Here is a 72,089-nt window from a genome sequence, read left to right on the forward strand (position 1 = left end):
TGCTAATGGAATGCTAATACTTCACTGTATCCTGAGGAGATTCTTTTGCATATGGTTGGTGCTTGATATGCTAATCTTATCTGCAGGGCTACTGTAAGATGTAGAGTATTTTGTTAGCCTGGTGTTTTTCAGGACTGGAAACCATGCTCTATTCATTCTTAAAGTCTCTTCTTTCCTGTTGAATACAAAATTGATACATAAGGGTAACTGGGTGGTATAACCTACTGATTAAAGGATTGCTGTCCTGTCTTTCCATCTAAGGAAGATAGGGTTGTGATGGGGGATGGATCTTTTCAGGGGTGTTTTGGCCTCCCAGTCCATCTTCAAGCAGATCTATTTAGATGAAGGACCCAGCCTCATTCTGCTTGCACAGGCCATATTAAACCTATTTTCTTGTTCTTCCAGATCCATTCCTAGTTTTATGGGTAATTGTAACATAAATGCTGACCTCCTTTTCAAAACTGCCAAGGAGTAAAACCATGCTGGCAGTCTATACTCAAAATTCTTTAATGAGAACAACAAAGCTATTTTTATTTTTTGTTTAACAAGATTTATATCTGAAATTTATATTTATTTAACAAAATTTGTATCCCACCTTTCTGCCCTCATAAAGTCAACACCAGCACCTTGAATTATGCCTGGGAGCCAGTGCAGATGGGCCAAGACTGGAGTGATATGGTCCCTATGACCAATACCAGTCAACAGCACTTTTCAAGGACAGCCCTACATACAGCACATTGCAGTAAGCTAATCTAGATGTGACCAGGGCATGAGCCACAGTGGCCAGATCTCTTCTGCCCAGGAAAGCCTGCAGCTTGCTTATCATGTGAACATGGTAAAAGGCATTCCTGACCACAGCTGCCACCTGCTTATCTGGCAATATGTCTGGTTCCAACAGCACCCCAAAATTAGGGATCTATTCCTTCGAATGGATTGAAAGCCCATCCAGAACAAATGACACCTGAAATCCTGGGTCAGACCTTCTTTTCTACAGTAGCACTTGTGTCTTGTAAAGTGCAGAAAGGTAGAACTTTAAAACTAATTCATTTTGGAAAATAAATATGGTCGAAGAGGAAACACGTCTGCGCAGTAGTGACATGAGGATGTAAGAGACAACATGCATGCCTGAAAGCTAACTGTATGTTAATGCTGTTGTACAGCCACCATCCCACAGCTCGTTGGCCATTCAATCCAATCATCAATAAAACAGCAACACATTTGTACCTGGTGATTATGAGGAGATAAGTTATACAGAACACATCTTCAGGCTCTCACAAACTCCTGCAGAAAAGAGAAGCGTTTTGGATTCACCACCTCCAGACATTGATGCTTTGGGGACTTAATGAAGAAGTGGACTGGACTTGCTGTGTCTGAGATGGATTTGATTTGATTTGGACTATTGCCCTAACTGAATATGTGCTGTGTCTTTGCCATTCCAGTGTTCCCTTCCTTCTCTCTCTTCTTTTGCCCCCTCCCCTCCACCTCCTTTGAGAGTATATCTTCTTATCACATGGGAGACATTGCATCACCCTTCTACCTTTTCATATAGCTGAACTTTCTTAGGTTAAAGTGCCATTTTATCTTTACTGCAGATTGATGTAACACACTCCCATACATTGGAAACCAAGCCTCAGGTTGGTTTGTGATTGAGTTTGAAGAACCTGGGGGGTCAATTAAGAGCATGTTAGGGAATAATTTTCTAATTTGGTACATTTTTTCTTTAGAGTGCAACAATAAATGAAGAGCAGTGTGTGAATGCAGTCCTGGATCAACTGCAATATTTGTAGTTTATCACACAATACTAGAGGTAAATTCTGATCTAGTATTTTACCTAGAATAATTCTAGCACTTAATAATGGATTATATTATATTAAAAATTCTCCTCCTCCCCCCTTCTTTTGTTACAGCTCTAGATAAAACACCAGGAGCATGCATGATTGGTTTCTATTTGTGTGGGTGTGTTTGATCATAAATTGTTTACAATTGACCACTGAGGAAGGCCTTAGGGCCGAAACGCATCTGGTTGGTTTTTACTGTACCTTGGTCTATTTGTGTTGGTCATTGCACTGTACCATCATCTGTATTTTGAGATGTTTTAGCAAGTTTTAGTATGTATATGTAGCCTGCCATTCAGACCTTATGTTTTAATCTATATTGCTGTTTTAATCTATCTATCTATCTATCTATCTATCTATCTATCTATCTATCTATCTATCTATCTATCTATCTATCTATCTATCTATCTATCTATCTATCTGTCTGTCTGTCTGTCTGTCTGTCTGTCTGTCTGTCTGTCTGTCTGTCTGTCTGTCTGTCTGTCTGTCTGTCTAGGTTGTTACTTAACCCCTCCTTTTTGTTCCCCTGCTTGTTTGAGTTGAGTTTGTGGGGATTTTCTCCCCCCCCCCTTTTTCATCCTTGCTGTCTCCAACAGTGTTTCACAACACACTAGTGTACTCTGACACACTCTTTGTAAATTATGTCTTCACTATGCAGCTTCATTTGATTTGTAGGACTGGACACTTAGTTCTTAGATGGTGCTCGTGAATGTTTTTATTGAAATTAGCTGAAATTACTGGAAGCAGAACAGGCACAATCTAGCTTGGAAAGACTTTATGTTATTGATTCTGTTTTATTATTATTTATGCATTATTATGTATGCACAGCAGAGCTTTTGTAGTTGTTTACAATAATCACACTGACAATTAAAAAATCACAAAACAGTCAACATGTTTGCAGAAATACAATTCACGATATGCAGTAAAAATCCATCAGTATAGAAAAAGAAACAAAAAGCCCCAAATTGTCCGAGCTTCATTTTGTAAAACCTCCATGGAATCGTTCTGATAGCCACTTCTGTAAGATGCAAAAAGGTACTTTTCAAAAGAGTTGAAATGTGGGAATGTTTTAAATGCTTATCCAGGCATATCTTTCTTTCTTGAAGACAGTATTGGCACTATTATAGACACTAGAAGGTGTACATATATTTACAAAAAATTAAGAACCATATGACATGGAGAAAGAGAGAGATAAAGGTGTAGTTATCTCCCTGCCAAAATTTAATAGTTGTTTATGACACAATTCCAGTGCCCTGTTGTATAGGATAGTTTCAAGGTTGTATAGTGAGATGATTTTTGTCCCCACTTTCTGTTTTCTGCAGTGGAACTCAGAAAAATATATATAATAATAAACGAAAGATAATGACCCAGCAATGAAAGTTAACCATTCAGGCAGTGAGAAGAAACAAGGAAGGTTTCCTTTTCAACAATCTCCCAGCCTTAACACCAGTCAGTTTTATGGGAGGGGGTAATAAAGCAGCTTATCCTTGCTGGCTAGTATCTGGTTTATTCAATGAAGACTTACATGTAGAAAATATCATTACAGTCCTAAAGTCCACCAATATAATAACTCCATCTATCAATGTAAGCGAAATATCTGTAGACTGGGGCAGGGGGCAGATAAAAGAAAGGTAAGTTGACTGTGATACGAAAGTTTTTCCAACCGAGGGGAGAGTGATATGCGTTCACGCACTCACTGTCACATTACCACCACCCCTCCCAGCTGAACCAGAGTGAACATAGTGTCTATAATCTCCTCGCTTTGACTTTCACGTTGGGGGAGGCAGGAGGCTCAAGCTCAGGCTAGAGGAGTGTAGGAGAACACACAGATAACAGTAGAGAGACAGCCCCCCTTGTATACTTTCACATCACAGTCATACTCATAGCATCAGAACACAACAAAACATCCTGCTGAGTATGGAAGGTGGACACCTGACACACGGCCTCTGAAGACGACCAGAGTTAATGGGTTGGTTCATATGGGAGAAGGCAGTCCTTAAGTTATGCTTGTACTAAGTCATTATAGGACTTTAAAGGCCTTGAATTTAGCCTAGAAACAAACTGGAAAACAGTGCAAATGGAACAAGACTAGAGTGAGATGGACCCCATGATCCACTTCAGTCAGCATTTTGGCCACAACTTTCTGTATCAGCTGTAGCTTCTGGACAGTCCACATAGAGTGCAGTAATCTAATTTAGATATTACAGTGCCAAAATCTTTCCCCTCTGAGAAAGGCCATAGCTGGCTCACTAGTTGGTAAAAGGGACCCCTAACCACTGCTGCCACCTGTTTATCCAAAAAGAAACCTAGTCCCAGCAGTACCCTCAAGCTACAAACATGCTCCTTTAGGGGGAGCACATCCCCATCTAGAACAGGAGAAAACCTATTTCCAGGGCCAGACCTTCCCCCCACTAGTAACATCTCCATTTTGTCAGGATTAAGTTTCAGCTTGTTAACCCACATCCACTTCAAAACTGCCTCCTGATGAAGGGTATCTGACAAAGGGAGCTTTGATTCTTGAAAACTCATACCTTGGAAATCCAGTTGATCTTTAAGTTGCTACTGGACCTAGATGTTGCTCCAGAAACCTGTTCATAGTTTCTTGAAGCCTTCCTGAAATCTGCTGATAGAGCGAGACAGAGCTGAGTGTCATTTGCATGTTAGTCGCAACTCTGCTGAAATATTCAGATGACCTCTTTTTGTGGCTGTATGTAGATGTTGAAAAGCATAGGGGACGAGATGGAACCCTGGGGCAGTCCATAGGCTGGTGGCCAAGGAACTGAGCACTAGTCCTTCAGCACTCTGAAACCTACCCTTGAAAGAGGACTGAAACCACTGCAGAACAGTGCCTCCCAGTCACAATTCCAAAAGGTGGTCAAGAAGAATACCATGATTCAAAAGCCACCAAGAGGTCTAGCATTCCCCCATCTATCTTCCAGTGCATGTCATCCACCAGGGTGACCAATGCAGTTTCAGTCCCATAATTAGGCCTGAAAACAGACTGGAATAAATCTAAACAATCTACTTTATCTAGAAAAGCTTTAAGCTATCCTGAGATAATTTTGCTGTCTGGGGACATGATTGTGCTGCCCTATGAATTTATTTCACAACATTTCTCCTGTTTTGTCTGTATTATTTATGCCAATAAAGGTTGCTGTGTGGCTGTGGCTTTAAGTTGTCCATTCCCACTCCCCTTTGATCACCTTGCTCAGGAATCGAACATCTGAGAATGGTTGATAGTTATTGAGATATTCTGGGTTCAGGGTATGCTTCTTCAGAAATGGATGCCCCACAGCCTGTTTCAAGGTGGGGGCAACCACCCCCTCTTTCAAGGAGGCATTAACTACCTCTTGGACCCAGTCAGCCAGCCTCCCTGACAGATTTACATAGTCAGGGAGGGCAAAGGTTATACAAGCAAGTGATAGGTCTCAAACTTCCAAGAATTCTGTCCACATCCTCAGACTAGACAAGCTGAAAGGTATTCCACACAACTGGACAAATTGGCACACTGGGACCAACCTATCTTGTCACTGCTAATATACAGTCTAGATTGGAATGGATGCAAGAAGTGTTTGATAAAATGATCACAGCAGCCTGCAGAGCTCCTCCTGTAGACCAGAATCCAATAGGCCCCTGACCACCCAGGAGATTTCTGCAGTTCTATGCTTTGCAGGTGCAATGGTGGCATAGAAATATCGTTTCTTTCCCACCATCACAGCCACAGAGTAGGCTTTAAAATAAGCTCTGTCCCTCACCTTGTTGGATGCATCCTTTCTTCACTGTCACTCTAGCCATCTCCCTTGTCTTTTCATACATAATCATCATTTATTGACTGATACAACTGACCAAGATTTTTTTTACTAGCTGTCTTAGTTATAAGTAATAGAACAGTAGTATATTATTTATAGCATGCAGCTTGTATACATGACTGCTTTACACCCGAAAAAACAACAGGCCTGAAAAAGCTCTGCCAATTTAAAACTGAGAAGGTGGGAGAGGCTGGTGAGGGAAAGACAATGAAAGGCATGTGAACAAATGAAACTATACCTAGTCTAACTTGGTTACATGGTATGAATAATAATTACAATAGTTTGTTACTTAATGCAAAGGCAATGCAGTTGTTTTTGTGCTTTAAACATTTTCCCCAGATATTTTTACACACACACACACACACACACACACACACACACACACACACACACACACACAGCCAGTAGTCCCGCCATCCCCGGTTTGTAGTCAGATCCCTGAGAAGGCCTGCCATCCCGACAGAATCCAAGGTCATCATCACCAAGTCGTCTTGATTCTGCAGCACAGTTACACCTTTCTAAGCCCACTGCCTTCAGGATGTAACTCTGCCTAGGACTGCACTGTTAGGTATTCTTGCTTGAATATTACATTTGTGTATTATTTTATAAACATTTCTTTTTTATTGTAAGAAGAAATGTGGATGTAAAGTGCATACAAAGCTCCCATCCAGAGCTTTACTCTTTTCAGATGTGTGCCTAACCATTTCAGCTTCGTAAAGACATGCACCCAGCATCTTCCCAATCACCTGCCTACATTTTCAAAACACAGAGTACAATGTCAGAAACAACCCATAGATGGAAGAGGAACTGACTGAACCACAGATTCTCTTTAAACAAGAAATTATTGTTACAATTAGTTGCTGTCCACTTTTCCTCCCTCTCACTGTACAGGTTAAGTATTCTGTTTATAGCTTTGAATATTTCTTTTCACTGTGTGTCCTTGCTCAAGGATATCTCTAAAAAGGATGAGCTCTATTTTGATATTCCTATTAAATTTGTGTACAAAATTGAATATATTAAGTGGCCTTATGCTGAATCTGACTATCAGTCTATCTAGTTCAGTTTTGTTTACTATGACTGACAGCAGCTAATCAGGGCCTCAAAGTCTAAGAGAGAAATGAGATGAGAACCCTGGGAGATCTGTGATTGAATCTTTCTAGTGTTTTTAGAGCTAAATTGCAACTGCAAATGGCCCCAATTCAGATCAGGCACACATGAGCAAAATAGAGAAGTTGAATCCTTCCTACATGGTTTTACTCGAACACTGTTAGCCCTGAAGGGAAGAAAGAGAGGTACTATGCAGCTCAGTCCAAATCAGGACCAGATGTGGCTTCAATGTAGCTATAAAAGACACAGGGGAAATCTAGTCATGGATCATCTGGTTTCCACTGTCTTTTGACCCAGAGCTAGAGCTCCTCCCTTAACTGGTTGGATTTGAGTCCAGTGACATCTTAGAGACCAACAATTGGACTCAAATCCTGCTGTTCTGCTGCAGATCAACATGGCTACCCACCTAAAACTATTCCTTAATGGGTTATAAGGCATTTTTAGTCCTTTAACATGCTTTGCCAAGATAAACGATTTATTGTATTGTTTTAATCTCCACTCACCTTATGGTCTCAAGGCAACTTATGGCATTGGCAGGAGTAAAATTTGACAGACTTATTAGAGTGTTAACCAAAATTATGGCTTAGTAAATTGTATGTTATGTTTAAGTTCCATTCTGTAAAGTTTGAAAAAAAAATCCAGTTGGATGCCCACACTGTAAAAGGGAACAGGGAGATTGAGGAGGACACTTAATTATTTTTTTAATTTTCCATTTTTAAATATAACAATAAAAACATAACAAATAGCAAGTAACAATAAAGAATCTACAATTACAACTTGTAACATTTAAAGCTTTGATAAAACTCCATACATTGGCATTTTGATAAACTACAACTTACATTATGTTGTTTGGCTTCTTAATGAGTTACCATAAGCCTAACATTTCCAAATTGCAAACTGCTTGTTGAGGAAGTTTTGTGACTAAAAATTTATTTCTAGAGAGAAATTCCAAAAAGAGTTCCCATTTAGTGTAAAATTCTGTTGTTCTCATTGGATTTGTTTGAGAGCATATTTTTTCTGTTATTTTTTCCATCATAAAGAGGAGGACACTTTTTAATAAATAGAGTGACGTATTGTAATTATGAAAAAATGAAAGCAGGTTTTTTCTTTTCTTTCTCCTCTCATATTAAATGTTCATTGAATATAATATGTTATGTCATTGTTTCTCTAATTGTGTGATCCAGCTGAATTGCATGGTTTATTGTATGCACTATGTTGGTCATTATTGCATTCTTTTATAATTCTATAATTGTGTCTCAACAAGAAATTAAGTAAATAAATAAGACTTTATTTTGTTTGTTTAAATTTGTTTCTTTCTCAAATCTTAAACTTTTCCACATTGTATAGTATCGTTCAATCACATTTTTATCCCCGCCTTCTACCAAGTTGCTGTGGGCGGCATGCATGCTTCTCTCGCTTCCATTTTGTCCTCATAACCCTGTAAGGTAGGCTAGTTCAAGAGAAAGTAATTAGACCAAGTTGGAAAAGTGGGGATTTAAACCTGGGTCATCCAGATTCTGGTCGATCTCCAACCACTACACCATAGTGTCTCTCAGTGGTTTCTGAATTTGCGGGGTTAATTTGTGGATGTTAAAATACGTCTTCAGTACAACTTACTACATAATTATGCATGTAAACTCTTACATTGGTATAATGAAGAATGTAAATAACTTTATTGTGTAGTTCAAATAAAGTACAGATATTTTTAAGAAATAGATTTTTTGACAAAAAATGGACTGGTGTTTTCATCCTTACAATGAAATAATTGTCTCAATACTTTTATTACTTGTGCTTACCCTACTTGTCAGTATCTTCAGGGCCTTAACAATTTTTCATGAATGAATTGCCCAATTTTCTGAAGTCATCTCATAATTCATGGATTATTTTAATGAACTTAGTTAGGAATTAATTGTAACGTTCTTGGGAACCTGTCATTGATGTAATGTCAAATCAGACAGTCCCCATATCCCTGGATCACCAACCATCCAACAGCTCATTAAAGGATGCTCTGTCAACCTTTTGGGTAACTATCACATTTGATTATGACAGTTCACGCATATTAGGGGATGCATAATGGAAAAAACAAGTAAAAACTGCACACAAAAATAACTGGTTGGGCTCTTTAAAGCAGCTTCTGGAATGCTGAACCAAATCCAAATTGTAACAAGTCCCCCCACCAAAAAGTTTGTGTGTTTCATTTCATACCTTTCAACAGCAAGCAGGCACTGGTCTTGCCTCACAAGGCAGCAGCTTGTTTTCCTGAACAGTGTTCATCAATCAGATCCTAAGGGGAGAGAAACTTTACATTACTAATTAACTCAGTTTGTGGCAAGGGGGAATGAGATCAATTCACATGAGTACACCTCCCCCCATCACTACCTGAGAAATGTCTTCCTCTCTGCCAATCAGGTCCTCACACAGGGAAACCCCCTCCCCTTCTTATCAGCTTTGGAAACATTTGGAAGGGAGACTTCAATTATAGGCTGCAATCTGAAAGACACTTCCCTGAGAATAAGCACAATTGAATAAAATGGGCCTTATATCTGAGTAGATCTGTTTAGGATTGCTTCCATAGTCTTCCATACTCTTTCAGGGCTCTCTCTTTTTCTGAGTCAAATGACAAATGTGTACCTACTCCTCCCTTTCAAAACAAATCCTGCCTGTCCCACAGCAAAAAGAAAACTCATGGGGAAAGCTTAGATCTGTTTCAGGGGGTAGGGTAGGAATTCAGCCAGTCATTCTACCTGTCATGACCCAGCCGCAGACCAAGCCCGTGCCACCCACCCTCGAGTCCTCGTCGGACAAGGAGGGCTGCATTGGGCAGGCAAATCCCACCCTGGGGGATGAGCTCACTGAGGAGCCAGCTATGCAACAACCAGAGGCACCGCCCTCGCCTCCTGAGGAAACCACCGGGGCTGGGAAAACGAGCAACACACAAACAACCCCGGCCGCCACTCGGGGGGAGACATCAGAACCAGCTGCTCGGAGAAAGGGGCGGGCACGAGAGGCGCTCTGGCAACAGCACCACAGTGCCCGACTCCAAGCGCAGCACCAGTTGGAGCTGGTTCAGGATGACAGGGCAGGGCAATCAATAGACGATGAAACACCTGGCCCATCCGCTTCTTAAATGGGGTGGAGTATAAGAACAGACGCTGAACTCAGAGCAGCGTGGAAACAACTTCAGTCGTCATCCACTCTGCAACCGGAGCCTTGCGCCTGGAAGCCTTCTTGCCTCCTTTGAACCTTGTTCCCCTTTCCCTTGGACTGCTTTTGCTGGACTTTGACTTTGGATTGTTTTGGACCTTGAACCTGCTTCTCCCTTGCTTGGACTGCCTGTGCTGGAATAGACCTGGACCGTTGACTCTGAACCTTGCCGGAACAGACATTCTTTAGCAGGCATGAGCCCAGGTGAGCTGCCTTGCCCAGCCCCTGCCCCTGCCCGGGTGCCATGAAGGAGCACGACATGACTTGCCTACCTGCCTGCCTCCACTTGGGCAATGGAGAAGATTGGCAGCAAGAATGCCCCATTTTGCAGCAGAATATTGAGCATCGAAAGGATTTGGATTTGTCTCTCATTGTGGGAATAAAATTAGAAACATAAGGAAACATAGCAGCAACAGACAACAGCAGAATGCAAAAGTAATAAGTTATTGGCAGTACAGAAAAAGAAAAAAGTGAATATGAAGCAGGACTGTTTTTAATGTTGCTGCACTGCACTTGTTCGAGCACTCTTGGGAACACTCGGCTACTGCTGCCTCACCCTCCAACACTAGCCTTCTTCAGGTCCATTATTGTGTGCTTGTGTGTGTGTGTTATTGTGCTTGAGGAATACTCAGTAGATCAATGGTTTAGACTTGGAAGAGGACTAATGGTTGATGTGATTTTTAGTTAAGTGTGAAAACAGCTGCCACACAGCCTCATTTCCCTATCCCCAACCCCTTGAAAAGAACAGCATCCATTTGCACATGTGTGGCCAATGCATGTGCAATGGATCAATACTCATGAAAATGAAAAAGAAAACCCAAATGGATCAGTTCTGAGTCAGCACCAGCCCACCTGGAACAGAGTAGTAATGGAACAGAATTATTCTGGAAACCCTGGAACTGAAAAAAACAGAAATTTTCTTGGTGCTCACCCCTAGTCCATATGCATAGTCTAAATGTTTTGCCAAAGCATTTTATTTTAGGAACAAACTGACTAGAATTAATTGTGCTATGAATATTAGGACACAGTGCAATCTGATGCAAAGTTCTCCAGTCTTAAGTTCATTGACATCATTTGGCGTACTTCTGCACAGAATTGCAATACAAGTCTCCATTATCTTCAGATCCCTTAACTGTACTGTCAGCCAGTGATGAGGTCCAAAGAGAAATAGGATCATCTCCTTCAGACTGTCACTGTATAAAGAGTAATCGCATTCTCTGAATATGGATGGAAACAAGGGATAGACTTCAAGGTTCTGGCATATTATCCGGTATTTGAAAATGAGGATCTTCTTAGATCATGCAGAACACTGTAATTTAAACTCTTGTCACCATATCTTCTCTATATGCCTCATTCAAAAGCTAATAAATTGTCAAAGTTACTTGATATTGTTCATTTGTCACACCCAGGGCTTTTTTTTTTTTTTGGAAAAGAGGTGGTGGAACTCTCTATAATCACGTGCATGCGCGAAGTACATGTGTGCTCCCAGAAAACTGTGATGATGTCGCTTCCGGAAGTGATGTCATTCCCGGAAGTGACGCCGCTCCTGGAACCCAGCACACTGCATTACGACAATATAAATGTTAGTAAGCTTGGAAAATTACACTATTATGAGAAAGGGTTTGTTTCCTTTCTGTATCTTCTACAGAAAATGAAATCTTCCATTCCTTTTCCCAAACATTTCATTTCTTTGGAATCATATTTTAAAATGTGCAAGGAGGAGGAGACCTCTAAAAATCCAAAACCCATCTCACAAATCTAAATTCTAACAGATTCCATCTGCCAGCATAGGGAAAAAAATTGCAAAATTCTTTCTCAAAATTCCACAGAGTCTGAAATTTCTAATCTAATGAATATTGAATTTTCAAATTGTCAGGGAGGGTTTTGCTTTACTGGAGCAATTCAAAATTAGATACTCAACTTTAGCTGCATTAGATTTATACTTAGTTTAAAATGGCTTTTTTTGTTGCCTGCCAACTCTACCTTGCCAATAGTCAGGGCTTTTTTTCAGGGGGAACGTGGGGGAATGGAGTTCCGGAACCTCTTGAAAATGGTCACATGGCTGGTGGCCCCGCCCCCGGATCTCCAGACAGAGGGGAGTTTAGATCGCCCTCCGTGCCACTGAGTAGCACAGAGGGCAATCTTAGCTGAGTGGTGCAGAGGGCAATCTTAGCTCCCCTCTGTCTGGAGATCTGGGGGCGGGGCCACCAGCCATGTGACCACTTTCTCCGAGGGCCACCCACTGAGTTCCGCCACCTCTTTCCCCAGAAAAAAAGCCCTGCCAATAGCTAAGCTGTTGTGACACTGTGAAATGCTCATAAATATCCCAATGTCCCAGACAAATATTCATAAAAACTTCCTTAACACCCATATGTCCACTGCAATTTCAGTGATGTTAATCAGCTGACAGTGGGGAGAACAATTTGAGTTACAGCTATTAATACATAAGAACACAGATATGCTAATGAATATATTAATGAAAACCTTTTGTGACTTGGACACAGCTATCCATTCCTAGCATAAAACTGGAATAAACATAACTGATATTTTAACTAACACAGAACCAATCTGCATTCAAAAACTGTGGGAACCATAACAATGTCAACTTCAGTCAACAAAATAATGAAAACAACATACACACACACACATGTACAGCCCCACCCACCGCCATGAAAAGCAGAATGAATTCAAAGCAGCACACACACACAGAGCTCCCACCCCCCATGAAATGAAAGCAGAATGAACTCAAAGCGGCACACATATGCACACAGCATCAAATGAAAATAAAACAGAATGAATTAAAAGCAGCACACACATACACAGAAACCCCTGAATGAAATGAAAGTGGAATGAACTCAAAGCAGCTTAACCTCCTCTGAAGAGCCGGCCCCAGCAGCTCTGCTTGCACTCTCGCTGTCTCTCACACTCACAGAGCATTGGGAAAAAAGCAGAATGAACTCAAAGCAGCTTACCTTCCTCTGCAGAGCCTGTGCTGCCCCCCTCTCTCTCAATCACAGAGGAATGGGAAAAAAGCAGAATGAACTCGAAGCAGCTAAACCTCCTCTGCAGAGCCGGCATCAGTAGCTCTTCTTGCACTCTCTCTCTCACTCTCAAATGAAAAAAAAAGTAGAATGAATTCAATGTAGCTAAACCTGCTCTTCAGAACTCCCGCCGGGCCCCAGCTCGCTCGCTCTCGCTCTCAAGAAAGCAGAATGAACTGAAAGCAGCTTAACTTCCTCTGCAGAGCCTGCAGGGCTGAAGGAGGAAGGAATCATGTGGGCAGATTCTAGAGCTTCCAGAACAGTGTTCTGGAGCGTTCCCCCTCAAAAAAAGACCGGACCCCATCCTTCCTCCAAGGTCTCAAGGTAATGTAAATTGATTTTATTTTCTTTACAACAACTCTGTGATGCAGGGGTCCCCAACCTTTTCAATCCTGCAAGCACATTTGGAATTCTGACATGGTTTGGTGGGCTCAGCAACAGAATGGCTGTCACAAAATTGCAGCGGAAGGAGATAGAGCTGGACACAAAATGGCTACCACAGCTTACATTCAGTCATGCAGAGAAGATTTTTGTGCTGCAGAAGCCATTTCTGCCAAAACAATGTTTTTTAAAAAACCTGCACATCCAATAAATAGACATGGGCACGAACAGCATTACGAATGGAAAAAACCAATGAACAGGCTGCTCGGCTGCTTGCAAATGGGCTGTTTGGGAGACACCATTCCAGTCGAACAGGTGGTTGGCGCAAAGCCTCGTTCGTTGCGTTCGGCCGCCATTCGGGAAGCCAGACACTCAGACGCCTTCAATCAATTGCCTCGGCAATGGAAGGAGGGGAGTGCCTGAACTCTGTCTGCACTCCCTCTGTCACCCCAGACACCCCAATCAAAGCCCAACTTAGCTTGATGGGCAGGTCTTCCTTCCAAGCATGGAGCTGCAAATTGGTAACAATTGGTAACGTGGGAGCAGACACCGGGGGGGAGGGAGGGGGGAGGGAGGAGGGGGTGTTCTGTGGCCATGGGAACTCCAATCTCATCCTTGCAAACCCTGTTAGGCAGTTCTGACTGCCAACCACAGACCTCCTGCGTTGCTCAATCAGACCTCTGCTTATAAAAGGGCACGGCACTCCTTTCTGGTTTCACTTTCAGCAAGCAGTGGAGTGGGAGAGGGCTGTTATATCCTTTGGGGAGAGATACAGGGAGAGTGCATTGGAGCTGGGCTTTTTTCTGTGTGTGGTGGGTGGGATAGGGAGCTATCCCCTCTGGTTCCAGGGCTGCTGCCAGGCCCTGGGGCCAAGCTCAGTGCCCCCCCTCATTTCTCGGGGCGGCTGGTCCCTCTTTCTCCCTCTCCCTCTGGGGAATCACTCCGACCCTTACGAATGACCTCTCCTGTCCTGCCCATCCCCTTTTTCCCGAAAAGGCAGGAAGGCAGGTCATGTCAGCCACTGCTTCACGAAGGACTATCCTGTTACTTCTCCTTCCTTGTCATGAGGGACATCTCGGTTGCGATTGCACAGCTCATTGTACCCTTTGGGATACAGGTGGTTACACTGCATGGTGGCTCCCCTGTCAATGGGACTGATTGGACCCCTTTGAGCTGGGGGGGAATGTGTCCCGTGACTCCTGTCCTTTCCGCAAAGGCAAGAAGTTGGGCGATGGCAGCTGCTGCCGCTGCCCTTTTTCTTCCACTTCCTCTCTGGGATCACTCCAACCCCTCCCAACTACCTCTCGCTTGGGAGCTTTCTAGTTACCAGTCCATACCTCTCCCTCTCAGGTACTGCCACAAGTTCCTTCCCCACCACTTGCAGCACCCCATCCCCTCCTTTCTGTGATGGCAGAGAGGTGGTTGATGCCAGCTGCCACTGATTTGGGGTCTTCCAAGCCCTGTCACAGGATCTTCCAGGTGCAGCTCATCACTGCAGCCAGAACCCCTTGGTCCCCCTCTCCCACCCTGACCACTTCATGTTCCCTCTTTCCTCCTCTCCCTCTCAGGTACTGCCACGAGTCCCTTCCTCACCACTTGCACCACACCATCCCCTCCTTTCTGTGACAGCAGGGAGGTGGGTGATGCCAGCAGCCACTGATGGATAGGGGTGTTCCAGGCCCATGTGCAACTTGTCACCACGGCCGGAACCCCTTAGTCTCCCTCTACTTAACCACCCGGTGGCCGCAGTCATTAACTGCCTTGCTGCATAAGCAGATAGTCTGTCCGCCTCCGACCCGGAGTCCTGGTAGTCGGGCACATGGGGGGTGCCACCAGTGAGCAGCCAGACCCCCCCACCCCCTGAGGGGAGGCAGCATGCCACTGCCTCCCTGTGCCCTCCAGGCCCAGCAGCCACAGTCATCAACCACCCTGCTGCATAAGCAGATAGTCTGTCTGCCTCTGACCCAGAGGCCTGGCAGGTGGGCAAATGGGGGTTGCTGCCTGCCAGTGGCCAGACCCCCAACCCCCTGAGGGGAGGTGGCATGCCACCACCTCCCTGTGCCCACAAGGCCCAGCGGCTGCAGTCATCAACCACCTTCTACATAAGCAGATAGTCTGTCTGCCTCTGATCCGGAGGCTTGGCGGGTGGGCACATGGGGGTGCCACTGGCGAGCAGCCAAACCCCCCACCCTGAGGGGAGGTGGTATGCCACCACCTCCCCATGTCTGCTAGGTCCAGCGGCCGCAGGCATCACCCACCTTGCAGCATAAGCTGCATAACTCCGAGATCCATGCTGCAATCTTGACTAAACTTGGGTGATCGCTGGAGAAGAGCCTGCTGCACATTCCCTATAAATATGGGCTCTCTAAGTGCTAAGGGGTCACTCTGGCGCTGATGAACACCGAACATGTTTGTTAATGGCATGTGTTTAGTTCCAGTCGGCTGTTCATGTTCATTGTTGGGAACGAACACCAAACAGCCTCTTTGGGTTTTTCCCCCTGTTCATGCCCATGTCTACCAATGAATAATCCAATGGCCAAGCAGAAGCCATGCTTTGCAAAAATCCCTCCTCGACCAAACCAGTTTCTAAAAATATTTGGTGGGTGTTATGACCACGGGCACCACATTGGGGACACCTGCTGTGAGGGATATAAAGCTGAGAGAAACTGACTGACCTGAAGTCATTGAAAAAGCTTCACAACCAGTGCAGAATACCAGGAAAAAAGGCAGAATCAAAGAGAATTCCCCCCGTGGTATCCAATAAATCACACTGTTAAATATGTAAAGAGAATTATCTTAAAGTGCAAAGGTGCCAAGTGCTATAGTACAATAAAAAACAAATAGTATCAAAAAATTTCATATAAATGTATCAATAAATAGGTAACCCAGATAATGACAACCAAGATTCACAAAATCACAATAAATATAGTCCTGCACAAAGTACGCAAAGTCACAATAAATATAGTCCTGCTGTAGTGCATATTCATAGATAAGGTACAATGTAACTATACTCTCTTGCTGCAGATAACAGACGCTGCTTCCTGGAACTGAGGTAAGTAACTACTTCATATGAAGTAGTCCAAGTAACGAGCATGTCAATTTCTTGTTTTTCAGGTCACCCCAGGTCCAAAAGAAGCTGGAAGTTTTACGTGGTCTGAACACAGGGTTTAATAAAGAGGGCCTTGAAGCAAGATTCAGTAGCAAGTTTTCTGGAAGGTTTTGACAAAGTCTGTTGTCTAGAGGACTCCTATGTCGTTCCAGATGTATTTATGTAATGGATATAATTTTTTTAAAACAAACCTAAGTCCACCCAGGAACTCATGCTTTTTTTTTCTAGCTACGTTGTAACTCATGACATAACCTAGCAATCTAGGCAATTAAAACTTGACCTCCCCCCCCCCAAAAATGGCCCCAATGGGCTGCTAGTGGGTAGTCCATTTCACAGAGCTTCCTCTGGGGTTCCTTCAACTGCAGTCTACCTGATAATAAAATATACAGCATATAGAGGACATGTACAATCATACTATACAGAATTTTAAAAAATGCTTTAAATACCATCCTAAAGAAATTAATTACTTACACACAATCAAATAATAGCTGGCATGGATGGTATCTCCTAGAAGTTTCTATGGATAGTTCCCATAATCAGCTGAACAAGTCACAGTTCTAAAACATCATTGTGAGAAAGCATATGCACAAATTATTTGTGATCTAATCTAGAACACTTACAGTGCACTCCTATGGACACTTACTCCAGTCTAAGTCCATTGACTTCAATGCGCTTAGACTGGAGTAACACACTATAAGATTGTACAGTTAAACCCTCAGCTTCTCCCTCTCTGCAGTAGGACAGGGACACAGAGAGGCAAAACTGGCAAACCAAGTGAAAATCACAAAGGAACAAAGCATTTCTAATGTATTTTTTGCTGGGATCTTCTGGATTGGTTGGATTAGCAGGCGTTGTCCTCACAAATCATTGGTTCCAAATTACAATACAAGAAAGAGCACGTGCAAGATCTTGCAATGCAATTTAAAACATTCAATAAAAGATACCACTTTTGAATATTCAAAATTATGATTTGAGAAAACCATTTGCGTACCTCTAGTTTTTTCCTATTCCTAGTCCACTGTTGTAAAAGTCCTACAAATTGATCTCTGTGGCTAGTGTATTAATTTTTAAAAAATTCTCTGGGATGGTGGGCCATGCACATAGAAATTGCATTGTGTGATCATATCATTTGGAGCCTAACACAAGATGAACAGTCTCTATCCGTAGGATATTCCTCACTGTTGGCCTCCTGTTTAAAGCATCTGGGAACCTTCGACTTTGTGTTCTTCCACTATGGAAGGTTAGGATGTAAGCATAAAAACTGTACATTAATTCTGAAATATTTTAAGATAATAGAACAATAAAAACAATTTTTTAAAATATATTCTTATATTCTTAAACAGCAACCATACAAATTTCACATATTTTCAAACAGATGAACACAAAAAGACTGCAATTTTTATCTTGTAGCCATATTGTAATCCACATATTTCCCATGATGTTTCCTCATCTGAAATTGACTGTAAAATTCACATCTGAAATCCAGAAAAAAATGAACCTTATCACAATTTGCAGCGTTTTAAAATACAATCTAGCATCCTAACTAGACAGTAGATTAATTAGATTGATAACTGAACTCAAGTAATTAAGTGGGTATTAGAATCTCATTATTGTCTTTAATTAAATTGGAGGAATTGAAATGCTATATATTGTTTAATGTGAACTACATTGTATTAAAACTGCTGAGATGTTTTTCTAGGAATTAATACTTTGCCTTGAAAAAACAAATCGTACTTTCTGAGTATTAAAATATAATGTCATTTTTTAAAAAAATTAGCAATCAAGATGGTCTTTCTACAGAACACTGATGTAGAATTGTATGTAAAGGTCAGGAGTTTCCTCACAGAGAACACTGCAAAACTGCAGCCACTGAAAACAATAATTACACTTTTGTTTTCTAATGTCCTGGTAAATTGTATGAAATGTTTCTTGAGAAATACAAAGATAATTTGGATGATCATCGTAATATACATTTGATCAGGACACAATAAAACAAAAGGAATGGTGTATCACAAACATTTTATAAATATAGCATCCTCTTATATTTACAGTGTAATAATATATGGATCCCGCCCAAAGTTATTTTGGGTTTTAGAAAATAAAAATGTAGTTGATTGGTCCTTGATATTCACTGAAACCGAACACCATATGGGTAACTATAAAATGCCCATCCATTTTTCATTAATCAGAAATTCTTGGAATTTTAAAATCAATACACTATTGTAATTGTTGAAATAGTAATGGCCACTCTGGACCTAAATAAATAAAGTGAAGGACACGAGGGATTCTGGGAAAAAAGTTAAAATATACCTTTGTCCTGTTCCAAAGATTCCTGTGAATGTGTGCATAAACCCTGTGAAAGATTTGATTCTTACTTAGCTTATAAATGGCCCCAGCCTTTCTGATGAATTTGATACTGTAGATTTAGATTTTAAAAATATGCATTGCTTTCATTTACAAAATGCAATTGATACTGCTTTTCATTCAGCAGCCTGAGTAGCTCATATCATTGTCAGAACTTGGAAACTAAGGAGGATTGGCCATGGTTAGTAATGATGAGAGACCATCAAGGAAGACTTGGGTGGCTATGTGGAAGAAAGCAATGGCAAACTACCTCTGTTCCTCTCTTGTCTGGAACACCCTCACGGATTGGCTGCTATGAGTCAGTTGCGATGATAGAATGTTTTTCTTCCTTTGTTCCTTTCAAGTAGATACTGTTATTTCTGGGTAGCCACTGTTTTGAATATAATTGTATATCAAAAAACCATCCTTGATCTCTTTGTTATACAACTAAAGCAAAGAGAATATACAATGACAACAGTACAGTTAACTTGTTACATCAGACCTTACCACAATTTGGATATTCCCTCTTACTGAATGAAGAGGATTTTTTAATTATAGGATTTAAATACTCACCTGAAAGAGCTAGTAAACACCTGTACTTTTACTGTATATTAACAACAGTGCACTACTGATAATCTGGATTCAAAGTGTTAGCCCAAAATGCTGGGTGACTTTTTGTGACACATTTGCTTAGCTGGAAGATGTGTCTAGAATGCTTATTTTTAAAAAAGTGATTTTTTTTTCAAAACAGTTCTGCTCCAGATGTTGTTAGAAAAATAAGCACTCTTGCGCAGTAAAACTGAGGTGACCTATATTGCCCCGTAAACTTTTAAAACTCTACTTCTTCACATTACAATTAAGTTATTCCACTCACAATGCTGTTTTCTCACCTTAAGATACAAAATATGTAGGATACATGACTTATTGTAAATTTTATTGTAAATTTATTTTGAATGCAATTGGCTATGAAATTTGCACTCCCTCACACACACTGGCCTTTCTTGCATGGGTGATTTTTGCTGTGTTTCGTTCCATAGCTCTTCAAGTTTTCTTCTGAATTCCAGACAATTAACTCTTCCTTTAGATTTCAATGCGACACTTCAAGAGTTCTCTTCCAAGTTTTCTACCTGCAGTTTTTTTGCATGGGGAGAAAACTCAGAAGAAGAGAACCCTTGAAACACCTCATCAAAATCTGAAGGGGGAGTTAATCATCCACATATCAGACGATATTCCAAAAAAGTATGGAGCCAAATGTGGCAAAAATTGCCCATGCAAAAAAAGGCCACTATTTGGTATGAAGCATCTTATGAGTGAAGTGTACAATCTCCGAAATTTTCATCTAAATGGTAATGTGGGGGGGGGGGGGGGAGGGAGAATCCTTACTTCAGATTACTGTTAATCAGTTTCATACTTTAATGTACGTTTCTGTTGGGGAAAGGTAAGTTGTCAGTTTAGGTGTGGCAAAATGGTGATGGCAAATACCAAGATGATGAACTGCACATTTAATTCAAAGTGTTTTTTCAAAACGACTGAAATACATTATAAACATAGCATATTTTTTATCCCCGCTCCACAAGTTCATCTTAACAACCACCTCATGAGGTAGATTAGGTTGAGAGGAAATGGCTGTCCCAAGTTCACCCAGTAAGTTTCATAGCAAGCAGGGATATACCCTAATGCAGCTATTTCATTGCACGGGCTCTTATGCAACAGCATCTGTCTTCGAATTCCCATCCCATATTGAACATTATTTACTACTTTTGTTTATTTGATTGTTTTATTTCAATGGTTGGGCAGTAAAATGAACAAATGTCCCCAATTTCAGTTCTTTTTCATTTCCATTTATAAATCAATTATAAAAGTGTTGGTTTTCCACTTTTCATGTAATTGTATAATATATCTATCCATACATTTTTGCACTTATTTAATTTATTTATTTACTAAATATATACCTCACCAGTCTGTCCTCATCAGGGACACCAAGGCAGCTAACAGATAGAAAACACATAAAAGCACATCTTAAAAATCATTTAAACCAAATACAAACATATCACTAAAATAATTAAAACCATGCTAATATACGTATGCAATAAAAAAAATATGAAAAGCAAAGCAGGAAGGAAGGATCCTTGAGGGAACACAAGATGAACCAAAAACATCTTCACCTGCTAGTGAAAGACAGCAACAGAAAAGGGCAGTCAAAACAAACAATACAGCAAAATATGTACAGCTTTTTAAAAAAGATTTGCTCTGAGAAAAGAGAAAACAGCACAATTTAGGGTTTGATTCACAGAATGGAAAAGTGAATTTGAAATAGGGATGGTAATATTGAATCAGTGTATGTGTGTGACATGCCATCAAGTTGCTTCTGACTTACGATGACCTGGTGAATTAATTACCTCTGCAACATCCTGTCATTAACACCATTTCTCAGCTCTTGCAAACTGGAGGCCATGGCTTCCTTTATTGAGTTAATCTGTCTCATTTTAGGGTTCCTCTTTTCCTACTGCCTTTGACCTCTCCTAGAATTATTGTATTTTCTGGTAAGTCTTGTCTTCTCATGATGTGACCAAAGTACAATAGCCACAGTTTTGTCATTTTAGCTTCTAGGGAAAATTCTGGCTTGATTTGATCTAGAATCCACTTATTTCTTTTTGGCTGTCCATGGTATCCTTAAAACTCTCCCCCAGCACCATGTTTCAAATGAATCAATTTTCTTCCTGTAGGCTTTTGTTGTGCCCTTCCTTCACCAGAGTTTACTGCCAGCCCTCTGCTTTGTTGAAGATGCTCCCACCAGAGCCTGCCATGGCCTGAGAGCATCCTCATTGTGTCATTGGGCATACCCTCAGCTTGCTCTGAGGAGTATGCACCTTCAGCTGCAGGGTCCACTCTCTCCAGCGTCTCCTCCCCAGCCTGGATTGTGAAGCCCTGTCCTCATTCCTAGCACCATCTCCAGGGTCCTGCCCACAAAACCTGCTCTAGTGCCTGGGCCAGTGGCAGCCAGATACTCCTTTATCTGGTCTCTCCCCCTTAGCTTCACCATCCTTTGTTCTCCTGGGCTGTGAACCTACCCTTGTCCTTGTTCTGGCTAGTTGAAGCAGGCTTTCCCCCTGTTGCTGACTTGCTTGAGTCCTGGACTGGAGCTTGATGTGAGCCTGTTGGGCTCACTAGCAGAGTGCATTGGGGCATGCCGATCATGGCCTCTTGGATACTGGCTGTGTCTGATCTTCGTAGGCACTAGTTGATGATGCTGTCTCTGGTGGCAGCATTGGCTCCTGTGTGGCTGTATTGGGCTGGGTGTGGTCCTTGCATTAAAGGCCTAGCACTCTTGCTACTATCATTGACCAGCCCTTTGCAGCTGGGTAAGTGCAGAATGGCTGTTGCTCACAGACCAGCACTTTCTCACCTTTGTTGGAGGGGAGGGTTCCTGGGCATCTTCTTGGCCAAGAGACATCCCAGCCCCTGGACAGGTTTTTTCATTGTCCATCTTTCTCAATCTCCTTCTGTTTTCTTAATTGAGGTTTTCTTTTTGGTTGACAATTGATCCAAGGAATAGAAAATCTTTAACAATTTTAATGCCCTCATTGTCAACCTTAAAATTGTGTAATTCCTTGGTAGTCATTACTTTGGTCTTTTTGAGTTAATCCAAAGTTAGAGTGAAAAAACTTGAAAAAAATACTGGATCTGTAGAGATCTGAGATGCAAATACACTGGCCACCCCAAACCACTACTCACCCCAAGAGACTATTTAAAAAAATCATTCTGATCCTTGTAGCTTCAACCAAAGTTCTATCCAAACTCAGCTAGTCACTAGCCCCTACCATTACAGCGTACAAGGGGCAATTGGCAGAAAGATTAAGAAGGAACCCCCATAGAGTGGAGAAGCCTGGCATCCTAAAATATTTACCCCCCACCACACACACACACACCAGTTTCATATCTCCTGCAATGCATATGCAAAAATTACATTGACAAATATGTTAATTATAATGGGGGAAATTGGTTAAAATAAGGAGTAACTGGGGCATATATATATATATATATATCACAATTTCATTTCTCATGAAGGAAAAACTAAACTAAAATGGGGATCTTTGAATCAAACCACCCAGTTAACAAAATTCAACCAATCCCTAACCATAACTTTGGTATAACACCAAGGAAAAACATACCTATTGACTTCAGTGGACTAAGAAGGATGTAACTCTGGTTAGGACTTTTCTGTAAATGTCCATATAGCTGTCCCTCCAGCTACACCAATAATTTATCAGGGCTTCCAGCAGTTTTGTACTCTGTAAGTTCCTCTGCACAATAATTTCCCCAGAAACATTTATGGCAACCACCATATAGACCCATATTTTTCACAAAACATAGGTCTGCAGACATTCTGGGCCTATGTTGCCTAGGGAATCAATGGATTGGCGCCAGCCTGTCTGGCCTACAGCCTACAGCCTCATTTTAACTTGTATGGAGGAAACAAATTTCTTCTTCTTATGAAGTGCATGCTGGTCAATATTTCTCTTTTTGCATACGTCTTCTTCATTGTAGCTTTTCTAGTGTTCACCATAGTGACATTTCCTTTGCTTTTGTAAGTAATTTTGATAGACCCTTATGTTAGATCTTAGAGATTAGAAACTGGCATCCATATCTGCCTTGCCAATGGGAGATTGTTAGCCTGACTTCTGTTCTTGTCTGTGATTCTAGTAGTCTGGACATTGATAATTGCTTTTGTTGCTATTCTGTTGTATATTATCTCATATTAATAATTGCTTTTTATGATCAAATAAAGCAATACATTCAGTGGTTGCTTTGATATTGGTCAGATGATGTTGATCCCCCACTGGATTGGCCTGCAACACTGGAGGGTTGAGAGATCTTCTTTCCCAATAAGTTGTTTTCCCCTCAGTAATGAGAGATAGTACCCCCATGGGACTCCAGTATTGATAAGACAAAAGACCCCGAGCATAGATTAACCCTAGTGGTATTATTTGATTTGTACTTTGGATGAACTCGGGGGTGGGGGGGATGCCTCTAGAAGCCAGGGAACAAACTTGGGTAGCCATTTGGGTAGCAGTTGTTGACCAGATCCTGGAAATTGTGACGGTCACCCCTTATACTCTGGTTGCTAAAATTGTGCAAGGATCATATTAATAAGAACTTGATGTCCATCAAGAATCAGTCACTGACTCAAGATGCCTTCCCTCAGTCACTCAAAGCAGCAGTTATCCATCCATCACTATTTTCATACTGTTTCCATTTTTTAAAATCCTAGTTCTATTGTATTGATTACTGGATGTCTCACACTATTTGATTGCATTGTTTTACACTGTCTAATCTCCTTTGAGATTCAATGAGAAGGTATGACTGCATGGCAAACATTTAGCTGTACCATTCATGACAAGTACCTACCTGCAAATCTGTTCAACCCACCCCTTTTCTGTGCAATTTTGATATACCACAGTCAAAGTGATGCTTGTTTACTTTTTGAGCATGGCTGTCCAGAGGATGCACTGCATGATTCAGCTCAAACTGAAGAGTTTGTATTCTTATCACATATTTGGTAGCCAGTAGTCAAGTGCTTTATCAATACTCATCAGTCTTCCTCTTCTCTTCATAGCAAAACATCTGCTTGACATTTGTTAACTTTTTACCATATATCTTCATAAGCACACCATCTGTACAGTGCCCAGGTAGGTTTTTAATCACATTCTGTAAGTAAAATTTTTGCATACTCTGGATTCACTGGGGCCTTTATTATAGATTCATAGCAAAAAAGCTGTGACAGTAAATAGAAATTCAATTTTCCATACATCTTTGCAAGTAAAGCAAAGACTGGGGCTTGATTCTTATCGTTTTTCTCTGCATGTCTTTGTAGGAGAACCAGACGATACTTGTCAGCCTACTCTGATTCTCATTCTGAGGAATATATCCAGGAGGTATTATTCATCAGCATGTCCTCCCCCCTTAACCTTTTCAGACAGTATTTATCAACATATGGAATGCCATCTGGTGCCAAAAGCGAGGATGTACAGGTTAGAATAAATAATTTTTCCTATGCAATGTTAATGTGCCATTAGCAGCTTTATAACTCTTTTTGTAATAGCCAGACAGTCACTGCGACACTGAGGCATGGTGACCAGATTTTTTTTCCTCCAGTTGATTTAAAAGGCTGGTATATTTCCTAGCATGCTCTGGAAATGGTTCTGTGAGTAGATAGCTAAAAATGATAGTATATCATCTCTTTGTTTTTCTTTAGGTGTGTGAACGATATCCTAATGTATTCCATGTATGTTCATAGGCAATATAGTCCTACTAAATATTAATCCTGTCTCTCAACCCTTTTTAAAGCTTATTTGTAGTCAGCCCTTTTCTTTTTCCAAAATGTGCTTCCACCTCTCTCAACTGTGCTAAAGCACTACTTTTTGGGACCCTTTGATCTGGTCTGAGAAGACTTATCAGTGGAAGGTTGGTTACACTTTATGGCTGGGCCTGGGCCTAGATAGCTTTGGAGTTTTCATACTCTGTGACTGTATGACACTCATTGTAAAAATAAATGCATTAATAGCCTTTTGTGACATTTTCAAACGCAGGAGTGGCTTACATGGAATGTCCCCTACTAACTTTTTAAAAATCCTGAGTGTTATGAGTGTCAGTTATCATATAATTGCACATTTTTCTGTTGATTCCTGATGTGACTGAGCTGTAGAATTCTATGGAAAAAACAAAGGTCTGTCCAGCAAGGTAAAGCCAGTAATTTTCAAAGAACTCTCTGAAATTTTAGAAAACTGCCAAAACGGTTTGCTTTTATATTCTGATGGTGTTCATTAAGTCACTGTTGAAGCACACGGCACTTTAATGTAAACATTACTTGCGTCAAAATGCTGAATGTGCATTGTCATACAGCCCCAATTGCAATGCATCAACAGAAAGACCTATGTGAATGTGGTTTTCTGAGAAATAGCAGCACAGAACAAATCCTTTAAAAGCTATTTTCTTCAGCCTTTTTCATTTATCTCAAGGCAGCTAGGCTTCCTACAAGAAGACAAGATGTCTAGGTTATATGAATACCTGATTTCTGCATTTCCTGTGCAATTAATTTTCTGTCTGGATCTGATTGCTGGCATACTAGAATGTATGAATATGTTAGGAAAGGCACAAAGAGACCACATATGTCCTGTCAGAGGAGACCATGCTAATCATGATCAGCTTTTCAATAAATTAAGAGGAGGATATTTTTCTTTCCAGAACAGCTTACATGGTGGTCACAATGATTGCTGCAGTGTTTTCCCACTCAAGCTTTAATCAATTCCATATCTCAGTAACCACTTTGAAAGAGGTGGTTTATAAAGTCCCTCCTGAAGAAGGTATCCCTGAAAATGAAATGGCCTAAATAACTATCTGGCAGCCAACATTTCATTCGTGAGGAAGGTGAGCAGGTGGTGGTAATGCAACTTCAAGGGGCCTTGAAAGAAGTGGATTCTCTGTCTCATTATTTACATGGTCATAGATCCAGAAGAGTTAGCCATGTTAGTCTGTAGTAGCAAAATCGAAAAGAGTCCAGTAGCACCTTTAAGACTAACCAACTTTACTGTAGCATAAGCTTTCGAGAATCACAGTTCTCTTCGTCGTCTGAGGAAGAGAACTGTGATTCTTGAAAGCTTATGCTACAGTAAAGTTGGTTAGTCTTAAAGGTGCTACTGGACTCTTTTTGATTATTTACATGCTACCTTTCTCTACAGGAGGACCTGAAGTGGCTTATATTGTTCTTCCCATGTCCATGTGGTCTTCACAACAACACTGTGAAGTAGGTTAGATTGAGAGTGTGTGACTAGACATGGGCACGAACAGCATTACAAACAGAAAAAACCCACAAACAGCCTAATCTGCTGTTCTCAAACAAGCTGTTTGTGAGGCCCCATCCTAAACGAACAGGTGGTCGTTGCAAGTCTTGTTCATTGCCTTGGCAGCTGTTCATCAAGCCAGACAGTCTGGCACCTGCAATCAATCCCCTTGGCAACCTGAGGCAGGGAGGGACTGAACTGGGTCTGAACTCTTTCTGGCTTTCCTTCTGGCTTTAACCCTTCAAAGTACTTCCAGCAGAGAGTCCCGTTTTTGCCACTGTGAAGAGAAAATGACAGCCAACAGAGAGAGACCCATGGATCATGCCTTTCCTGGGGTTCAAGCTCTCTGAAACTTGGGAGGTGGTCTTCAGAGGACAGTGAGGACTATGTCCCCTGCAAATTTGGTGGGTATTGGACATTGGGATCTTTAAAGGGCCAGGTAAGTGGGTTTGAGGGGAGGGGGCTAAGTGGGGTTGGGGGTGGGGGTGGGGGTGGTTCTGGCCCCCATGAACAATGAACATGTCCAAAAACAGTTCATGTTCACCCATGTTCGTTTTTCGTTGTTCATGGATGGCAACGAATGATGAACAGGGTGTTCAGGGTTTTTTTTTCATCCGTGCCCATGTCTGTGTGTGACTACCTCAAGGTCCGCCAGCCAGTTTCCAATCTAGACAATTTCAATCTGGATTTAGGCCTGGGTTTGGGACAGAAACAGCCTTGGCCACCCTGACAAATGATCTCCAGCAATTGGACAATAGGGGAGAGCAGGGGTGGTCTCAGTCAATGGGCAACAGGGCAGCTGCACTGGGTTCTGCACTGGAGGAGGGATAGTGAAGGAGAAAGAGAAGAGCAGCAATGATTCTTGGGCCCCATCCTAGGCTTTTGACCAGGGCCTCAGCATCTTTATGACTGCATTGGGGAGGTATGTCCCTATTGATTCTCCTGGACCTGTCCTGTGCCTGGTTGGCTGGATCCCTCTGGAATCAGTGACATGGGCAGCTGGTCTCTGAGGTAAGAGGAGCACGAGCACAGGTCTTGCACCTAGTGGATCAATTGATTCAGAAATCAGCTCTCATAAGCCTCAGCCTCAATAGGCTCAGGGGTGATCTGTTTCAGCTGCCTTTGCTGGCAGGTGTTGGACCTCAGAAGGCTATGTTTCATTTTGGCCAAGTATCTCACTCAGTGTTTTGTTCTAAGTCTGCAGGGAAGTGGCACACTGTCAGCATTGCACTTCAGCTCCTTTGCAACATTTCTGCCTTTGCCCTTCACTGCTGCTGTTCCTGTGATGTGGGAGGCAATCTGGAGTCTATGGGCCTAGTGGGGGCCCAGTGGTGATCTGAGGCAGGAGGCAAGAGGCAAGGATTAGCTTGCAGACTCTTGCAGAGTGATCTCTGACATTGTTGGCACATGATCAGTTGGTGCCTCTGCAGCACCAAGCCTATCCTGACCCTGCTAGTTCTCAGGCTCTTCCTCTGAGTCCTCCAGGTTCGAGTCACTGGGCTGGTCAGTCTTGGTGGCTTGTGATACCGTTTATCATAGTATCCTTCTGGAGAGCCTGACTAAGCTGAGAGTGGGGGCACCATGCTTCAGTGGTTGTGCTCTTTGTTGGCTGACAGATTCTATAAGGTGGTGCTGGGTGAGTGTTGATTAGCTACATGGCATTTATACTACAGAGTCCCACAGGAACCCCTGTTTTGTCCCATGTTGTTTAACATCTACATGAAAGCGATGGTAGAGATTGTCCTGAGATTTGGAGTGAGGTGCTACCAATATGTGGATGATCTTCAGTTCTATTTCTCCTTAACAGCTGAGTCAGGCAGGTCTGTGGAAGTTCTGAACAGATGTGTACCAATAAACTGAATCTCAGCCCAAACAAGCCCCAAGTACTGTTGGTAAATGGCAAAGCTGCCAAGGATTGAGGAGTCACCCCATCCTGGAAGGGGTTTCACTCTCCCCTGAAGGAGCAGGTTTGTAGCTATGGGGAGGGGATTGTGGGATACTGACATACAGTTGGGGCTCTGTATTTCTCTTGGCACATAGCACCTTTGACCAGCTTTAGCTGATATGCCAGTTATTGCCCTTCCTCAAAAGCATGATCCATGCTTTTTTCACATCCAGGTTACATTATTGTGCTTTACACAGGGCTGCCTTTGAAAACTGTTTGAAAAATTCAGCTGGTCCAAAATGTAACACCAAGATTACTGTCAGGGGCTGGACACAGGGATCACATTAACCCTGTGCTTAATTATCTGCACTAGTTGTCCATCTGCTTCCAGGCACAATTCAAAGTGCTGGTTCTTACTTTTAAGGCCATAAAAGGTTTAGGGCCAGGGTTTTTGATGTAGGGTATGCAATAGTGAACCTGCAACCTTACTGTCCTGCCCACTAGTTGGATCCTGTTATGAAGCCCTGGTCTCCATTCCCCCACCTGCAGAGGTGAGGTGGATGGTGACTCAAGATAGGGCTTTTTCACATAATGATCCTGTGTGCGTTTGATGTCTGCTCATGAACCCAGCTATCTTACTGTCAGTCCTGGTGATCCCTTCTCAAACTGATGACACTCAGAATCTCTCTACACAAGACATCTTACATGGGGACACTCATGTGAAAGATCTTACACTTGTTCTCCCATTGTGGATACACATGCACTGCTAGGGAGACAGAGCACACTTGAACATAAGACCACACAGAAAGTAAGTCACTTGAGTGTCCTCATGTAAGATGTCTTGTGTAGAGAGTCTCTCAGTGTGCAGGTAAAAAAGGAGGCAATGCAATCTAGTTAATATTTGTCATTTGAAGGATGCATCTGATTGGGCAGGTACAAAGAGATCCATTTTATGACACAAATAACCATGATCACAGGGGATATTCCTTTTATCCAATAAATGAGACAATTTAGCTCCAGAAAAGGTCAACAGGAACTGCAAGCAGCTACTGCATGAACATAAAGCAGCTCAACTTGGCACTTTTCTCAATAAGTGATTTGATAAGGATCTCACTTCATTTATAACTGAGGAGTTCAAAGAAGGTTTGCTTGCCTAGTGAGCATGTTTGCAGCAAAGTTCTCAGCATATCTAGATGTAATGCCAGAAGAATGACATTGGCTGCAATAGCAGAAAGACAGTGTATAAATATAGCAAGTAATCAAATAAATAATTAATAATGTATTTCACAGTAATATCCAATGCAGATTGCAAGTTGACTTGTGTTATTTCTTCTAGTTAGAAGTGCCTCCAATGCTTTGTATCTGTTAAATGGCATAACTGCTATCAAGCCAGAGGAAATTGGGGAGTTAAATTTGTTTGAGCAAATTATTATTTCTATACCATAAAATTTTCTCAGACCAGTGAACATGAAAATGGGAAATCTTTCTTTAAAATAGTTTCAAAGAGCACTGAAGGATAAAGTAGTATCCTTTCTGGTGTCACTTGAGGAGCCTTGATCTATTTTGTCTATCATCTCAACTCTGGAGAATAATTTGATTTAATTATATCTTCTTTTTGTAATTTTTCACAAAGGTCACCTGATCTAGCAAGACCTTTCTGCTATGATAAAATGAGAGTTGTGATACAAGCCTGAAAACTCATTAACCAGTTTTATGAGAATGTAAACACTGACACACTGCAAACCAAATGCCTTCTTTAATTATTTTTTTAAAAATCCTCACAGGAATAGAACAGTACTATCCTAAACATGAAAGTCAATGGGTTTAGATGGGTGATACTTTGCTTAAGTTTGCACTGCTAATGTAAGGGTAGTAAAGGAAGGGTCTTTGACATTAAATATTATCAAGCAGTGATTATAGTGATGGAAGGACAGGAATTAGTATGGCACTGTGTTTCTCTGAGCAAGTAGAAACATTGGCACTAAAACAGACTCATTGAAAAGCCTAGGAATTATATTGGACCCAGCACTGCTGCTAGAGAACCAAGTAAAAGCAGCTGCAAAAAAGGCCTTCTCCCAGCTTAGACTACTCTGAAGGATGGCCTCCTACCTCAACATGACTGATCTGGCCACCTGGATTCATGCCAATTTAACATTGATTTTAGAATACTGTAATTCAATCTGCATAGGTCTCCCCTCATAATGATCTTGGAAACTCCAGCTGGTACAAAATGCTGCAGCTCATTTACTTTCAGGAGTTAGATGGAGCATGGATATCACTCCCATTTTGCCATCACTCCATTGGCTACCCAGTTACCGGGCTCAGTTCAAAGTCATTGACTATTACATTCAAAGGCCTTCATGGCCTAGCCCCTTCATATCTGTGAAACCACCTCTCTCCATATGTTCTGCCATGCCAGTGTTGCTTATTTGAATAGAGTCTTCTGCAGATTTCACCTTGCAGTTGAGCTAAAACTACAACTTCTCACTATATGCTCTTTCTCTGTGATAGCCCTCACTTTGTGAAATAGCCTGCATGATGAAGTCAGGAAAGTTCCCACTCTTCTGGCTTTCAACAAACAGTGCAAGACTGAATTATTCAGGAGGGCTTTCTACTCAGAGTATAGGACTATGTCATAAGAAATAGCTCAAAAAGATACCTTGGTAAGGGACATGGATGATAGACAAGACTATGGGTATTGTCTGCTGATGTAGATATGCTCCTACAGGATAATTCAATGTTGCTAAAGATGTCATGTTAATTACTTACACTTTAATTCAGAAAGATTTTGTCTGTGTTCATCTTTATTATTATTATTATTATTATTATTATCATTATCATTATCATTATTATTATTTTGATTTATAAACTGCCCATCCTCAGGGGCTCTGGGTGGTGAACAACAGTTAAAATCAATAAAAACAAGAAAACAATAATTCTAAAATCAACATACAATAAACAATAAAATAAATTAACCAAATACATTAAGGTGCAATGGTGGGGAGAACCCCCCCACCCCGCCCCCTTCAACCACCGAACACCTGGTGGAACAGCTCTGTCTTACAGGCCCGGCGGAACGATAATATGTCCCACTGGGCCCAAGTCTCCATTGACAGAGCATTCCACCAGGCTGGGGCCAGGACTGAAAAGGCCCTGGCCATGGTTGAAGCGAGGCAGGCTTCCTTAGGGCCAGGGACCACCAGTAAACATTTATCCACTGATCGAAGCAGTCTCTGGGGAACATACAGGGAGAGGCGGTCCTGAAGATATGCCAGTCCCAACCTGCACAGGGCTTTATAGATAAGAACCAACACTTTGAACCTGATTCAGAATTCAACCAGAAGCCAGTGCAGCTGGTGCAGGACAGGTGTGATATGTGACTGGTAGGATATACCGGTCAGGACCCACGCCACCGCATTCTGGACCAGTTGTAGTTTACGGATGAGGCCCAGGGGTAGCTCAGTGTGGAGTAAGATACAGTAATCTAGCCTGGAGGTGACTGTTGCATGGGTCACTGTAGCCAGGTCCTGGGGCGTCAGGTAACGGGCAAGTTGCCTGATCTGACGGAGATGGAAAAATGCAGACTGGCAACCACCGTGACCCGGGCCTCCATCGACAGGGAGACATCCAGGAGCACATCCAGACTCTTCACCACTGGCAAAGTTGCCAGTGGTGTCCCATCCAGGGCAGAGAGCTGGATCCCAACATCTGGCAGCTCCCATCCCAGCTGCAGGACCTCCATTTTCACCGGGTTCAGTTTCAGCCTGCTCTGTTTCAACCATGCCGTCACAGCCTCCAGAGCTCTGGCCAGATTGTCCGGGGCCATATCTGGCTGGCCATCCATCAACAGAAAAAGCTGGGTGTCATCCGCGTATTGATAACAACCCAGCCCAAACCTCCGCACCAACTGGGCGAGGGGGAGCATGTAGATGTTAAATAACATCGGGGAGAGTATTGCCCCTTGCCAAAGGGTGATGGGGTGATAGATCTCCCCCAAGCTCCACCTTCTGTCCCCGACCCTGGAGAAAGGAGACCAGCCACTGTAAGGCTGTCCCCCTAATCCCTATGTCGGCGAGGTGGCTAGCCAACAAGTCATAGCCAACTGTGTCAAATGCTGCTGTGAGATCAAGTAACACAAGCAGTGCTGACCTGCCTCGATCCAGATTTCTGTGAAGGTCATCTATGAGAGCAACCAAGGCCGTCTCCGTCCCATGGCCAGGACGGAAGCCAGACTGGAATGGATCCTGGACTACAGCATCATTCAGGAATCCCTGCAGTTGTACCGCCACCGCCCGCTCAATCACCTTGCCCAGGAATGGGAGTTTCGACACTGGGTGGTAACTGGACGGGTCAGTGGAAAACTTTATGCTAGTTTTCAAATTTGTGGATATCATACCTATTGTATCTGTTTTCATTGAATGTCCTAACTGTTGATTATATTGTATTTTTGCTCTGTGAATGTCCTAGCTATTGATTATTTTGTATTCACTTGCAGTATTTAATCCGCCTTGAATCCCAGTGAGAAAGGTGGACTGTAAACAAACAAACAAACAAACAAACAAACAAACAAACAAACAAACAAACAAACAAACAACAACAACAATACACTCACTGCCTGTTGGCCCCATCTAGGAACTGTGCATTTGGGATTTCGTTGTGGTAAACTTCCTTCATCCCTCACATGAATGATTGAACTAATCAACCTAATTTGCGTAAGAGTTAGCTTGAATAATGTAAAGGAAATTATTAGATATGCACGAATGTTTTCAGCCTTTCTTTATTACAAGAGACTGAGATTGCTATAGTTAGATTGCTATAAGTATTTCTCGCTCCTGCTTTTAAATTGTTTAGAATTAGCAGCAGATTTAAAATGAAAACACCACTCAGCTCCCACCTGCTGTGAGAATGTAGACTGTGTTTTGCTATCAAGATGGAATTACTCATACAGTGGGAACTAGTAACAAGTTTCAGAAGTCTGCAACTTTACAGTCTCTGGAGAATTATCTAGGAAGGATGAAACACTAGAGGTCACTCAGAAGGGTATTCACAACATTCTTCAGTTCTAGTATAAAAGGCATTTTAAAATGGCAGAGTATACTTTGTGTAAGCCATGAGTTTCTTTTCATCTTGGTCAAGTACCATTAGGGTGCAAGTATAGCCAATATCAAATTGAACTACCAAGTTGCCTACATGGAAAATCACAAAGAAATTTTTAAATACACTATCACTACACACAATCCTGTTGGGTTGTATTATTTGAAGTCAGGTATTAAGGAAGCAAAATTAATTTTATCAAAAGTTTCAAGTATTGCTCTGTTCCTCTGTTCTGAAAAGGAATGTATTGTTACATATTGCTTAGTGTAGCAGCAGAGCTGAAAACATTAAAATATGGTATTCTGTTGGAATACCATATATAGGCAAGGAATATTTCATCTCATGCAGGGCAGACCTATTTGAGGCAAGGCATCCCACACAGTGGCCCTGCCCAAGGTGAGACAGGGCAAAGAGTCTCTAATCTCACTTGGGATGGGCCTATGTGAAGCAAGGAGTCTCCCATTTTGTGCAGGGCAGGCCCGAGTAAGGCAGTGAGTCTCCTGTCCCATGGAATGGCCCTGTATAAGGTGAGGGCATTCTCATCTTCCACAGTGCAGCCTAGTGAAACACTCTAGGAATCATAGTTTTCCAAGTGGCCATAATGGCCAATCTGCTCCTGGATATTCACAACCTGACCTCTAAATACCATTGAGTACTCATTGAGTACTTTGAGTACTCAATAGTCATAGAGGTTTCTGGAGCACTAGCTTGTCCTCATTAAATGAGCTCCTTCTTTCTGTTTGTTGAGATTACAGTGTTCACCAGCGTTCTGGCTAACTTGAGGTCACTTAATAGTCCAAAGAGTCTAATGACAGTACAGAGAGATTAGCAACCCAATCCTGGGGGAGGGGAGCGCACAGGGAGCAGACTAGGGGCTATGCCATTGTATTCTGGACTTACATTGGCATGACCCTCCTATGACAGTGCCTGGCTGTAGCACCACTCCATTGTGGCCCCTGCTGGTGCCCGGCCATTGCGGCTGGATGTGGGCATAACTATAGTATACGTCTCTGTGTTGTTGGGGGGGGGGGTAATCCAGGGGTCAGGGCATGAGTCCCTAGAGTCAAATGACAGCCTACAGGATGTAACCAGCCTTCCTTGCTAGGTGTATTATGTTTCCAGGTGGGAAACTGTCAAAGAAATGAACAGAGAATCAATTATTTGCCACAGAAACTTCTTTGACCTTTCGACTAACTGTGTGTGTATTCCACAATGCAATCCTAAGAAGAGTTACACCCACTTAAGCTTATTGATTTATGCGGATTTAGATGGGAGTAACTACTGTATGCTTGGTGTTGCACTGATATGTTCTTTGAACTATTAGCATAGACATATATATATTGAAGAAGTCCTGTTATCTTAAGTATGTATCTATTTATAATAAACAACTTCCTTAAGTCACTCATTTTCTGCCATGGATTTTTTTTCTCTGAATAACTTAAGTAAAAGGATAGCAGCTATCTCAAAAAAATCTATCCTGAGGAATCATGGAAGGCTGAAATGGAGAAATGTCACAGTCAGAAACACCATCAAGGAAAAAGATTCCAGCTGAAGAAATCTTCCTGGATCAAAGGGAGATCATGAGATAACCCATTTGCACTCCTGATGGCTGCTCCTCATGAGTTAACTGTAGAAATGGAGGTTCCTACCACTGACTCCTGAGTTGAGCAACCCGGAGTCCTTGAATTTCATCTATGCTCACAGCTGTGATGTGGCTTTTATAAGCACACTAAGCTTGGCCATCCTTGTTTCTTAAAGATTTATGGAAATAATTACTTTATAGATAAACAGAGATTTTCTCCAAGACAAAGATGTGCCTCCTTATGGTGAGATGAGCCTTTTTTCAGGATTATAAAAATAAAAAGTTATCTGAAGGATTTATGGATTAAGAACTTTTGGCAAAAAGCTTAATTAAGAGGAAATATAAAAAATTGGAACAGAAAAGGGGATATTTTTGTCATCTCATACTTTTAATCTTACTTTTGATGAAAGTGCACATACAACAAGTGCCATGGGATTATTTTTTGTTTATTCTAAAAGATTGTATTTAATTGGAAGATATTACACAACAAAAGATAAGATAATGTCTCAGATTGTGGCTTTTGTTGCTATGGGGATGTAGTTCAAAGTTGTGGAGAGTGAAAAGTAAAAAGAGCCAGTTTGGTGTAGTGGTTAAGAGTGGTGGGACTCTAATCTGGAGAACTGGGTTTGATTCCCCACTCTTTCACTTGAAGCTAGCTGAGTAACCTTGGGTCAGTCACAGCTCCTTCAGAGCTCTCTCAGCCCCACCCACCTCACAGGGTGATTGTTGTGGGGGAAATAATAACATTCTTTGTAAACCACTCCGAGTGGACATTTTTCAAGAAGAATTTTTTTCTTTATTTAGGCTATAAACAATAATATAAAAACTATGGACAATAAACAGACATAAAAGAAACAACATTCTTAAAAAAGACACACTAACATTACATACATACATACATACATACATACATACATACATACATACATACATACATACGTGTGTGTGTGTGTGTGTGTGTGTGTGTATAAGATAGCAAACAAGTAAGAAAGGGGGGGCTAGAACTAAACTACAAATTGAGTTCCAATTTTCTCTGCAACAAACATACATCATTTTCAAAGTCACACTTATTCTAAGTTAATATAAGAGCCCTCTTTTTTCTATTGTTCATGATTCTTAATCCATAAATCCAGGTGTCATCAAGTCATTGTTATCTATTTCAATTAAAAAGTCAATAAGCGGTTTCCATTCAATCAAAAATGTAACTAATGTCTTTTCTCTAATCAATGAAGAAAGTTTTGGCATTGAAGCAAACTCCAAAACTTTTATCCACCATTCCTCCATTGTAGGCAATATTGGTGTTTTCCATTTTTGTGCATAAAATGGAAGATATAGAAAATAAGATAGATAAGTTAGAAGCTTTTGAAAAAAGAATGGATGATAGTCTTGTAAAAGTAAAAAAAAGAAATGACAAAGTCAAAAAATTAGAATGCTCTGTAAAGTAAATGTCTGGAGAGTTAAAGCAAATTAATGACAAGGTAGTGGTTTTAGAAAATAAAACAGAAGTTATAGATAGAGAGCTGGAAAGACAGCTAGACCATTTGGCTTTAATGGAACTGAGAGAAAGATAAGGGATCAAGTGCTCCAATAGCATTTTAATAAAAGATTAAAAAGTGACGATATAGATATAATTTTTGAAAAAAATCCCCATTAGAATCTTATGTAAAAGAAAAGATTATGCCTTCCTAACTGAAAAATTAAGACAGAAAAAGGAGATCCCAGCATGACGGCTGATTGAAAGACTCATTTTCATGAGCTCTCATGCTCGTTCTGCTTTTTGGGCTTTACAGTCAGGCAGGGTTGAAGAAATCAACTTGAAACCTGTCTCTTATTTGATGAGAGGCACCCCAGCATGCAGTTCCGAATTGATCTGGGTATTATTTGGCTCTCTTTAATTAGAGGGCTGGAGATTCCCCAACTCCCAGGAGACACAAGAACATCAGTAAAGCTGAATCAAAGTTACTGAAAAGCCAGATAAGCCAGCCTGGGAACATTTGTAAATATAAACTTATCTTTCTAACTGTGCTAGGACCTCTTTCCTTTTTTTCTCTCCTTTTTCAAGAGGAAAGAAACTGTCAACTATGTTTTATTTTTCTTCTTCAAATGAAGGATGAAGGACGGAGGACACATATTTAAAAACTCAGCACCAATATACAAAATAAGAGGCAATTATTTATGTTAAGTTTTGGGGATTTAAAAATAACCAGATAGTAAAGATGCATCTGATGAAGAGAGCCGTGACTCTCAAAAGCTTATGCTACAATAAAGTTAGTTAGTCTTAAAGGTGCTACTGGACACTACTATTTTGCTGCTATAGACTAACACGGCTAATGCCTCTGTAAAAATAACCGGTATGTTGTTTCGCCTTGGCAAGTTAACAGACAATTACAGAACTTTTTAAATTGCATCTGTGAATCCAGCCAGTTTTGGTCATTTTCTCTGCCTATTTTTTTACTTTTCTTGGTTGCTTTACTTCACTCTTTTCCTAAGAAGAAATGAGACAACAGACTTCAAATAGTTTTAATTATTGGAACAATTTTGTATTATAAATTACCTAAAAGAAAGGACTTAAAAGATTTAAGTTATAAGCTTTATAACTCTATTTTGAGAGAGGGGGGAAAACCATGGCCAAACATTGGATGTTTTCTAGTTGCATAGTCTAAACTCGGATATTACATGCTGACTAGGAATGACATTTTTGCTACACAATCACCACCTACGGTTCTGAAGAGTGAACTGACTTTTACTTTTTTCCTTACTTTTAAAGGATAGATTCTTTGAGGTATTTAAGTGAAGAAGGAACTAAATTGAAGACAAATGGTTGCAGCTATGAAAAAGACCAAAGTTGAACTAGTCTCAGAAGATATTATAGATATAATATCTCAAAAGTATTTTTTCTCTCTCAAGAAAAATTGAAATTTTGTTTATTGAATTAAAGCAAGAGTATGGAAACACTTTAACCCAGTTGCGCCAAGTGGATCAGGAGACTCAGGAACCAGGCCTGGAAGATAAGAACCATCTACAACAAAGGGACCAGACTGTGAAAGGACTTTCCAATTATCAGGAGCTGATATCTGAATCACCTTTTGGACTGCAAAAAAAAAAATAAACCAGGAAGCTCAAGAAACCAATCAAGCTATTCAAGATCTTAAGAAACAGCTGAAGAAACCTAGGGAGCTACAAAGAAAAATTGAATTAGCACAAGCATTACAAGCTGTAGAGAAAAATGCTTAACTTTCTTTTGTATTTAGCCTTTCTGAGGTAGAATGGCTGCTTAAAACTTGGTTCAAGAGGCCTTGTTATTCTAAGACATTTTCTAGCCCACAAACTCCCCCTTTTCTGCTTCTAGCCGTTTCTCTTGAGAACGGAGATGCCTCTCGCTTCCCGAACACTCTGACCTTGCAGATTAGATAAGACACTCAGAGCGAGAGAACCTCCATGGCCAGACAGTAAACCAATTAACATTCTTGCTTCATGAAACTAATTGCACCTGCAAGATGGGAGGGGGTGTCTTGGACTGCAGCCATACACCTAACTCCTTTTTTGCACACAGTCACTTTTGACTATGAGATCACACTCTTGCTAACCAATTGGTGGACCGGCCCTCCTTTCTCGGGTGGCAAGAATGGCATAAAAAACCCATTACCAATAATGGACCTCAGATTCTGTCTGGGTTGCAGTAACCACTATTGTAACTCGGTCAGTTTCTCAAACTGGCTCTGTCTGGGGATGGACGTTCCTGAACCCATCCATTTTGCTGTGCTATGAAGCCTGACTGAATTTGCCTCTGTGACCAGAGATTTTGCCTTTTGCCTTCTTGACAACTTTGACAATCTACTTCTACTATGATATTGGTATGTATAAGTTAGAGCAAATAAAGCTATAGGTATTTTTGTTTTACTCCTCACAGTCTGTCTTGTACCATTGTATGTGACCTTGCACCTTAATAAATAATTATATTATATTTTGTGTTTGGGTGTGTGACTTTGGGGTCTCAAAACTCAAGGTACTTTGCCGAACCCATTTTTGCTAGTTCTCGTGAACCACCTACCTAATAACATTTTGCTGTGCACTCTACCTGCAAGCACAACCTTGCTAGGTAGACTTTGCTCCTTTTAGCTCCCTAATAGGCTTGGAGGGTGTCCCTCTCCTCCTAAAGCTTTTGGGAACCCTGAGGGACTGGTAGCAGAATTGAGGGCATTTGAGGGACTTTCCTTCTCTTGCCAATTTGCTAATTTTGTTTAGCCCGGCTGATAGACCTTTGCTGGCTCTTCCCCTAAGCTGGGTCGAGGCACTGAGGGCCTGTAGCCGTGACACAAGCAGATTCAGTATGTAGAGCAGATTGGAGAAAATGAATCTTGGAAATGGAATTTAGAACCAACAATTTGGGCTTTTGTGGAATACAACAAATTCTGGATTATATAGATTTAAAGCTCAGTGCACCTGCAAATTTATTTTGAAGCTCAATTTTATTTTGAACTTATAATTAATGTGATCTATATAACTAGGCCACATAAATTGTCGATTTTCTTTTCTAAATATTATTCTTCATATTATGTTCTTATGATGTTCTAATTTTTGCTGTGTTCTCTTTGCATGATTGGATCAGTTTATTATATATATAATAGGTTAATCTATCAATTTAGAATGTATAATTAATATAAAAGACTAACAGTTAAGCTAAATACTGAATTAATAACTAAATATACCAAATATTGTGTGATAGTATATAATGTTGAATACAAAATGTATAAAGTCCCACCTATGCTGAATCCCCTCTCAACCCCCCCCCAATGGGTTATCAAATATGTTTAGAAGTATTATAGCTCATTCGTTCTTTCCTTTTTTATAATGGAATTAAGGGAGAGCAGTAAAAGTATGATGTTCGGTTATCTTATATATTCTGATTATATCTCTCATATAACTCAGATCTATTACTATGTACTCTAAATACTTTTTTTTGATGTAGCCTAATGTACTTTGTATAAGGTTCTATACATTTTCAATTGTTAGTTTTATCTTTTTAAATAAATTTTTATTTTATAAAAAACAAAAAATAAAAATTAAGACTGAAAAAGATTGCTTTTTGATGGGATACTTTGGAGGGAGTGGTTTTTACCTTCAAGAAACAGAGATTCAGACTGAACTCAATTCAAAAGGCAAGAGATTTCTTAGAAAGATGTAAAAGATTTAGAGGAGATGCAAATTGAAAGTCCCACAGAACCCACACAAGAACAGCAATACGAATTGAGAAATGATGATATTGAGTTAGCTGCCACAGATATTAACTTATTTTTTAAATTTTTTTCTTTAACTTTTGACCAGAATATGGATTACAAATGTCTAAGAAGGACTATCAATGGAGCAAACACCCCTCAAAAGAGAAAAAAAAAATCATTATTTGAAAAAGTTAAAACAGGACAGTATCTGTCCACTAGAGACACACATAAATATATATATAACACTTGGTTGATAAAGCTTTGGGAGAAGAATTTAATTCAACAGACATTTAAAAGAGAGATTGTTTTGTATATGGGCAGCTCAATCCTAAACTCCAAATCAACGTCTTCACTCATGTATTGACGTAAATGAGGCGCCAGTCTGCTGCTCCCTATGGACTTATACAGGAGAGTCTCGCCGGTGTCCGAGTGCAGCAAAGCAAGGCGCAATTGCTGCCAGAAGCACCTGCCCACTGTTTCCCTGACAACTCCGTTCACACCAGCCAATGGCCACACTGCCCCCCTGACAGGCAGGTGAGGGGCAAGCGGGGGTGCAGCCAATGGGGATGCCATGATCCCCACTGTCCACCAACATCCCCCTCATCAGGGAGCAGGCATCCTTGCCGGGGAGGAAGACTGAGGTATCAGTGAAGGTCCGAATTGAACACCCACCCTCTCGCCCATCCAGCCCCCATTTCCAATGAAGGCCAGGTTGGTGGCTGCAGCTTGGTGCACCTGCAAATCCCCCCTGCCACCACTACCACAAGAAACAGGTTCCCCCTTCTTTAAAATTGGGACCAGAAAGCCTGCCGCACTTGGGAACAGCCCCCAGTATCCAGAGAGGCAGGGAGGGGGGCGTGGGTTCTTCAATGAGTGACAGGAATTCCCATTGGAAACCACGCAAGAGGCCAGAAAGGAGTGCAAAATGCCCACAGACACGCGGCAGCACCATTTGAACACATCACTGCATCACAACAATTCAAGAACATGGGATAGACCTCAGGAGCCACACCCAAGTCCAGGGGTGATCCCGCCTCTGGTGGACTGACAGCCCACAGTAGCAGGGAAACTGCTGCCATTCACCCCCTCTCTGTGCCAGATTTCCGAAGTCCATCCCTTCTTCTGCAAACAGTGAAATGGAGGGTGGTCTATCCTCCCGGAGGAGGAACCCTGGAGATCCTAAGAAGTTGCTCCTCATCCCCCCACCTCCCGGAAATAACTTCCACCATCCCCTCTGCCTGGCTTATCAGATGCCAGCAGCTCTGTCTGTCAGAGAATGAACATCCTCAGTGGAACCTCCCCCCCCGCCAGACATTCATGGGCCAAACTTCAATTCCCACCCCACTGCCTGAAGTTACATTGAGGGAAGGGAAACCCCTGACAAGCAGCTGATTCAGGGGGTTAAATGCCACTTTCTGTGCCGCTGCACAACAGCAGGGAAACGGGCATTTAAATTCCTTGACCCGTAGCTTCCTGAAGCAATACAAATAGCTTCGGGAATCTTTGATTCGGGGTTTCTGAAATGGACCCACCATGCTGGGGCCGTTTCAGAAATTCCAAATCTTTGCAAATCAGGTCAGATTTGGGAATTTTTCCTGAATCAGAAACCCAAATTGCACATCCCTAGAGAAAAGACAATAAATTCATTTATTGCTGATTGGAAATCCCTTATAGACTTTTTGCATGAAACAGATAACGATTTGTGGGTTTGATTAATAATATGGTAAATAAGGAAATTGGACAATAGAAAAAAGAGTTTTTCTTTGTAAATATAAAGTAAGAGAAAACTTTGTAATTATATTTGTCACATTTGCCTACTTGTACTCTGAAAGTGAGAAAATAATTTTTTAAAAACTTTATTTTGTGTTGTTCGTGTTTTATTCTTTCAATAACCGAAACAAGAATACCGAAATGGTGTGCCTTTGCATACCCCTAGTCTGAAATATTGGACTCTAAGTCTACGCATGCACTGATTTTACCTCAGAGTTATCTAAATTGAGTTACCTCTGCAATTTTCAACCTCTGATCTCATCTGACTTTTCTCCTCTGTGTTAAATAAAATCTTTTGTTATTTTTGAATTTAAAAATGCCTCTAGTGCCATTTAAGCAGTTCAAGTCAAAAATGGGCGGGGGGGGAGTATCATATAATCCTTCTCCCCACCTGAATCCTACAGCTTTGCCTGCAGCCTAAGTTGACAATATGTTGAGAAGAAAAAATAAGGGGAATTAGCTGGACTTCTGATATCAGCAGTGTGTCAGGTTCAGTGGGTATCTGAGCTGTACTGTCTCCATTTTCTAATGCTTCTAGTGTTTAAGTGCTTTCCCCGCAGGTGCACAAGTTCCCAAGCAGACGTCTCACCGAACGAGATTGTTTTGTCTAACAACGTTCCATCCCAGATTGGCCTTGACAGAGTCCAGCTTCCCAAGACTGAAAGATGTTGTTTTGAGAACTGTGGGGGGAGGCTGGCTCAGCTGGGAACTGTTACTTTGTACCTCATGATTTGCCCTTCATTGGTAACAATGCTCTTGTACCATCCTGGATCCCTTATCCAGGACAGTGGACTATAATGGGTCATTTCTACAGTAAAGTTTCCTTATTCAAACAATGGACTCTTGTTTGCTTGTAGAGGAGAACCTGTAGGAAGGATATTATTTAGCCACAGTCTGACATTTTGTTACCAATCATGTCTCAGTCGGGCCCAGCGGAATCCAAAGCCGTCCCAGACAGGGATCCTTTGTTTGAGCCGTATGCGTCTCCCGACAACCCACAAGTGCAACCCCAAGAACTTCAAACACCTGCACCAGCAGGGAACGGAGCTTCAACTACTACTCCGCCTCTAATCGATCTCGGCAGTGGGGAGGAAAAACCGAAGGCCTCCAAGCCAACGGCCACCACCATCCCCTTGTTCTCGTTACCTACACCTTCGGAGTGGGGACCCAGACCCCGAGAAACGAGGGAGCGCAGGACCAGTGGGGTGCACCAGCAATTACCCATGGACGGGCGTCGAAGCCTAGAGACAGTCCCTGAATTGGACAGTAGCCAACCATGGCTGTTTTGGAATAGGACGACCGAGCAAACGGAATGGGACACGTCCCGCCGCGGTATCCTAAGTTGGGATTATTCGGAACTCACTCCGTGGTCGGAGCAACCAGAGGTTTCCGAACAAAGTTGGGTGCAGATGCAACATCGCACCCTTGCTGTGGATTCCGGCATTTCGGCAGTTACGGGACTAGCCAAAGGGATTCTAGCAGCGAGATCGCAAGGCGATCAGGGAGACCCTCCACCTTGGGGGCCAATTTCCCCGGTGGTAGCAGTCGCAGGGGGCTCCACGACGGACCAACCGGGTCCCAGTAGAGTTCAATTGCTGGAAGCTAGGTTGGTCGATATGGAACAAAGCCTAGCCCATGCTATACATTTACTCTCATTGATGGTGGCGGGAGAGAGACCTTCACCAGAAGAGATGGCTATACAAATAGCCACCCTACAAAGTGTAATTTCCAATCCGGGGGAACCTGCCCCGTTGCAGCCGCCGCCCTCAAACGAGTCTCCCGTGCAGCCCCCAGACGAGCCTTCCGAATCGGAGGAAGAGGGGGAGCCCTGCCCTGGAGAGCCGGGAGAGACTCCCAACGGAAACCCCTAGGCCGGACGAGGTTCCGCATTCCGGGGATACTCCAGTGGAAGTTCCAGGATGGAGTGGAGAGGAGCCAACCCGCCCGACAGAGTCGCCGGTGGTACCCCCTCCAACTTCCCCGATAACGGTCCGGCCGGACCAGCCAGAAGAGCCTCCAGCTCCCCCAAGGGAGGAAACGCCACACCAAACTCCAGTAATCATCCCCATACAACAAATCCTAGGGGAGGATCAACCAGTGGAGGTCGTACCACGAGAACAACCTCCAGGTCCCAGACCAACGACGCCGGGAGGGGCAAGCCCGCGCGGCCCAGCACCCATCAGGCCTTCGCCGCAGCGGCCCCTCCCGCTTCGACCACAACTAATACCACTACAGCAGCCGGTAAGACTACCTCCAATGCAACCTGTATTCCCACCAACCCTTCGACCCCGCCGACCCGCACCGCAGCGACCAATCATGGCCCAACCTGTTCGGCCACCTCCAGCCCAACCGGTGCTGCCGCCGCCAGCACAACCGGTGCTACCGCCGCCAGCACAACCAGTGCCACCACCACCAGCCCAACCGGTAAGGCCCCCTCCGATACGCCCCGTCCCCGTCCCGTATCTACCACCGCCTCCGGGGGCCCCCGAGCAACCATTACTGCCGCAACAGCTATGGCCCCAACAGCCTCCTCCCGTGCAGCCAGCACCACTGACCATTCCGATGGACTATTACCCCGCACCAGCCCCAAGGCAAGACCTTCCAATGGGCTGGGTGAAACTGGAAGCTACTTTTGATGGAGATCCCTCGAAACTGGGATTTTTTCTGGTACAAGTAGTACAGTTCTTCAATCGATGGGGACATCTTTTTGGGAGTGAGGCCAGCCAGATTGAACATCTCGGTTCACGGTTACAAGGCAAAGCGGCAGACTGGTATGTAGGACTATACAATATTGGGGCCCCGGAACTTAATACCTTACAAGGGTTGGTGGATGCTATCCGGGCTCAATACGAAGACCCCTTAGAAGAAACCAGAGCCCGAACAGAATTGCAAGCCATTAGGCAAGGCAGCATGTCGGCTAGAGACTATGTTACAAAATTCCGACAGCTAGCCGCTAAATGCCCTAGATGTGAAGAATCCACTAAAATAATCCTGTTCAAACAAGGGCTGAACCCGAAACTTCTGGATAGAGCCCTCATGCAAGACAATCCTCCTACTTTGTTGGGATGGATTCAACTCACATGTGAAGTTGAAAATCGGATATTGGAGGTCCGCTTAGTTGAACAACAACAACAAACGGGACAAAGACGCCCCTTAACTTTGCAGAAGGGAGGACGAGGTACTGGATACGCGACCCGCGGAGCGAGGGATGCTAGATGGCAACAGGGTTTGTGTTTGCAATGCGGGCAAGCCGGCCACTTTGCGGCACAATGCCCGTATCGGCCTGTGCAAAGACCTCCGCTCCAACTAAGGCGTCCAACCCCTGCTCCATTCCCCACGTTACAACGCCCAACACCCGCTCCCCGATCGGGTAGAGGCCGTGGCATCTCACAGCGACCTGCCCCGGACAGAGGATTGGAGGCAGAAGAGCTTATGGAATACGACCCTGCTACCCCAAATATAGAAGGGAACCCAGAAAGCCCCCAGTCGGGAAACGAAATGGATCTGTCGTAAAAGGGCCCAAACGACAGATCCACTCCCGACCCGTCCCAACCAGGGACCGGCCGCATGGGTCCATATTATTCATGCCAGTGACTTTGCTAAACCCCGAAAGGAAAATGCACATCCGTGTACAAGCCCTCATTGACTCAGGCTGTTCAAGAGACATCATCGCCCCAGCCCTAGTCAATGGACTAGTATTGCCAATCCGGGAATTACAAAACCCAGTCATTTTCGAGCAAATGGATGGCACTAACATGAACCCCGTCACTACAGAAACAGTCCCAGTGGTGACGGGCATGGGCCAACACTGGGAAAAAAGATCGTTTGTCATCAGTACAACAGCCAAATACCTGTTAATTTTGGGCAGCAAGTGGCTATGCGATCACAACCCCTACATAAATTGAGCAGAAGGTAGTATCACCTTCACCCACGCCAACTGTGAAAGCCATCGGTGGAACCAGAATTGGGGTAGTGATCCAACTCACACCGAAAAAGCTCTTCTCACCCAAGAAGAAATAAATCAAATACCCAAATCCAAGCTAAATCAATCACCACAGGGGTATTGGTTATCCGGAAATAGATTTTATGTACCCGACAGCCTACGAAAAGAGGTCTTACAGCGGTGTCATGATGCCCCCACTGCAGGACACTATGGGTACTTGAAAACGCTGCATTTAATACAACGGCAATTCTGGTGGCCGGGCATGCGCAAAGACATTTCCCAATACGTCGCCTCCTGCCCCATATGCCTCAGCGCCAAAACCCGCAAGGGAAAACCTCCGGGGCTATTGCAACCCTTGGAAACGCCCAACAAACCTTGGGAAACGATATCCATGGACTTCATCACTGATTTGCCAGTATCCAAGGGACATAACTGCATTTTAGTGGTAGTGGATCTGTTTTCCAAACAAGCCCATTTCATTCCATGTACCACTATACCTACCGCTCGAAAACTGGCAGATCTATTCTTAAAACACGTTGTAAAATTACATTCTTTTCCGTCCAAGGTAATTTCGGATCGCGGCGGACAATTCGTTGCCAACTTCTGGCGGGAGCTTTTACAGATGTTAAATATTGAACAAGGAATCAGTTCAAGCCACCACCCACAAACCGACGGGCAGTCCGAAAAAACTAATCAAATCTTAGAGCAATTCCTTCGTTGCTACATCAACTTCCAACAAGATAACTGGGTGGACCTCCTCCCTCTAGCAGAGTTTTCATACAACAACAGTGTACATGCCTCTACAGGAGAAGCCCCTTTCAAAGTTGTGTACGGAGCCCACTATAACCCTTTTCCACTGGACGCTCCCCCTTCCTTTTCCCCGACTTCGCCAGATGTGTCTTCTTGGTGGGGGGAGGCCGCCCAACAATGGACTCTCATTAAAAAACACCTCGAGAAAGCCAAACAGGATTACAAAAAGTACGCCGATCGCCACCGTGCGGCCGAATGGGATTTGCAGCCTGGAGATCATGTTTATATATCCACCAAAAATCTAAAACTAGCACAAGTCAGCCGCAAACTAGCCTTGAAATTCCTCGGACCTTTTACAGTGCGCAAAGTGATTAACAAAGTGACTGTTGCTGTAAATTTGCCCAAAAATCTGCGCCATGTACATGATACATTCCATGTCAGCCTGTTGAAGAAGGCTCCAACAGATGATAAATGGCACGTCAAAGCTCCACCCATTCCAACATTAATTGATGATCAAATACACTATGAAGTACAACAAATTCTGGACTCTAAAATCAAACGCAATCAGTTATTTTACCTCATCAGGTGGAAGGACTTTGACTCTGGGTTTGATGAGTGGGTGAATTCTGTACATGTTCATGCTCCTAGATTAACCAAAGCTTTTCATACTCGCTATCCATATAAACCTGGGGGAGATTTATTTTAAGGGGGGCAGAATGTCAGGTTCAGTGGGTATCTGAGCTGTACTGTCTCCATCTTCTAATGCTTCTAGTGTTTAAGTGCTTTCCCCACAGGTGCACAAGTTCCCAAGCAGACGTCTCACCGAACGAGATTGTTTTGTCTAACAACGTTCCATCCCAGATTGGCCTTGACAGAGTCCAGCTTCCCAAGACTGAAAGATGTTGTTTTGAGAACTGTGGGGGGAGGCTGGCTCAGCTGGGAACTGTTACTTTGTACCTCATGATTTGCCCTTCATTGGTAACAATGCTCTTGTACCATCCTGGATCCCTTATCCAGGACAGTGGACTATAATGGGTCATTTCTACAGTAAAGTTTCCTTATTCAAACAATGGACTCTTGTTTGCTTGTAGAGGAGAACCTGTAGGAAGGATATTATTTAGCCACAGTCTGACACAGTGCAGCAAATTTTCCAGACTGGGAGATCAGAAGGTGACTTCCAACTGATCCCGGCAATCAGCTAAGATTCTGTTCCTGATTCTCTCTTGCCCAAAGTATACAGATAATTACGTGAAGCATGTAACATAAAGATTCTATTTTATTTCTGAAAGGGCATAAATAGACAATATCATTATCATGGCTATGAAGCCTGGGCTGGTTTCACTGCCCACTAGGTCCTTGTAAAGTATAATTATCCACCTGGGTTCCTTGTTTTCTTTTCCATTTTTTAACTCATTGTAATATTTACAGTAATTTCCATCTCTGTTTTTTTTCACATGGTATTTAACATTGAAGCATAATAAATTATGCTTGTTGAAGGCAATAATACTCATGTTTAAAGGTCCCCCTCTCTGTAGTAAATTAGAAAGAGAATTCATACATGTCTGGTGCTTCAGTGGTTCCTGTGCCATTTAATCTCTTCCTTTAAATCTCTCCCTAAGATCCATTTCTTTATAACTGCCCCAGAATCATCCAAATGTCAATTGACTTGCTCCCTTACTGCCATCCTACACTATCCACCTCATCATTGCTATTCACAGAAAGTCTCCATTTCCTTGTCTTGTGGTATGCTAATATAAATTCTAAGCCTTTTCTGTAGGAGTTGGTCTTACCCATGTTCCGTAGTGTGCCTAGCATCTGGTGATACATGATAATAAATAAATTAATTAATAAATATTGAACACCTCTAATTTTGTTTAATAGTAGTTGATGATATTGCAGCATGAGTGGGAGATGTTAGGCAATACTACACTGGGTTAAAGCAACTCAGTCAGCTATATTAAAGAAAAGATAATGGGGTATGAAAACATAGCATGAGAAATATTTGCTATTGTTTAAAGTATGATACATGAAGGATGCAATTGCCATGATATTCTTTGTGTCAGCTTTTCACTATTTAATTGTGTGACTTTTATACAATACTTAATAAATTATTTTAAAAATATACGAAAAGGGAATATTTTTCTATGTCCTTTGTCTGATGGACAAGCTTAACAAAGCTCCTTTCCCCCTACACATTGTCCAATAATCCAAAAAGCAATGATAATCTACCTTGTAGCAGGAGCATCTTGTTAGCCAGAAGCAAAGCTACACACATCAGTAAATCCAATCTGCAGATACTCGGAGCACTAAAAATTATCCTGACAGCAAAACTATAAAGGGTTTTTAGCTCAAGTGACTCAGTTTTGACTTTGAGGCAGCCACATTATCATAACTCAATTCATATTTTCATAATTTATTTCTCAATTTGAGTAAATACATCTTTAATAAAAATGCAAACGTAAATACAATGTTCAATTTTAAATCTTGCTTCTTGGTTGACTTTGAAAATGTTCAGTCAATCATGTTTTCTACTGTTTCTGGTTCACTGATCAGCAAGCTAGCAATCCTTGAGATGCTGCACAGAAAAATCTCAGCATATTGTCAAAAGTGGCAAAATTAATTAATGGCTTAAAATTATTAACAGTTCAATCCGATTGATAATTTCACTTTGAAGAATTATTCTGTCAGTCCCAATCAGATAAGCTGACCCATGACACAGAGGTGTAATTTCTGATTAATGCTATTTAAATATCTGTTTTTCTCTAGAGCATCCTTCAGTTAACTCATTACAGATTCCTTGATTTTTTTCCTATTTTAAAATATCAGAATTTGCTGATTGCAATACAACTGTCCATGAGGTCTCTTTTCTATGTTTTCATATTTCATACCCCCAAATGGACTGGACTGCATATTCACTTCAGGTAAGAACTCGTGATTTGGTGGAAGCTGTTGCAGGGAAGTGGCTATGATCACGAACCATCAACTGGTCAGTGCAGAATTAATCTTCATTTTAGGCAAGGCATTCTTGTCAGTTTCACCCACTTCATTCCAGTAAGATTGTTGAAATGATGTCTGCGATGTGCTCAAAACTCTCATAAATGGTAAGTGTTATTATAGAAATTTCCATACACTAATGAGTGAACTCCAGTTGTATACCTTGCAAATGGTGTTTGTGGGGTTAGCTTAAAGGCAAGGGTTACAGCGCAGGAGAACAAATATGCAAAACAACTTTGTTGGAGAAAAACAGGCCACAACTTTATTGGTTACAGAAGAAAAAGGAGTGTTGGCTGCATAGGGCACGGATCCCAGAATTGGATGACGTGCCTGCCAGCCGATGACCCACTCACCCTCTCAGCCCGCCTGCTGAAGGGGCAACACCATGGGATGATGGTTGAGGGATCCACACTGGGTGGAAGCCTCTGTGTGGGTCCCCCATCACCTGGAAGCAGGCATGCCCTGGCAGCCCATGAGCTGGGCTTGCTGCTGCCATGCCTGGTCCAAGATCCCTTATGGGGATCACCAACTATGGGGAAACAGGGCCCATAGGCCCTGCTTCCCCCCAAGGGATCGGTGCCCAATGCCCAAACTACCACCGGAGCCAAAAAAAGGCTCCATGCCAAAGCTCCTAACTCTGCAACCAACACAATAAACCATCCCAGACATCCTGCACCAAAATGTCCTTTCCCCAACTGGACAGGTGCACATTGTCTGGGCAGTTCAAGGCCTCAGTTCTGAAAGAAATGTCAGGGTGACAGATTACTAGGCTTCCATTATCCAGGACAGCTTTTCTCACCAGTTTGGATAGCCGCCTCCAGGCCAGGTCCACCCTGGCATTATCCCTTGCCCACCCCCAGATGCAGCACTCCAGCAATGCTGACCAAAATATCTTCATGCCCGAATAACAAACATTAAAACAACCCAAGTCCCATAACATGTCCTGTAATACCAACAGCTTGGTTCTTCGGGGCAGGTCATTCTCTCCAAGCTGCAAAACAAGTGCAGCCGGGAGTCCCTCACATTCCGTGAGATGTTGAAAATGATGCGCCAGCGAATTCCAGGTCATCCCTGTCATTCCAATCCACTTGATGGTAACAAAGTCTCCAAGCCCCAAGTCACGTCCCCAGCCAGATGCTCTTGCATAGCGGGTGGCCCAGAAAATGGTGCTGTGACCCATGATCCAGACCCACTTGCAATGACCTGAAAGAGCTAAAAAGAAGGTGGATTAAGCACCAACTCCAGCCTAATGTATGCTTTATAACAGCTGGAGCACCAATGGCCAATAGCTTGCACACAACCGGGGGCAAGCCAATATAGGAGGCTTCGGTGGCAGCCCCTATCCGAAATGAGTGGGCCCCAAAGTCTCAAGCTGGAAAACCTTCATCTGTAAAGGCCAACCAGAGAACACTAACAAACTGGAAGCGGGAAAGAGGGGCCCCATTCCGGCATACAAAGAAGAAACCCCCAACCTTGGAGAGTACAGTCATATAAGCCAATAGTGCCCGGAGGGGGCACGGTCCAGATTCAGAAATGCCCAAGGCAATCTCGTTCCCCTTTCCCCACTGATCCATCTTGAAATAATGGAGACGGATATTAACACCATTACTGAGCAAGGAGACATCCCCAAACATAATAGCTCAGCCCACTACTGCCCGATGGGAGCCTGCCACCAGCTCTCCCATCCGGAATGTGCCGCTTGGAAGGTCAAACGGCAGACACCCAGAAGTTGTTGCAGGAGCCGTATAAGGATGGCATATGAAATGGGCCAGTGAGAATCTGGAGAGGGAGGGGCAATGCATCTCCACTCTTCAATTGCTCTACAAGCCGCAAACAGGGTGCACAGGTCAGGAAGGCCACGTGCCTTACTAAAAAAGGAAATAGCTGCTAAGTGGCACATCATGGTTCTGGGGGCAAAACCCCACTCATGGAGGTGGGCAAGGTAGTTAAGCACCAGCACCTCCGAGGCAGGGAGTCTACCCGACCCTCCCATTGTACAGACATGGTCAGGAAACTGGACTGGGCCCTATGGTACACCTTCAATGAAGATGGAGCAACAGACGCTAATACTGCCTGCACTATGGAATGTTCCCAAGGTTCCAGAGGTCCTCTGGGAATGGATCCAGGTCCCAACATGCTTCCGGTGCCAAGGCAAAGAACCGCTCAGTCTGGAAGCGAGATAATGCTTCTGTGATGACGTTATCTGTTCCTGCTACATGTTTTACAGAGAAAAAGATGTTACTTTCCAGGCACACTAGAATGAACCTGTGCACCAGATGCATAACCCACTCATAGTGCAAGGATTGCTTATTCAAGACCTTGACAATGGCTAAGTTGTCACACCAGAATACCACTAGTTTATCCCTAAACTGCTCTACCCAGATGATGACAGCCACCAGAATAGGGGAAAGCTCTGGGAATGTGAGGTCACGCAAGTAAACCAGACCAACTCCATTCAGCAGGCCAAGGCTGGGCACACCAGTGGCTGTTAAGGTAGATTCCAAAGCCCCCGCTACCAGCAGTGTCAGAATGAACCTGCAGTTCAGGAGATGCAATCCAAGTGTCTTGCCAGAAGGACACCCCATTATACCGGGATAAGAAGTCTAGCCAAACCCGATGATCTTCCTTCTGGCCCTTAGCAACCCTGATGTGGTGATGGGGGGAAGATGCCCCACTCATAGCCCAAGCCAAGCGAGCATAGAAGGGGCGACCCAGGGCAACCACTCTACAGGCATAATTGAGATGACCTCAAGAGTGACTGCAGCCCCTTCAGTGTGGTTTTAGGCTGATCCAGCGTGCCAAGAATAAGCTCCCGCAATGCGAGGAGTTTATCCTGGGGGAGCTGGGAGCATCCTGCAACAGAGTCCAGCTCAATCCCCAGATAGGTGAGCCGGGAGGCAGGATCCTCCATCTTTTCACCCACCAAAGGGACCCCCAGCTCCAAGGCAAGAGCCTGGAAACCTGCAAGCCTGTCAGCACACTCCTGACCCCCCCGATGGCCCCACAAGGAGGAAGTCATCAAGGTAGTGTGTGGCCTGAGGGCAACCCAGGTGACCCTTGGCAGCCTATTCAAGTAATGTACTAAAGGCCTCAAAGGCCACAGAGGCAACAGAACAACCCATGGGCATGGCTTTGTCCACATACCAAAATCCCTCAAACTTGAAGTCTAACAAGCAAAAGTCATCAGGGTGTATGGGCAACAACCGGAAAGCTGACTGAATGTCGCACTTAGCCATAAGGGCACCGGGGCCACAAGACCGAACCAAGCACACAGCATGATCGAAGGTTGTGTAGCAAAGAGAACAGAGCTCAGGTGGAATGGAATCATTAACAGAGGAACCCTTTGGGTAAGAAAGATGGTTAATCAGGCAGTATTCACCATGGCTTTCTTGGGGACCACCCCCAAAGGTGACACCCACAAATTAGGCGATAGGGGGTTCTCAAAGGGACCTGAAATTCACCCACCTCTGAGTTCCTTGGCCAGCTTAGCAGCTACAACTTTGGGCATATCCTTGGCAGACTTTAGATTGCCAGAAGTAGTGGGTACCCTAGGACCTGTGAAGGGGATGTGAAAACCTGAAGTAAACCCAGCCCACAAGTAATCGGCTGCTGGTCTGTTGGTGTAGTGGTCTAAGAGAGGGTGGAGAGCCTCCTTCCAAATGGGAGCAGGACCAAGAGCCAACCCCAATGATGCCATGCTACTTTCCACTGGCTGAGAGCTTAGATGCGGCGCTGTTGGAGCTGGCGGAACCTCCCTCCTTTCAAGCACCTGCATTGGAGGGCCAGCACCCACAAAAGGGCTGATTGGAGCCCAGGCGGGGGCAGGAGGAACGAGGGCATGGCCCATAGCAATGCTCACAAAAGTGCTTAAACTTGCAGCGAGTGCGCTGGCACTTGCTTGATTATATTCCCAACAGACTGTTCTCCTGTCCCTTCTAGCACCCCAACACCCCTGGTGAGAAGAATCAGCCTTGCCCCGCATGCTCTGACCAACTAAGCATAACCATAACTTTTGATTGATCAAATCCCACCGCTTCCAGGCATTATGCAAAGCTCTCTTATGAAGGCTTCATCATATCACTGCCCCTTCCCCAGCCAAGGCCCTGGCCTGCAGTACATTAGACATATGGTTAGATGTGCCACCCCCTCTCCAGGTAAGCCAGCTGAACAACTCCCATGAGAACCATGAAGCCCTCCATCCAATTGGCAAAGGTCCTATCGACCTCCCCATTCTTGTCCTTTTCCTTGCGCTTCCTGGAAGGAGGGCGGGAGAGACCCTCTTCAGCCTCTGGATGGATGAGTGAAAAAACATTCACGTAATATCCATCCAAAATGTGCCTACGCATCTTACGAGATAAATGGACCCCAGGTGGATCCTCCTCTTCCCCACGGCTCCTAGCGTGGAAACCCACACCCTCATCATGATCCTCCCCCCATACTGACCTGGGGCCTGACATACCAGATCCCTTACCAGAGTGCCCAGACGCTTCACCAGAGTGCTGTCGGGTAGCCCAAGGTGGGATCATGGGAACATGAGCAGCCAACCCCAATAGTCCCCATCAGAGTCCCTCTCGAGGATTACTCACTCAAAGACATAGTTGTATCTGAGTCGTCCCTGCGCCGCGATGCCCTTCGGGTCTTATGTGTCTTTCTCCTCTTTTTTTGCAGCTGGACGTTTCCTGGCCTCTGGGCTGGAGGACCCACCGCTTGACAGAGGAGAAGCCCTTCGCTTGTTCCTGGAAGACCCCTTCTGTGCTGAACTCATGCTTGCTTAATGACCTGGTGATTCCTTGACCTCAATGGCAGAGGACCTTCCCTCATCCGAAAAGCTGGAAGCCTCCATCAAATCTACCCTTTTTTGCAGCTGCTGAAGTGCCCTGGAAATGCCCCGCAGTGAAGAACCCTTCCATGAAATAGCTTGAGGCCCCGGTGACCTAGCAGGAGTGGCCTCCTGGGCAGCAGTGGAATACTCATCGGCCTCCCATTATGGCTTGGCTGACCGGGCCCCCAATGGCACCCGGGAGCTCCTCAAAGTCCCTGAGGTGAGCCTGTTGGCTGGCTTTTCCCTGCCTGCAGATGGGCTTGCAACTCTGGTTGCCTTGGGAGCAGAAACATTGCCAGCCCTGCCCCATAGGGTGATAGCCCTGTCCCTGTCAGAGGCTTGTGAGGCAGGTCATCTGGCCACATTAGGCTGAATATGGGTCCCATCCCCATGTGGGCTGTGCCCTGTGCCCTGTACCCTGCCTCATGCAGGGGCTGGCATAGTAACCTTATGGCTGCTGTGGGCCCTTTCCCCACATCAGGGCTGGCCCTTATTACTAGCCCTGCCCCTGCATTGCCCATTGCCCTTAGAGGCTGCTGCCACCCTCTTTGAGGGCATGGAGTAGCCAGGCCCTATGCCTGTAGGCCTGTGGGGCCTCAGGTCTTATAAACGTGGGCCTGCTATAGAGTGGGGCCTGTGAAAGAGTGGGGCCACTGGCCTGATAAATGCGAGCCTGTAATGGAGTGGGGCCTCGGGCCTTACAAATGTGGGCCTGTGATAGAGTGGGGCATCTGGCCTGATAAACGTGGGCCTGGCCCTTCTCCTGTATCCCACAACTGCCAGCCCTCAACCCCCAAGCCCAGCCCAGGCCTCACAGCCCGCACCTGTTAATGGCCCACAGCCGCTCCTTGAATGGGCCTCGTGGCCACCCCGCTCACTTCTGAGCCGCTGCCGCCTCGATTAGGGAAAAAAATCCCCTTCCTCCAGCCCTCTCAGCCGCAGGAGCAAAGCACGGGTGGGGCGAGCCAGCCAACGAAGCCCACACCAGCTGGGAGTCCAGAGCAGCGAACCGGCACATCTGCTCCAATCGCTGCTCTGGAGCCAACTGAAGGGCTCACATGCCGGCCCCAGCTAAATAGAAAGTGGGAGGACCTGAGGAAAAACTTCTTCCCTCAGGTCCAGCAATGGCTCCCACTTTCAAACACCCAGCCAGCTGCTGATTGGCTAGCTGGGTGATATACACGGCGTGGCTCGGTTTAGAGCCACACAAAGCTGATGCTGGGGCCAGAGAGGGGAAGGAGACACTCCTGCTCGTCCCTTCCCCTGCGAGCCCCGCAAATGCCGGGCCCCAGTAAGTCGGGCCTGGGGGCTTGTCTCTAAGTTGCCATTGGATTCAAATCTTGTTGTTGTACTGCAGACCAACATTGTTACCCACCTGAAATTATCCTCAGAACAAAAGAATCTGCCCATATTGAAAAGGTTACAGTATTCCGAATATATATATTGCTTTATACATAGGGAATCTCTGTCATTCAAGCCCCAGCTTACTTTAAACAATACAATATAGGAGATCTCAGATATGTTCTGTTGTCTCATACTTAACCTCTCACAAGTTATTGGAAATGAGAGTACTAAAATGGTAACTCTAACTCAACTTATAATGGGGGGATATATGCAAATGGGGAAGGAGAGAAAATTAGCCATACTTGATCACCCACCGTTTTGGCTTACTCTATGGCCCTTTTTGCATTACAGTTTAAATTGCCATTTATGAGCATTTGCCGCAATCGCAATGGCTTCGGCATGGCACCCCCATGTTCCACACTGTCTGAGGCAGTTTCGATTTGATGTCTTGTTTTTCATTTTGGACGGGCTTTGAAGCCTTAATGCAGTTTTGGCTTTTGAGACTTTGCAATTCATGTCACACTTTTTCTTTTAACTTTGAGCACGCATAGCAACATTGCAATATTGGAACCCATCCCTCCCCACCTCCCCGTATTTGCTGATTGAGCTGTCCCATGCCCACTAAAGAGGCAATTGGTGGTAGAGTTCTGGGGGGAAATATATTTTTCATGCCTGTTTCACTCTCATTCAGTTTTTTTAAAGCCAAGTCAGGAAAGCGTTAAAATGCTGCTGCTTCATCCCCTTCAGGCAGCTTTCTTGCCACTTTGTTTTGCAAATGGACACCAGGAAGTAGGGAAAGGCAGCCATTTAACCCTTTCATGATTCTTAAAGCCAGGAGAAATAAGTAGTAACATTACAACACAGCAAAGTTTCAATGTATTCCTAGCTTTGGGGGGGGGGGAAGCATGTGCATACCCTTGAGGGAGGAAGGGAAAAGCAGCCATTTAATCCTTTCCTGGCTTTTAAAGCCACATGGAGTAAGCAGCAACATTAGGAATCATTCCTGGCTTTGAAAAAAAATAAAGAGAGTGTGTGCATACCTGGGAGGAAGGAAGCCAATGGAGAAGCAGCCTTATGACCCTTACTTCACTTTACTGATAAAATGGCAGAAAAGGAGTTCAGAGAGCTGAAGAGGGTGAGTGGTTAATTCCACATAGACCACACAGACCAGGAGGAAAGGAGAGGGGAGAAGAGAAGCAGAAGGGGAGCATAGAGTTCGCACTGACATTAATCGGGCCAGTCACGACTCGGCAGCGACTTCAAAATAAAATCATGGTATGTCTGCAGGGGGGAAATTGGAGATACCATGGACAAACATCAGTACTGAGACCCACGACTACTTTGCAAATGTGAAACTCCTGCAAACATGGGAAGCAAGTGTGAAAAGAACCTCTGCTTGCCTATTGCTGGGAGCTGATCATTACCTGAGCAGTTTGGAAAATTTGAATATATCCAATTTGTGCAATTACTTTCCTGCACAACTAGACTTTTCTGGTGCTGCCACCCCACCATTCCTCTTCCACTGCTGCCACATAATAAAAATATAGTTTGAGATTAGCTGAGATTTACTTCTTAGTATATCTGTGTGCATTTGGTGAGCACATAAACCCAGATAATCTTGTGATCAGTTCTTGGAATCATTCTTCCGGCAGATGCCAGTGACTGCACAGGGACAAAAAGCAAGCTGTGTAATGTACCCACTGTTAGTCACTAACAGATGCAGCTGTATATACAATGAGGGAACAAAAAGCAAGTGATTCCATTCTTTACATAATTTGGCATTTTTTACAGTGCCACCTTAACCAGAGTCACACCTTTCTAAGCCTATTGGCTTCAATGGACTTTGAAGGTTGTAACTTTGCTTAGGATTGTACTGTTAACGACCCACACAACTATGATTTAAAGGGATACTGCCTTTCCTCCAGTAAATGAGATGATTTAATTCTTGCACCAGGCAAGAGCAGCCACAAGCTGCAATGACCAAGCAGTTACTGTGCAACCAAAAAGCTGCTCAGTAAAGCCCATGAGTGAGATGAAATACATCAGAAAAAGTCAGTGCAGTCTGTTCAGGAGCTCACCTCTCATGTAGGCTGATTCCACACACGTTGGATAATGCACTTTCAATGCACTTTGTCAATCATTTGAGGTGGATTTTTTGTTCCTCACACAAAAAAATCCATTCCAAATTATCTATAAAGAGTATTGGAAGTGCATTATCCAACGTGTGCAGAAAAGCTCGTAATAAAGAAGTTTGCACAAGTTAAGTTTTCAACATGCCTGGAGAAAATAGACTGATGAACCAGAAAGAGAAGCATTCTATGATCATTTTTTACCCTAGGCCTAAAATTCTTCTCTCATGGAGCCTAATGGTCACTAGATAACTTATAATTGTATCATTCTGTATCATTCAGATTGTTTGTTACAATATTCTGGTTTATCTCGTTGTATCCTTTTAGAATAGATGCAGAGATTTTAACCTATGTCAGAGGGAGCTGTAGATTCGAATCCCTGCATCAGAAGCTCCATCCACCCCAAAACACGGTCGATAATAAAGGAGAGACCTTTCTCTCTATTGTGTTTTGGAGCTACTTATTTTCCATTGGCATTTAACAGGAATTGCATGAATAAAATCTCATCTTTGAAATATGAAGAGAATGGTTCATTTCCTTCCCCTGGGCAACAAAAGAATAATCAATCCTCTGTTTGTGCTCTCGTGGTCTCTCATTTGCCAATGTCTCTTGCTAAGCCCTGGCATTGCTCTGAAACATCAATTACCCTTTAACCATAATATCTACAAGACTGTTCACATCTGCTCTGCAGCTTATACATGCAAAGTTTTTATCCATTGTCATTTTCATCTGTCATTCTTATTAGTATAAAATTGCAAAACTTCAGTTTCCTCATTGCTATCTATGCACCTGTTAAAATAATCAAATGCCAGCAGATCTAGAATACTGAATTTCACATATTACAGCCAATTAGCATAATACAATAATGCAGCAATGTAATGATTCTCAGCTAGTGGGCACGCAATAGGTTACCAGATGCTGGAAATGGCTATGGAGGATTTACAGATATATTTATCCAAATTCATATTTGGGTCATTGGACTTTTTAATAATTTTGTTCAGATTAGTTCACCAACACAGTGGATATTCCCTTAGATGGTTATTCCCTTAGATTTAAGTGGGAAATATATTTCTACCTATAGCTTCCTCACCTCCATAGCCAAATGGGATGAAACTCTTAGGAACTGTACTGGTTACCCAAGAGATTCCCCTCCTAATGAGACAATGAATAAGAGAAGAAAATGCCTTCTCATTTTAGAGTCAATGAAAGGTATAATACATTTTCTGTTTTAACCTTACCCTCCCCCCCATCCAATTTGTTTAAAATTCCCCAGGATTATAGCTCTTTGCCAATGGATCCTCCCTGGCAAACAGCAGGGTCTCCATTTTACAAACCACTGAAAATTTCCCTTGCAAAATTTGCTCACAGAACAGTCCAGTGTAACCTTAGAGACCAACAAGAGTTTCAAGAATCAAAGCTCCCTTCTTTAGATACAGGGAGGATTGGAGACCCCTGAGCCTTCATGTCCAAGTCAAGAGAAGAGAGAGGTGATGCAAAGAAAGGATTTAAAGGTACAACAGCTGTTTAGAGCAGAAATAAGCATCTGTAGTAATAATCCTACATCTCTGTTCATCCCTAGAGGTTCTAATGCAGACCAACATGGCTACCTACCTGAAACACACAGAGGTAAGGTTTTTTCACCATTATTTTCTATACCAGAACCCTGAGGTGTGAGGGAGGCAATTTTGAAATGCAAAAATAAGGGACACTGCTAACTAATTGGGTTTTATTGGATTTTTGCAAAACTGTGCATGCATAAAGACACTGCTAATTCTAACTGAGTGACAACTATTGATGACATACTACTTCAAAGGGTAGGATTTTATTGAAACATAGCACTTATTTATATGTTGTTGAAGGCTTTCACGGCTGGAGAATGTTAGTTGTAGATTTTCCGGGCTGTATGGCCTTGGTCGTGGCATTGTAGTTCCTGACGTTTCACCAGAAGCTGTGACTGGCATCTTCAGAGGAGTAGCACTGAAAGATAGAGATCTCTCAGTGTCAATGGGGGGAGAAGATGTTAGCAGGTAATTTATATCTACTCAGGAAGGTGGGTTTGGGCTGAGTCATCCTGTAAGAGTTCCTCAGGGTGTGGAATGCTAATGGGGGGAAGCTTCACTGTATCCAGAGGAGGTTCTTTTGCACATGGATTGGTGGTTGATATGCTAATCTTATCTGCAGGACTATTGTAAGATGTAGAGTATTTTGTTAGTCTGGTGTTTTTCAGGACTGGAAACCATGCCCTATTCATTCTTAAACTCTCTTCTTTCCTGTTGAAATTGTGCTTATGCTTATGCATTTCCAACGGCTTCCTTGTGCAATCTTACAAAGTAGTTGGATGTGTTGTCCAGTATTTTAGTGTCCTGGAATAAGATACTGTGTCCTGTTTGAGTTAGGCTATGTTCAGCCACTGCTGATTTTTCAGGTTGTCCAAGTCTGTTCTCGGTGAGGGGGTCTCTACTGTCTTTTGCTGATCGTAGCATCTGTTGTATTTTTCTGGTGGGTCTGAATACTGTTTGTAGGTTGTGCTTTTTCATAAGTTTTCCCATCTGATCAGTGATTCCTTTGATATATGGCAAAAACACCATAAGAAGAAGGTAAGAGTCTGTGTTTTCCAACACAAAATATATTAATTGCATTACACTATTTTGGCCACAGCAGATTTACATCTAAATAATTGCCTGCTGAGGGGAACAGTTACGTAGCAAGGATAGGGGGTGGTAGAACTTGGCTTGTTATGAGAATGCACACATATGAAAAACTAATTGCACAGTACTGCATGGTTAAGGAAGCATATAGTGAAGGAACATAGTGAAGCAACCTGTTAAGCAATGGACTAACTATTGAACCAGTTGCTAAAAAATCAGGTCCCTGTTTACAACTGGAGAACAGGATGTAAGCTGAAATGATGGGTATTTGAGATTTCCTACTCCTAATGCATATGAACAACGTACTTCTCCAATAAGAATAATTTAAAATACATCTAGATGTTATTAGAAAGGCTAGGGATTACACATTCTTTGGGTTTGGATTGATAGAGTTCTTGGGGTGGGGGAAATATGCTAGTTAGTTCATTTGAGAATCTAGTCGCCTAATTTCTCTTATAGCTACAGCAGTCTCATTACTTCTGATCCAACTCACATATTAATTTCAGCCAAGACTCCACTTAGCTGATATGCCATTTCCATTAGTCTTTAAAAATGTACATTGTGCATGCACACAGTACTGATTCCAATTGGGACCATGTTGGATGGAGAAATCTTCCAATTCCTACTTGGTTTCACTCATAGAAATCATGCTATTTAAAGGGGAAAAGATGCCTCTCTTAATCCCTTTTAAACGCTAATAACACTGCTAGGCTAGTTAAGACTAGCAAAACTGAGCACAGTTAAAACGGTTGAATCCTATTTTCTGAAATGTCCTCTGACCAGTTTAGGGTTGCATGTGTAATTTCCTTGCTTCTCATCATGTCTTGGCACTTTCACTTCAGAACTTTTATTATATTTTCCTCGCCTTCTGTTGCCTATGCTTTTGTGAGTCATAGTTCCCTTAATCAGAAACATGAAGTATTACATTCAGTGGGCCTTTTTAAGCCAAATCTGTAAACAGCAGAGGGGGAAATTACAAATAAAGGTAAGAAGGCTGTGTTTTCCAACACAAAATATATTAATTGCATTACACTATTTTGGCCACAGCAGATTTACATGACCCTCCTGAAAGAATAATAGTAAAAATATTTAACTGGCTTCTAATAACATAGAATGCAGATACATTTTACTATGAACCAACAGAGCTGATAGACACTTCTTTGATTACATAACTTGGTTTGCAATGTTTCCAAGAGTGGAAGGGTGCTGGAGAATTTTGCTAGAGCATACCTAGATACTTAGAGCATACCTAGGAGTTACCTAGATTGATTGTTCTGACGGACTTCAACATCCATGCTGAATGTTCCACACCAGGAAGGCTGGTTCAGGAAGGTATAGTTTTGCTTAGTACTGTCTCTCTCAAATAGTGACAAGCCCTATGTATGAAAGAGGCCACAACTTGGACTTAACATTTTGCACTGAGTCTTTGAGGGAAAGTTTTGTTTTAGTATTAGAGATTCAGCCTGAACCATGGACTGACCATCATCTGCTGAAGGCAAAAGTGAATATGGCCCTAATGCCCCACAAAAAGGGGGGACCTGGTTTGCCCACAAAAGCTCATGGGTACTTCTTGATTCCAAAATGTCCTAGGAGAATTTAGGGTTCCAGATATATACTCTATTGAGGCTGTGGTAGGAGCTTGGAATGTGAAGCTCCTTGAAGTTATTGACAACATTGCTCCAACCCCTCTGACTCTTGGAATGGAAGCTAGCCCCACTTTGAACCAGTTATAATGAGGGATATTGACAGGATCCTGGCATCTGTACTTGTGTGCTAGATCCTTGCCCATCTTGGCTGCTAAAATCAAGTAAGGATCATATAAATGACCCCTTGAAGTCAGGGCACCTTCCCATGGCCACTCAAACAGGTGGTTAGCCACATGCTAATTAAAAAAAATCTTATGACAAAAATGATGTGGCCAATCATCCCCCCGGATGATCATCTAATCATCTAATCTGCCCTTTTTAGGCAAAGGGATTGAGAGAGCAGTAGCAGACCACCTCCAGATCTTCTTGGATCACTCTAATGCTTTGGACTCTTCAGTCTGGATTCAGGCCAGGATGAAGACAGTTCTAGTAACTTGAGTGAACGATCTCCACCTGAATATAGTCAAAGGCCATGCTTTGTTACTGCTCCTCCTGGATCTGTCTGTAGCATTTGACATAGTAGATCATGCCATCTTATTGAGGTGTTTGGAGGCAGATGTAGGTATCAAAGGATGTGCTTTGGACTGGTTTCCCATGGAATGGACTCATTGTAAGAGACCAGGTCTCCAAAGTTGGAATTGTTTTGTGGGGTTCCACAAGGTACATTATTACCCCTCATGTTATTCAAAGTCTATGTATAGCTTTTAGGAGAACTCATTCATAGCTATGGAACTGGATGCCATCATTATGCACATGACACCCAGCTCTATATCTCACTATTCAAATCATTGCAGGATGCAGTAGAACTCTTGAGTCACTGCCGGACAGCTGTGGTCAAATGGCTGAAAGCAAACAAATTGAAAATGAACACAGAAAAGATGGAAGTGAAGCTCATTGGGAAGGCAGAGACCTTGAAGGACATTGACTTCCCACTTTCATCTAACTCTTGAAGACTCAGTTAAGAGCCTAAGGGTTATATTGGATTCAGCGTTACTGCTAGAAAAGCTAGTTAAGGCAGCTGTAAAAAATGCTTTCTACAACCTCAGTCTAGCCTGGAAGATGGCCCCCTACCTCGATATGGCTGGATCCATGCCATGGTAACATTGAGATTTGACCACTGTAATGAATTGTACAGAGGCCTCTACTCAAAGCTAACTCAGAGACTTCAATTGGTGCAGAACTCTGCAGTTCAGTTGTTATCATGAGTTAGGAGAAGAATGAATATGGCTTCCATTCTTCAGTCACTCCACTGGCTACCTATCAGTTACAGGGCTCAATTCAAGGTGTTGGCTTTCACATATAGAGCTCTTCATGGCCTTGGTCCAACCACCTCTTTCTCTATGTTCTGCCATGGCAACTTTGCTCATCTGAACAGGACCTTCTGCAGGTTCCACCTTCCATATGGGCAGACTCAACAGCTGCCTGTACATGTGTATTCTCTGTGGTGGCCCTCACCTTATGGAACAGCCTACCTGAAGAGGTCAGGAAAACTCCCACTCTTCTAGCTTTCCACAAACAATGCAAAACTGAATTGTTCAAGAAGGCTTTTTTAAGGTAAGTAGTGTGAAAACGGCCTCAGATAGGAGGGCTGTACTGTAAGGAAGTAGTCTCAAACGGATCCATCAGTAGAGGGTTAGGGACCATAGCAGTAAACTCTATGTGCTACTGTGTGCTAGCTGCTGCTTTGTGTATGATCCTGCTGCATAGCTCCAGGCTGTTTTATTTTGTTTAATGTATCATTCTTTGAATTGCTTGAGCTTTATATGAGGATTTCTCCCATTCTATATTAGATTTCTACTGGTTTTAAATCCTTGCAAATTAGCAATTGGAAACCGTATTACATTGTTTATTGAAATGTCCTTGAAACTGATTGTACAGACTTAATATTGGCCATTTCCACATGCTGTTAAAGTGATGGGCTACTAACTGAATGCTGGCTTTCCCCCCCACAGATTCCAGATGCCTCTGATTTCAAAGTGGAAGCAGGCAGTTTCACTTTCGTTTGTTCAGCATCTTTTGTGAGAACAGGATTTCCCATTCTTTCCTGTGCCAGGTAAAGGATGCTGAACAAACGAAAGCCAAACTGCCTGCTTCTGCTTTGAAATCGGAGGCATCTAGAATCTGTGAAAAAAAACGCCAGCATTCAGTAAGTAGCCCATCACTTTAACAGAATGTGGAAATGGCCATTGTGTAATCCGCCTTGAGTCTCAGTGAGAAAGGCAAGACAATAAATAAATAAATAAATAAATAAATAAATAAATAAATAAATAAATAATGTGACAATTAAGAAACTGAGCTATGAATCAGAAAATCCCAGATTTGACTCTCACCTTCCCATGAAGTTGCCAGGTGGTGTTAAGCTTCTCTCTCTCTCTCTCTCTCTCTCTCTCTCTCTCTCTCTCTGGAGTTCAGAATAGTGTCCTTCCCCCATTTTGTCCTGACAACATTCTTGTGAGGCTGGTTAGGCCTAGAGAAACTGACAGTCCCATGGTCACACAGCAAGTATGATACCTACCTTTAGGGGTGTGCAAAGGCACCTCGATTCGGCTTTCCTGATTTGGGTATACCTGAATCGAGACGCCGATTCAGGAATAGCTGAATCCCGAACCGCCAAGCTGATTCGGGAATGGCTATTCGGGATGATTCGGGATGATTTGGGAAAACTTTTTCAATGGGAAAAAGCCTCCCCAGACTTCTCTGAAGCCTGGGGGAGGCATTTTCCCACCGAATCAAGCCAAAATTGGTGGAAACCTTCCTCTAACTCCCCTCTAACAACCCCCAAAGTTTCAGACAGATTGGACTTTGGGGAGCCATGTTATGGCCCCCCAAACCAGGTCCCCCTATCCTCGCCTAAAAAAGGGCATAGCTTTAGGTTGCTGCTGCTGATCTTCATTCATTTTTTCCTATGGGGAAAAAATGAAGAGGCAGGCTTCCTTTGCCAGGGGTGGCATTTTGCATGCAAAATGCCCCCCAACCCTCAGGGGCCCTTCTCCCACCTTTCCTCCCACCCCCCACCAAGGCTCGACCTGCTCCCACTTGAGGGGGCATTTCATGGCCTCCCCAAGTAGGTGCTCTGTTCTCTAGCACTTACAGCTGGGGGAGGCTTGTCTTGCCATGGGTGGCATTTTGCATGCAAAATGCCCCCCTACCCTCAGGGATCCTTCTCCCACCTTTCCTCCCACCCCCACCAAGGCTCAGCCTCAAGGTGGGAGAAGGGCCCCTGAGGGTTGGGGGGCATTTTGCATGCAAAATGCCACCCCTGGCAAAAGAAGCCTGCCTCTTCATTTTTTCCCCATAGGAAATAATGGAAATCAGCAGCAGCAAGCACAAAATAGGAGATTAGCAGCAGCAATCTAAAGCTATGCCCTTTTATAGGCGAGGATAGGGGGACCTGGTTTGGGGGGCCATAACATGGATTCCCAAAGTCCAATCTGTTGGAAACTTGGAGGGTTGTTAGAGGGGAGTTAGAGGAAGGTTTCCACCAATTTTGGCTTGATTCGGTGGGAAAATGCCTCCCCCAGGCTTCAGAGAAGCCTGGGGAGGCTTTTTCCCATTGAAAAAGCTTTCCCGAATCGCCCCGAATCGATTCGGGGCATGCCGATTCGGGATTCCCGAATCGATTCGGGATTCCCCCAATCGATTTGGGATTCTCCAAATCACCCCAAATCAGGGTGATTCGGGATTTTTTCGGGATTCGGATTCCCAAACTGCACACCCCTACCTACCTTACATGGTTGTTGGAATCCTTAAAGCAGTATGTATGAAGCACTTTGAATGTGATATACAAATAATAAGCATTCTGGTTATTAGACTGATGTTTTTAGATGCTTATGGCATCTAATGTAAACTCACCCTCAGATTTTTCACTGCGGTACCCTTAACTATAATTATTCTTCTTTTTTGATTCCCAATGTTGACATCGTTTCCTCTGCTGCTTTCTCTACAATTTGTTTTCTTCAGATTGGTGCTTTTCCCCGCTTCCTGGACAAGTCCTGATCCCAGCCATTCATGGATCTTGCTGTGATGCATTTGCATTCAGTTATGTATATTGTTTTTCTCCTCAGCTGAGAATACACTGGGAATTCAAAGCAGCTTAGAACATTGTTCTCCAATTTCCTACAACAACAACCCTGTGAGGTAGGCCAGGTTAAGAGTTTGTGATGGGCCCAAAGTCACCCAGCAAGTTTCCATGGTAGAAATTGAGATTCACACCTGGGTCTCCCAGATCCTAGTCTGATTCCAGAGACAAATTACATGAGGACGCTCATGTAAAAGGAGTTGCAATGTTATCCTGGAAGCTGAGTTTTAAAAGACAGATTGAAAGGCTCTGTCAATTTCCCCTATCTATAGAGCTGCAACGATCGCTACTCAGAGGGTTTGTTTATTTCCTCTTCACCTCCTAGAAGGCGAGGTGAAACTGACAGAGACTTTGGCTAACATTGCGACTCCCTTCATGTGAGTGTCCTCGTGTAATATATCTCTTATAGTTTAGCTCTGACACTCTATCCACTATGTCACCACTGGCTTTCATGATGCCACATAACTTATTAGATGTGGCAATATGATGATATAATCAAAGGCAAGTGAAATCACTTTAAAAAGAAATCAGTGTTTTCTCTACAAGTTACATGGATGATCCTATACAATTAGGGATAAAGCAGTAAATCAGAGGAACTAAGGCAGATAGCTGTCTGATGACATCACTGAGTACAAATAAAGTCAATTGAAAAACAGAGATAGAGAACAAAAGGTTGTGATTTAAATGAGTGTGTGAACATCTTCACAAGAAGTGCAAAAAATTATCAGAAAGAAAAGTACTTATTAACTCTGAAAATTTCCCCAAAAGACAGAGGGTAATTTTGAATTAGTTTTTCTGTAAACATCAGAGTCTAGCAATTTGCTGTCTTCTGCACTCTCGGCATCACGGTTTGTCTCCGTCTATAAGCACATTCCTCCTTCCCCTTGTATCTCCAAAATCTGGCCGTTGCATATCTCATAAAAGAAAATATTGTATATTTAGTGAGTTAAAGAACCACAGCCTTAAGGGCAAGAAGATCTAGACTACCATAAATAAAATTGAAAAAACATACCTTCAGCAATTTTCTTCAGTTTCTAAAGCGCACGCACATACATATATCTTGTACTGCATGTGCTAATTTACATAACTCTGCGAAATATTCATGAGTGCAGAACATGCAGCAGCATTTTAAATGCAGACATTAAAATAAATGCAAGGAGATGTTGTAAATAATGTCTCTTCACAGAAATGAAGTTTCTTTCACATCTAAGCCAAGCCATAAAATGATACTATCAGAAAAAGAAATATGTTTGCCCAAAGAAAATATTTGATAACTTAGTACATAGATAAAAAATATGGACTTAGAACCTGTGGGGAAATCTATAAAATATATTTAGTATTTCATATCTTCAATGTTGATTCTGAAAGATAATCCACATATTTGCATATCTGATGATATAACAAATAATGTATCTCTTTAATTTGTTACTAAATATACAATGTGGATTTTTAAAAAATGCTAGTATGAGAGACTGCAAAGCAACATGACCAATGAACATGGTCTCTTCCATCACCAGTTGTGCTGCAGGATTAAGCACTCTGTTTAGAGGGGGGGAAACGTTTTTAAAGAAAAGCACGGTACAAACATGAATCCAGCAGACTACATGCTTATTATATCCCAAGAAACAAAATAATAAATAATACACAGATTAATCTTTCTTAAGTTGTCTGTATTGTTGGCTGCCATTTTCTTTATTGCTTTCGTGCTTTATCTGTGTATTGATGCATTTAAATAAAGGTTCCTCACAGATATTGGTTTTATACAAGGTCACTTCCGGATCTGCAGCATACACCATAACTGAATTGCCAAGCAGGCAATTGATGTTAAAGTTTGGTTTGTTTCTTGCTTTCATTGGTCAAAATATTGTGTCACATGAACTGCACAGCAAAAATAAGGCACTTCTGAAAACTAGGATCTATTTATTGACAAAAGCCTATTTGAAACTTCTAAGGGGAAAAACATAAGATTGTGAAAACCATTACTAAAACACTGCTCTATTTCCAGCTCATGCTTTTCATGCTTAGCTCTTCCTGTGCTCTTTATATGAAACAACAAAAATTGGCTATTGAACAAAAAGCAGGACGGCTTTTCATAAATCCCATGCTGCAAAATCACTGTAAATCAACTATAAAGCAGACTGCTGGAAAACGCAGCAAGATACAACAGAAAGCTACTTAAACAATTTGCGTTTAAGACTGTCGAAAGAAGAAAAGGACTTTTAATATATTTAATATTTACACATCTCTTGTGATTATGAATACTGTAATAATTTGCTATTGCGAAGTTCATAACTTTCTCATGCCTTGCAGATGTTAATTGGTTAAAGTATATCCCTATACTTTCTAATAGGGCCTGCATATTATTCATCAATAGTTCATACTCCTTAGGGTTGCCAACAGGCCCAGGGAAAAAATGTCCTGACCCTTTAATAGACACTAAATGTATGGAAATGAGCATCTGAAGTTTTTCATGGCATGAAGGGAAATAACATCAGGTTGTAGATAAAGTCCCATTAAGCCTCTGTGGTGCAGAGCAGTGTGGCGCAGAGTGGTAAGCTTCAGTATTGCAGCCCAAGCTCTGCTCATGACCTGAGTTCGATCCTGGCAGAAGCTGGGTTCAGATAGCCGGCTCAAGGTTGACTCAGCCTTCCATCCTTCTGAGGTTGGTAAAATGAGTACCCAGTTTCCTGGGGGTAAAGTGTAGATGACTGGGGAAGGCGATGGCAAACCACACCGTAAAAAGTCTGCCAAGAAAACATTGTGGCGCGACGTCCTCCCATGGGTCAGTAATGACTCGGTGCTTGCACAGGGGACTATCTTTACTTTTATAAGCCTCTGGTAAAGGGATAGTGTATTCTCCTCTAGACCTGTTGGAAGCCATACACAAGACATATTTTGTGTTCATCCTTCTTTGCCTGTTTATCAACAGTTGAAAGTGGTCCTCATTCACTCCAAGATGACTTATTACTGTTTGATTGGATATTGTTTTAAATGGGCCTGCATGCTTGACTTCTGATTTTCTTGGCAGTCAGTCCACAGGCACAGTACTTCCACACATCTGCCCACCCTCTGCAATTTTACAGTTGTGGAATCAGTTCATTTTCTTCCACATGAACTTTAAATAAATCAGGATTTTCAAGGATGCTTTTGTCATTAGTGGCAACATCAGTGGCATCATAGTAGCACTACCACCTCCTCTTTATTTTTTGCACATGCTCAGATCACTATATTGATATAATGGATGAATTTTTAAAAGCTCAAAAATGAGCACATGCTTTGGGATTAAAAGAAAGAGTGGAGGGATCCACTGATACACAGAAGGCTGCCTAGGGAGAAGGAAAGCATTCCTGGATAGCTGCAGCTGGCTATTGGGGAGGGTTGGTATGAGCCCCCATGTCTGGTTCACTTTGCACAGGAAAATCTAAAAGGGAAGGAATTCCACTACCCGTTCATTTATGAAGCACAATGGTCCTTTCAAACTGTGCTACTTTTCTCTGGTGCTGGAAGTGGTCACCCTGGGATAACTGGGCTTTCGTATGTGCATTGTTTTTAAATCAGCACTAGAATCTATATATATAAAGACAAGTGTCCTGACTGACTCATCAACACCCAGCCCAAACTGCTGGACCTAGAAAAATGAAATTTGGGGAAAACATTCCTTTCATGATGTTAACACCCACTAAGAAGGGATTTCAAGAAATTCAGTCCCTAAGGGGATAAAAAGGGTAAATGTGTTTTTCCAGAGGGATACAGCTTCCCTGTGTGGCTGGCAGGCTGCTGCCTGCTTGTGCCCCTGCCCACTGCCAGCTCGGCCATTCTTCCCTGATTGGACCAGCCTTTCAAGGTCATTTGCATATGCAGGCTGATTGAGGCTCACAACATTCCACACCTCATCCCCCCGCCCCAAGACAGTTGGAACACATAGGTCATTTGCATATGTGGCCTGATTGGTCCTCATCTCCCACATTCTATGCAGTTGCTATTGGGAGTCATTGAATGTGTCCTGAGGTATAATGCACCTCCCAGTCTTCCCCTCAAAGTTCACTAGGGTTGACAATCTCCCTGTGAGGAATATGGATTTGAAGAAAGAGATTTTATATACCATTTCTGTGCCTTTCAGTATTATATATACCATTTCAGTATTATATGCCTCACACCTTTTCTATGCTCAGGAGCCATTGTAGTATTTGTAATGCAACCTGCAAGAATATGACACTTGAAATAAGAAGATCAAAGAAGAATGTATGTTAAAACATGTTAAAACTCTGTAAGAACTGAGGGCTAAACAATATATTGCTTGTAGAGAGGCACCTGTAGAAATGTCACACAAATGCTTTTTGAAGAAACTGAGTAATGTAGCAAGCTAGGGTTTGTGCATAACACCTGAGGGGCCTGCCTTTCCTATGTGGTTGGCAGGCACCTGCCTGCTTGCACCACCTCTCTCTGATTGGTTAGCTGTGAACTCTGTGTTCTGAGGTAAAAATCAGGTAATGGAAACTGCAGACAGTTGAAGAAAGATGGTACAAGACTCCTAAACAGGGAGTTTATATAAAAGTCAGTATAACAACTGAGTTTTTAAATGTTCCTGGGGAGACGGTGCATGACTTTTCTAAGGGCCATTTCAATGTGAGCCTCTCACATGAACCTGCCGAAGTGCCCACCACACCACCCCTCCCTCAGTCCAACTCCACCTCACACCTCTCGCAGCCATCACCTCTTACTGCCCCCAAGAAGCCTCCTGGCAGACATTGAGCAAGATACACCAACACTAAAAGGAAGAAGCAACTTAGAGATGTGGCAAAGAAATATGCACATCCTACTCCTCTGGTGCACTGAGCAGCAGTGGCCAAGTACCAGCAAGATCATCCTGAGGTGCACAGAGCACCAGAGTCCCAGGGGCAGACACTGAAGGTAGCAGGAATTGACTTGAGGGAGGACTGTTTCTCACATGGGCAGTTCTACGTGGATTGCTCCAGAGTGAGCTCACCCAGCAGCCTGGTGATCCTAGCACCTGAGGGGAAAACCACCAATGTGGTCTATAAAGAGGTCTTTCAGTAGGAAAAAAAACCCTGGTTGTATGTATTTTTCACTTAATTTATTGCAATACAATCTTTTCCTTTTAAAATCTCTTCAATAAATGTTACATTTCAAAATTCACTTCATTGGTTTTCAGCATCAACACACTTCGCTTTATTCAAACACTTTTGTGAAGTTCAGGTAGTATGCTATTATACTACAAAAACAACTAAAAAAACACAAACCAAAAAAAATGTTACATACCCATAAGTATTATAACTGGATTTAAAGTAGTTAAATACCATAGTGAAGCACGGGTATCAAGCTAATATTGTTTTATAGATATAAAGTTGTAATGACAGGTTTATCAGATTCTTTGAATTCTCAGCATTTTAAAAAAGTAAGTATTTACCTTCTTCCCCTGTGGAGATATAAAGGAGAAGGCATATCTCTGCAAGAGAAGGTGCTAGAGATTTAATTTTTTTAAAAAATGAAAACT

This window comes from Eublepharis macularius, chromosome 8, assembly GCF_028583425.1.
Source record: "Eublepharis macularius isolate TG4126 chromosome 8, MPM_Emac_v1.0, whole genome shotgun sequence".
Lineage (NCBI taxonomy): Eukaryota > Metazoa > Chordata > Lepidosauria > Squamata > Eublepharidae > Eublepharis > Eublepharis macularius.